The sequence below is a fragment of the Gordionus sp. m RMFG-2023 genome, chromosome 1 (assembly GCF_954871325.1).
Source record: "Gordionus sp. m RMFG-2023 chromosome 1, tfGorSpeb1-WG-v2, whole genome shotgun sequence".
Classification (NCBI taxonomy): domain Eukaryota; kingdom Metazoa; phylum Nematomorpha; class Gordioida; order Chordodea; family Parachordodidae; genus Gordionus; species Gordionus sp. m RMFG-2023.
The window spans coordinates 37414465-37486553 of NC_088775.1; the positions used below are offsets into that span (position 1 = coordinate 37414465).

General features: G+C 26.0%; 2 protein-coding genes across 4 annotated transcripts; one reads left to right on the forward strand and one right to left on the reverse strand.

Moving 5' to 3' along the window:
* The first annotated feature begins 11158 nt into the window (after positions 1-11158).
* Positions 11159-14246, forward strand: LOC135924986 (probable serine/threonine-protein kinase clkA). Its single transcript, XM_065460120.1, has 4 exons — positions 11159-11235; positions 11953-12334; positions 13007-13159; positions 14199-14246. Exons 1-4 carry the CDS (start codon positions 11159-11161, stop codon positions 14244-14246), a joined length of 660 nt encoding a protein of 219 aa, XP_065316192.1.
* A 7106-nt stretch (positions 14247-21352) lies between these two features.
* LOC135922061 (uncharacterized) lies at positions 21353-48083 on the reverse strand. 3 transcript variants are annotated; one of them, XM_065456471.1, is made up of 8 exons: positions 48014-48083; positions 47905-47974; positions 47695-47845; positions 47574-47653; positions 47406-47533; positions 47199-47281; positions 33192-33413; positions 21353-21489 (listed from the first exon to the last, which is right to left on the reverse strand). In XM_065456471.1, the coding sequence occupies exons 2-8, from the start codon at positions 47949-47951 to the stop codon at positions 21469-21471; spliced, it is 732 nt and encodes a 243-aa protein (XP_065312543.1). In that variant the 5' UTR covers positions 47952-47974; positions 48014-48083; the 3' UTR covers positions 21353-21468. The 3 variants fall into 3 exon arrangements, with proteins under 3 accessions (XP_065312543.1, XP_065312541.1, XP_065312542.1); XM_065456469.1 differs by having other exon boundaries at positions 47695-47869; positions 47918-47974; positions 48014-48064; XM_065456470.1 differs by having other exon boundaries at positions 47695-47869; positions 47918-47971; positions 48014-48058.
* Between the last annotated feature and the right edge of the window lie 24006 nt (positions 48084-72089).

Sequence of the window (72089 nt, forward strand, 5' to 3'; positions counted from 1 at the left end):
CAAATCCTGAATGTTTTGGTAGACAGACGATTGTTTAAAATAAATCTGAACGGGCAAGTAAAAAATATTAAATAGAGAGAGAAATCGTTTTAAACAGTTTATTTTGTTAAATAATATGCTCATAAAATATAATAGATAATGTCTAATAAAATATTGTTTTTTAATGAAGCTGTTATACATTATAGAGTGGATAAGTTATCCGCTATAGTAGTAAAGTCGAGATATAAAAAATGTAAAACTATTAAGGATTGTGAAGGGTGGGGGCAGAACTGGAAATTTTTATCACATTTCTTATAATTGTATGAATATATTGATTTCCTTAGGAATAATATTTGCCATTTGGGCCATCTATTTTTTTTCAAGTTTTAAATAAAAATGTATATTTTGGAAGTTTCGATAGCATCGCCAAAGTTTTGACATTGTATATAATTTAGCAAAGGTGTCAAAATAAAAAGCAAAAAAAAATTTCGAATACAAACTTCTTTTTTTCTTGAAAAACACAGGTTAAGCAAAATAAGTAAACCGAAAGTTAACGGCTCAAATTGGCGCCAATCTTTATAGTTTTTAGTAGCCCTTTAGAGATTTTTTTTACCTACAATTTGATATATAATATACTTTTTTACTATATATAGTTTTTGAGATAGAGGTATTTTAAAAATTTTGCAGATTCCCCTTTGAGCCTCTATATCTCGGGAACCAGGTGTGCTAGCGAGCTAAAATAAATGGCTTTATCATTCATTTATTTACCTTTAATAATTCATGAAATTTTTAAGAATTTTAAAAGGGATCGGCCGAAAGTGTTTGATCGATTTGACATGGAATGGCAGAAATAAAATATTATTTTAATATTAGATATAAAAGTGAAGAATAAAAAAATCAATGATCGTATATTAGATTACAAAAATGAAAAAAGATAATATTATTATCCACTGGATTGGATTGCTAGTGATATATAAAAATATTTATTGCATAACAGCATGATTCACTTAAGTCGTTTTAATTTAACATAAAATACGGCAATTCGTAGTTTATTCGTTTTAACTTTATATAAATCATCCTATTTTGCAACATTTTATCATAATATCATTAATTTGCGCAATTCGTAGTTTAGTCATTGCAATTAGCAATTTACCTGGCAATTCGTAGTTTTTAGCAATTCGTATTTTAGAGTTTATCATAAACAATGACATCTATTTGAATCGGTTATTAGGAGATTTATAAAGATAAATTTGGTGGAGTTTTCTAGTAAATCATGGTTAAATTATGAAGTAAATAAGGAGAGTGGAGATAATCAGCTAATAAAATCCAACATCCTAAAATAAAATAATAATAAATAGTGCACCAATAATGATAAATGATTATATTTATAATTACGAATATATTTCTTTTTGTTTTGAATTATTTTGATATTGTAAATAAAAGTATAATATATGTATTGCTAATAGTTTTAAAAAAAATCCTTGAGACCCATTTAGTTAAATTGGTTTAACTGAATATCTTAAATTGAAATATATAGTTAAAATGATAAATTATGGAATATCTTCAAATAATTTTTTTAAAAATATTTATTATCTTATCCGCTAGCCGAATGTTTTTAATTATTTTAAGCAGCTATTTACAAACCTCCAAAACTTGCTTGATATTATTTTTTAATAATATATAGAAGTCTACAGGAGAATAGTATTATATTTTATTTAAATGAATGATAAACATAATTTCAAAAATAAAATATTACAATGCCATAAACGGGTTACAACAACGAGTATTATAATTGGTTACTGATTAGATGTAAGTTCGTTTCTTTCATATTTATAAATATAATTTTTTAATATAAGTAGATGATCCTTACAGCGCTCGTACATTTAACATTTCAACTAGCGTTTAAAAATGCTAATAATATATTCCTAGCAATGGTTTTCAGCTGTATATTGTTCAAAAGAAAAACCACCATTCTTAACCAAAAATCCTAAAGGTTTAGATTCAACATTTTTATATAAAAGAATTATAGCTGGCAGGGTCCTATCTATGCTATATTAAAATTATAATTCAGAAGAACATCACAAAAAAACAATTTATTAGCTTAAATACTTTTTAAATCTCACATCTTGAGAATTAATATTTAATTATATTAATTGTAAAAATATTTAGCTGTGATTAAATGTCAAATTCAAAGTATATTTCACAAGTAAAATATTTTAATAATTTGAGATAATTTATCAGGTTTATAGATATTATTTTATAATAAAGGAGAAATAAGGTGATTTTATTTACAAAACGTTCATTTCTATAGTAAACTATTTAAATTTACTAATTTAATATTTATAAAATAAAATTGAGATAGAATTTTTACATTTATGATTATAATTTTTTAATATGTTAGTATAACTATGGATATCCTGAGCTTGCAACAAGAAAAAAAATTGCTATGGTAAAATTCCTTTTTTATTTATAAAATATGCGATAAATTATATTAATTTATATATGCTGAATTTAACATTTAGCGACAAAGAAGTCCCCTATCAAAAATCACAAGGAAATCCAAATAGATATCAATAATGTTTGTAAATTTATAAATTAATTATTTATATAACTCATTTTTATTTTAAGTAAATTTATAATGTGCATTCATAACATAAAAAACAAAAAATCGGATGAAAATTATTAATGCAAATATATATATTGAAATTAAATAAAATTAGTCAATAATTATAATTTTTTCTAAATATATATTTACATTTTTTTGATTCATATATTATGAAATTGTAAAATAAAATATCTCTTTAATATGTTATGTTATTTTTAATAATCTAAATTTTTTTGAATATATAGAGAGGATTATGTCTATAAACGCTAATAATTGCAGCAAATTTTATAAATAAAATAGGAAAATGTTTAAATTTTGTATTGAGGCAAAGATAGTATGAATGTAGGGTAATATAGTTGATAAAATCTTATATTTTTGACTAATTAAAACGATTAGCAGTTTAGTGATTATCATCATTATTTTCCATCAAAATCTAAATGTAATGTTAATTAAGGCAATTCGTAGCTTAGTCATTTTAATTTTACATAATATACGGCAATTCGCAGTTTTGTATTTTAAATTTAAAATCATATATTGTTTAGATAATTTAATTTGACAAAAATTATGGCAATTCGTATTTTAGTAATTATAATTTAACATTAACGCATTTCGTATAATTTAACGTTATATATTGCAATTCGCAGTTATCCATTATTATTTAACATCATATACTATTTAGACAATTTAATTTAACATTAAATATGGCAATTCGTAGTTTAGTCATTTTAATTAAACATTAAAACGGCAATTTGTAGTTTAGTCATTATAATTTAACATTAGTTACCGCAATTCGTAGTTTAGTCATTTTAATTTAACATTATATACGTCAATTCGCAACTTTTTAATTTAAATTTAATATATATTGTTTAGATAATTTAATTTGAAAAAATTAAGGCATTTTTAATTATAATTTAACATTAATTACGGCATTTCGTATAATTTAACGTTATATATTGCAATTCGCAGTTTAGCCATTATAATTTTACATTAATCATTATAATTTTACATTAATCATTTTAATTAAACATTAAAACGGCGATTCGTAGTTTAGTCATTTTATTTTAACAAACGGCAATTCGTAGTTTAATCACTTTATTTTAACATTAAACACTGCAATTCGTAGTTTAGTCATTTTAATTTAATATAAAATAAGGCAATTCGTAATTTAGTCATTTTATTTTAACAATAAATATGCCAATTTGTAGTTTAGTCATTTTAATCAAACATAAAATACGGCAATTCGTAGTTAAGTCATGACAATTTATTATTAATTACCGCAATTCGTAGTTTAGTAATTTTATTTAACATTAAATATGACAATTCGCAGTTGGGTATTTAACATAAATTCGGCAATTCGTAGTTTAATCCCTTTATTTTAACATTAAATACGGCAATTCGTAGTTTAAATTTAACATTATATACGGCAATTTGTAGTTTAGTCATTTTAATTTAACATATACGGCAATTCGCAGTTTTGTCATTATAATTTAACAAGTTACCGCAATTCGTAGTTTAATCATTTTAATTTTACATTAAATACGGCAATTCCTAGTTTAAATTTAACACTAAATACAGCAATTCGTAATTTAGTCATTTTAATTTAACATTATATACAGAAATTCGTAGTATAGTAACATTATTTTAACATTAAATACGGCAATTCGAAATTTAGTCATTATAATTTAAGATTAGATATGGCAATTCGCAGTTTAGTCATTTTAATTTTACATAAAATACGGCAATTCGTAGTTTAGTCACTTTATTTTAACATTAAATATGGCAATTCGCAGTTTAGTCATTTTAATTTAATATTATATACGTCAATTCGTAGTTAAGTCACTTTATTTAAGATTAGATAGGGCAATTCGTAGTTTTGTCACTTTATTTTAACATTAAATATGGCAATTCGTAGTTTAGTCACTTAATTTTAACATTAAATACGCAATTCGCAGTTTAGTCATTTTAATTTAACATAAAATACGGCAATTCGTAGATTAGTCACTTTATTTTATGATTAAATACGGCAATTCGTAGTTTAGTCACTTTATTTTAACATTAAATACGGCAATTCGTAGTTTAGTCACTTTATTTTATGATTAGATACGGCAATTCGTAGTTTAGTCACTTTATTTTAACATTAAATACGGCAATTCGCAGTTTAGTCATTTTAATTTAACATAATATACGGCAATTAGTAGTTTAGTCACTTTATTTTAAGATCATTAGATACGGCAATTCGTAGTTTTGTCACTTAATTTTAACATTAGATACGGCAATTCGTAGTTTTGCCACTTAATTTTAACATTAAATACGGCAATTAGCAGTTTAGTCATTTTAATTTAACATAAAATACGGCGATTCGTAGTTTAGTCACTTTATTTTAACATTAAATACAGCAATTCGCAGTTTAGTCATTTTAATTTAAGATTAGATACGGCAATTCGTAGTTTATTCACTTTATTTTAACATTAAATACGGCAATTCGCAGTTTAGTCATTTTAATTTAACATAAAATACGGCAATTCATAGTTTAGTCACTTTATTTTAACATTAAATACGGCAATTCGCAGTTTAGTCATTTTAATTTAAGATTAGATACGGCAATTCGTAGTTTAGTCCCTTTATTTAAGATTAGATACGGCAATTCGTAGTTTAATCACTTAATTTTAACATTAAATACGGCAATTCGCAGTTTAGTCATTTTTTTAACATAAAATACGGCAATTCGTATTTTGGTCACTTAATTTGACATTAAATACGGCAATTCGTAGTTTAGTCACTTTATTTTAACATTAAATACGGCAATTCGTAGTTTAGTCATCCTATTTTACATTATTTTATCAAAATTTATCATTATATACGGCAATTCGTAGTTTAGTATGGCAATTCGCAATTTACCTGGCAATTCGTTGTTTATAGCAATTCGCAGTTTAGTCATGGCCTGTTCATCTTTATAGTTAAAAATTGACAATAAATTTTATGGCGCCATTGCTAAAACCATATTAAATGTTTAAATATTTTAAAAATACCGATAGTGTAATGCTCTCTATTTTTGATTACAATGTAAAAAATATATTTATTTTATGTGAATGTATATATAAGATTATATAAAATATAAAAAAAATATGGAAAATTTTAGTTATATATAATATTTATTATATTTTATTTGAGATTTAAATAATGTAACTAAACGTTTACCGTCGTTATTGAGATATATATAAAATTCCTGGCATGACATATAATTTTTTTTAATCATTAGATCGGCCTCTAATGTTGTTAAAGCAATCCAACTTCTCTCCTTTTTCCAGGCAGTCCTAATCAGGCTAAAAATATTCTCGGACTATGCATTAAAATGAGGTGAGGAGAAGACATATTGGCATATTTTTTCCAAGCATGGGGATTTATTGTTATTACGAAAAAATTCTACCCATTTCTCCTCTGCTTTTAGAGCATCTAACTTTAAGTATTCTGGCGAATCATAAAAAATAGAGAGAATTACAATCTCCTCAAACAAGACATCAATGTCTTTCGTTATTTTTAATATATTTATTAAATTACAAAAACCATCAATTGATGGTTTCTGTTCCAAGGTCATAATATTTATACATTTGTAAGAGTTATTAAAATCAAATTTTGATTGTAAATAGGGGAGACCAGGGCTAGTCGGTGCAAGGGGCTTGTCGGTTCAAAGGATTTTATTTTAAAACCAGTAACGATTAAGAATTGAAATTTTGTTATAAAGTAGAATTCTATAATATCCATATTTGGAGATGAAAATGATTTATAATATTTAGCTATTTAAATTTTTATCTTTTATGACCTATTTTTGACGTGAAAAATATTTTTACTTAATATTATTAGGTTGTATTTAAAAATTAAAAGTTTAAACATGACAAAATGGACATTATATGAAAGTTAAATATCTATTTTAATATTTGGGAAAGTTTCAGATTGATATCTAATGCTTAAATATATGTTAAGATCATATTAGTAATATTACCACCATTGAGGTTAGTATCAATCAATTAATTTTTATAATATAATGGTACGTAAATATATCCGCAAAATTCAAAACAGAAATATTTTTACTAAAGAGGACTATGGAGAAGCCATAAAACTGTATGGAAATGATATCTCATCAAGAAAAGTTTCATCTATTACAGGTTAAAATATAATATTTTGTAAATGTAATATATAAAATGATAATTAATATATAAATTTATTAATGTAATTTTTCATAATACATATCAATTTAATATTATTATCAGACCTAAATAAATATCTTGCTAACTAAAATCTTCATTTATATATGAATTGTGATAATATAATATATATTATCATAGATATATTATATATATTTTATATATAAATTTAAGCCTGATAATATGATTGATTATTTAAAATGAATTATATCTAGCAAACAAATATTTTTATATATCTATTATAAATAACATATAATATGATTCAAATTATCACATTTTATTAAATACGAACATTTTACTATACAAATTTTAGCCTGTTAGTAAGGTCAATGATTTAAAATGAATTATATCTAGCAAACAAATATTTTTATATATCTATTATAATTAACATATAATATGATTCTAATTATCACATTTTATTAAATATGAACATTTTACTATACAAATTTTAGCCTGTTAATAAGGTCAATGATTTAAAGTGAATTATATCTAGCAAACAAATATTTATATATATATCTATTATAATTGACAATATAATATGATTCAAATACAATTTATTGGATATGAACATTTAAGTTATCAGGATATGATTTTGGCCTGATAAGTTATATATTAAATAAACTACCTGATTCGACTAGCCCCATCGATTATCCGACTAGCCACGGGTTCGGGGCTACTAGGTTCAAAAAATGACTTTTACTAAAACTTTTTTAGAGAAAAAATTATTAAATATTTAAAAAATATAACAGTATATATTTATAGTTAGATGTTTAAGGTATCGATTGTATTTTGTAAGATCTTATACGATCATTATTTTCAGAGCTATGATGATTTTGACAAAAATTGCGCCGACTAGCCCTGGTCACCCCTATTCTAAAATTGTCTTAATAAAAATATCTGCTTCATTTAAAAATGTATTAAATAGAATATTATTTGAACATTTTAATATAATATTTTTAGCAATAGCGCCATAAAATTTATTATCAATTTTTAAGTGTAGAGATGAACAGAGCTGTTGATTTTGTGAATCTTATTACAACTGAATATTAACTGCATGAAGTAGATTTCCTATATATGAAACGAATTTCAAATATGCTTCTGCCATTTCATACTCGAAAAAATTTTTCAAAATTTTTGGACATTTAATAAGAAATATTTTTTTAAGCGTTTTAAAATTCTATCGATGGCAGGTATTAATGATAACCACCTGATAGGTACATATCGCAACAACTCACACCATTCCAAGTCAGACCACTCCACCATCTCTTTTAATTCATTAACTCTTTTAGTTGATGAACTAAATTCGTTAAAACATTTCATTACAATTATTTCGACATCTACAGATAGTACATTCATTGCCTTCTTGCAAGAATTATGTAGTATACAGCCAATTGATATTAATTCATTATTGTGCTGCCTCAATTAGCTAAATACACTTTGGTTTTTGCCAAAATTTACAGAGGTATTATCAGTGCAGAAAGCTGACATGCAAATCATTGATAACCCTGAATCAGCTATATTTACAATTATGTGGTTAGCTACATCGTTGGATTTTCCACTATTCGAGGAAAAAAATTTTAACAGTTTTATTGAAATGTTCTTATTCTTGTTGAAATAGTGAAGGATCAAAGGAAATGTTTTAATATTTCCCTTATTAGATGCATCTGTTAGAATTGCATATGGATGCCCACCTTTCAAATCGTCTAGAATTGATCTCTAGGATTCAGATACTAAAACATTTGTGATAGGTTTGCTCCTTTTTGTTCTAACACAAGTAAGATTTGCACTTATATTGGAGTCGTTAAATATCATGGGAAAGATTCGACCCACATTGTGATGATATATCTCTGTGATTAACTACATGATAGTTGTATACGATTTCCGCATCTGTAGTTACATCCATATTATTTATTATTTTTGGAGAATATTTTTGTATTGCAATCGATGTTTATATACTCCCCTGTACTGACTTATATGAATAAAATGATGCTGATTTATTATTGGATAAAAATAAAAGAGGATAGAAAGAAATTTACAAACTGGACATGTTTTTAAAATAAATGTTTAAAATTTATTTTAAAAATATAAAAATAATCAATTACTGTCTCTCAAAATTATTACTTATATATTAAAAACGTTAAAATACTTTTAAAAAAAATTGCGGGAGAAATTAAAAAATTGCGGTAGATGTTTGTGGGAGATTTCCAATTGCGGTAGTTTTGCGGGAGAAAGATGTCTGCGTGTAAACTAAAAAATTGCGGGAGTCTACCGCTGATGGGGGGGGTATGGCAACCCTGCTCATAATGTATACTATAGCATTAACAGTTGAAGCTTAATTGATTTTTATTATTTAAATTATTTTATACCTCTAATTAAATAAATATAATCATATTAATTGAGAATTAACAAATTTAATATTGTAATTAGCGGAGTTCAAAATCACTAAACAACTATATTATTCATTTTTATTAATTACTATGTCTCTTCCTAAAATTTCAAGGCCCAAATAAGTAAAAGAGATTTCTTTATAAAAAGTAAGTGGGCATATAGTTGATAATCCTCTATTATACAAAATTGATTATAAAATATTAGGTAAAATGCAACTTATACAGACGTATTTGACATTTATAGAATATATTACAGTTAATAATTTAATAAATTTTATTAATAAATACTTTTGATAATAAAATATGCAGGGATCCAAACCGAAACTCAACCGAAATATTAAACCGCTAAAAACCGGTATTTTTTATCTAACCTAAACCGCTAAAAAATTCTAGCCGAACCTGAACCGAACCGCTAAAATGCTTCTGAATTGTTCAAGCCTTATGATTTTATGCTTATAAAATAATGTGTAAGTTGTTACTAGTATATTACTAAAATTTTAAATATATTCGAATTGTTTAAAGATTATTATCAATCACATTTGATTGATAAGTTTCAGTCATAATTTTTATAAACTATACTATATTGCCATTTTACAACATTTTTTTAAAATATTTTAAGCTTATAAATTATTATGCCTAGAGAAAAATTAAATCCAATATATGAATTATTTACATATAGTATTATAAATGACACATCAAAATTTAATATTACTAATTGTCAAATAAATATGAAAAGCCATCATGGATCAAATATTGAGCGTCACATAAGAAGAAGCCAACCTCTAGAATTCGATATAATTAACAAAATATCACAACAAAAGCCTAATAAAATAAAAAAGTTTAAGATGTCATCTAGCCAACAGACAATAGAAGAAGCATTAAAGGAACAAACAATTTAAGTAAAACTAAATAAAATTTTAATAATCAATGCTTGTACTGAGTTGGTCGCTTTTAATTGCAGACCATTCAAGTATCATACAGGGAACTTTATTTTACAGCTTTGGAATGAGAAGCAATTATAGGGTTGATGAATATCCTAAAGTAAAGCTACCAAGAACCTACAACTTGAGCAGCTAACTTTAGAGGATTTTTATGACATATGTATGGCTAAAAGCTAAATTAGAAATTTCTATTTTTACTTCACCCTTTGCTGGTTCAATAAAGGATGCTATGAATTTTAGAGAAAAACAACGTTTAAACAACAATGCCTTTTTGTCATGCCTATATCTTATCTAGATTTAAGGTATGTTTTAAAATATTATATTATATCTTATATAAATTTAATTAATAATTTTATTTACCTTAATTAATAATTTTATTTTACTTTATATATTTTTCTACCTGTTCATATAAAATAATAAGATTTTTTTAATGATATTGTTAAGTAGTTGTAATTTTTTTATTATTTATAATTCTCCTTTAAACTACTTGTTTGGTTTTGGTAATGATATTCAAAATTTAAATTGTTTTTCTTTTTTTTACTTGTTTTTGTTTTGGTAATGGCATTCAAAATTTAAATTGTTTTCTTTTTTTTACTTGCTTTTGTTTTGATAATGGCATTCAAAATTTATATTGTTTTTCTTTTTTTTTTTGAACTACACTAATTCTAATTGTGAATGACATTATATTAGTTACAAATTTTATTATAAAAAGATCGAATTTGATTTTATATTTTTAGTGAAAAATTAAATTGATTCGTAAATAAAACAAAAATATAAATCTCGTAATTACGCAATTTTTAGAATTCAACATGGTGGCAGTCCACTACATATACGAGGAAATCGTGAATAAAAAATAAGTATGAAACATATTCCCAACAATAATGTTAATATAAATATTGAATTTCCGATATAATCAGGCAATGGCGATCATTTTTTAAGTATATTCGAGAACATTTTTAAGGATACTCAGATCTCGGACATCGAAAAAGCTGGATCCTTCACAAGAAGACTACCAGACGAAGAATATATCAAGCTCAAATCGATATGTTCACCTACCGACTTCATCAATCCATCGATATAGATTGCAAAATTCAGGTTATTACACCCGAGGAAATCTACAAGTTCGAACTTATTATTATTTAACGCAGATGTACAAGGTAAAAATGAAAGTTATATCAGTTGGGTAAGTAGATTATGCATTTAAAAAAATGAGTGTTTTGGTAGACGATAGTAGAGTTATTGAAAAAGTAAAAATTTTGTCAATCAGCAAAAATATTAGGCAGAAAATTACGTTAAAAGAAAACATTACATTAGCAGAAGTTCTTACTTTAAGAGATGATTTTGAGGAGTTAGAATTAAAAGAAAATATAATTGCTAAAGTTGAAAATATTTCTTTATAGGAAAAACAGAAGATGATACAATCGTGAAACATGTAGGAAGGCAAAGAGCAGAGTTGTACAAAAGATCTTCTTTGAAGATTTTTTAGCGAGATCTAGCTCAAAAATTTGAGCAAGATCTTTGAAGATCGTAAAATTTGAAGATCTTTTATTTTTTAAAAATTTTGTGTAACGATCTTCAAAAATCTTCATGATATTTATTTTTTTACCCCTTTATTAAAAGCCCAGATTTTTTTCAATTTTCATCAAGGCAGGAGGAGAGGTATAAAACATAAAAGAAATATTATATTAATAAAATTGAAAAACATCTGGGCTTTTAATGAAGGGGTAAAAAAATAAATATCATGAAGATCTTTGAAGATCGTTGATCGCAGCGTTACACAAAATTTTTAAAAAACAAAAGATCTTTTTATTTTGAGCAAATGTACAACTCTGGCAAAGAGGTAGGAAAACAGAAGAAAACAAGCAAGTGGTGAGATATGGAGACCACCACGAAAGACAAAATTTACAATCTAATTACGATAACAGACAACGATGGACAACAAGAGGCCATGACTTTCAAAGAAATAATTATCAAGGAAATAATTACAACCCTAGATATCAGAACTATAATGCTAGTTATTACAACAACGTCAGGGCAAACTACCCAGGATCGTACAATAATTTTTCAGGATTTGATAATAGAACTAGTTATAATAACAATAACTATAATAACCATAGATTTAATAATGATTATAATTACAGATATAACAGACATAACGATTCAAGATTTATTCAGATACATAAAAATAATCATAATATTGGAAATCAAGGAAGAAATCAAGTATGTAATTGTAGACATCATAACCACGATAATAGAATAGTCAATCGCGATACACAAAGAAGAGATAAAAGAAGATGAAAATGATAAATTAGAAAAAAAGAATATAATTTATATTAGAGATCTGCAAAAGTTTCAAGGCTTCCGTTTGGATTAAAGACTTTGTCAGCAATATTCCAACAAACTATGGACAATATATTCGGGGACATGAAAGATGTTATATTTTATATCGACTGCTGATTACTGGGGACGACGATGAAGCTCATCTGAATAACATAAAAATGGTATTTGACAAGATATCAAAATATGGGCTTGTAAAAAAGCCCCTTACTCTCAACCCTTCCCTTTAGCTTAATCTACACTTAAATATCCAAGGGTTCTTCCAAATTATTTATTCACAATGATAAAATAACAACTAATATAAAATATATAAACCAATAACCAATAACTATCTCATTACATGATCCGAGACATCCAATATACATTCCTCTTTGTTCTTCTCCAGCTGGCATCAAGTGATCTCCCCATTCTCCATTCTTCCCCCAAGGAAAATTAATTCTTCATGTCATAAAAATTGACTGACATTTAGTATATTATATTAAATTTACTTCTTCTTTTTTCTAACTGCTACAACAGGGCTTACACTAAATTTTACAAAAAGTATATTTTTTAAAGACAAAACTACAGTTTTTGAGGCACGATATAGACCACAAAGGTATACATCCGAATGCAGATAAGATTAAAGCTATTTCAAACATGTCGGAACCTAAGACAAAAGAGGAATTGGCACTATTTTGGGGATGGCGAGCTATTATCGAAAATTTCTATGTAATTTTACGGACATAGCTGATCCCTTATACAAAATAGTTAATAAAGACAAATGGTTATCGGATAGTACACATCTAGAAAGCTACGATGACCTGATAAAACTGATAAATACTCCGCCTACGTTAAATTTTTATAACCCGGATTTACCAGTAGGCATTGCAACTGATGCTTAAAAGAAAGGTCTAGATGCAGTCTTATTTCATATTGAGGGTGATGTTAAAGAGAAACTCATTACTTTCACGTCAAGAGTATTATTAAAAGAGTTAAATTATACAAATATTGAAAGAGAATATCTGTTATATACGTGGTAAAAAAAGTTAAGAATATTTAATTGGTACGAGATTTACAATAATCACAGACTACAAGCCACTCATTTATATATTTACGAAGGAACTCAAGGACAATTCTTCCATTCATTGTGACTCCAAAAATTGAGTTTGGCTATAGGAGCTAATGACTTAGTACCAGGTTGTTTGTCAAGATTACCACAAATGAACACAGAAGAGATGGTATAAAAGATAGATGGTGAAATAATTGATGACAAATTTTGGGACATACCAATAAATTTTAAAAGAATAGTTAAAGAAACTAGTATTAATAAAGAATTAATGGAAGTAATTAACAATATAAAGAATCATGAACAGAGAAAGAATAAAACATATAAAAATATGGAATTGGAACTGAGCTTAATTAAAGATTGTATTTTTAAAGAAAATAGGATCATAATACAACGAAATATGAGAAACGTGATGTTGCAAGAGTTGCATAAAGGGCATCTGCTGGGAAAACGAAATACCTCTAAATAATGGTACAGCAGATTTAAAACAAATGTTAATAATATTTACTCTAAATTTTAGAAGGGGAAGAAGTGATGATAAAACAGTATGAAATCAAAGTATACAAGTTCAAGATCAGAGTCTTAACAGTCAAAGACCAATCAGAAATATTATGTTGTCTAAAAAATTTCATAATGAATATAAAAATATTTTAAAAATATAATAAATAATAAAATATTTTCTTTTAAATAAACTTTCAATAGCTTATGCTATGTGGATCAAAACTAATGAATTATCCTAGTGATGACTAACGATAACTACCAAGATCAACAAAGGACAAACGAACAATAAATGATGAAGAAACCAGTAAACAAGACAAACGATAAGATGTTAGACAGAGGGTGAAAACTTAAAAAAAAAGAGTGAAATGTTAAGTAGTTGTAATTTTTTTATTATTTATAATTCTCCTTTAAACTACTTGTTTTGTTTTGGTAATGATATTCAAAATTTAAATTGTTTTTCTTTTTTTTACTTGTTTTTGTTTTGGTAATGGCATTCAAAATTTAAATTGTTTTTCTTTTTTTTTGAACTACACTAATTCTAATTGTGAATGACATTATATTAGTTACAAATTTTATTATAAAAAATCGAATTTGATTTTATATTTTTAGTGAAAAATTAAATTGATTCGTAAATAAAACAAAAAAATAAATCTCGTAATTTCGCAATTATTCAGAAGTCAACAGATATTTTTAATTCTTATTATTTAGATATAAAATGCTTCTGACTGAAGAAGAAAACCAAGGCTAGAGAGCATATTATATTAAACTTTGTCAAGTAAAAGTGAATCAACTCCGGTTAATATATCTTTAGTAGAAAGTCTTCTTAAAAGAAGATGATGGTAACAAACAAAATCTGTTACAAAAATCGGATATTATTAGATATATATTAGTTAATTTTTCTAAAGAACCTAGGATTTTAGACTATTGGAGAAATAAGAGTAATTGATACCCAGAATTATGTAAATTGTCTGAAATGACAGTGCCGGCTACCCAAGTTAATGTGGAAAGATGTTTTTCAACAATTAAATTTATACTATCTTATAGGTGTAATATGAGTGAGGCGAATCTTGAAATTATATCAATACCTCAATAAAAAATTTCAAGTAAATGAAGTTAAATATTGTTCATATTAAAATTAATCCTTGATATTTATTTGTATATTTATAAATTAAATATTATTTTATAATGTACAATTAATAAAAATGAAGGTTTTATTTATGTGTTTTTTATTTAATGATGAAATAAAAAATATTCTTCCCTAATATAATTCGAATGTAGGTTTGAATACAAAAGTGAACCGGTTTTTAGAGGTTCGAACCGAACCTATATTTTTATTTTTTACGAACCGAACCTACCTTGAACTGTTATTTTTATCAGAACTTAAACCTGAACCGAACCTATATTCGTTTGGGTTTGGTACCCTGAATATAAGTAACAATTTGCACACAATTCTTAACGTCATCTATTTATTTATATATATAATTTAAAATTATTAGTGTTGTAAACATTTCTAAAAATACCGAACGCGTTCGCGTTCAACGTTCATTGACAAAAATCGAACGCGTTCACGTTCAAGTTCATGTTCAAAAAAAGGAACGTGTTCACGTTCACGAACACGTTCATAAAACCGTTCAAAATTTTATGATAAATTTTTTTTTTTTAATTTAATTTAATATAAATAAACTTATATTTTTTAATACAATATATTTTAGCGATGTTAAAAAATAATATAGTTTTATTTTGATAATATAATTATAAATAAAATATAATATAATATAATATAGCGAATAAAAAGATATTTTAATTTATAAAAAAATTTTCTTATTAAATTTCAATAACAATTGTTTTCAAAATATTTATCTGATAGACAGGAACACTTGGCAGTTAATACGGCATTAGCTATACTAAAAACGCGCTCTACAGGGGCAGATGAGGGGATTGCGATATTATACTTAATAAACAGCTCTTTTAACGTGGAGAATTAATTAAAAACTTATTGTTTTGTTATTTGCAAAAAATTGAGATTGCCGCTATAAGTTTATTTTTAATAGGTTCGTTCTGTGGAAGTTTTATCCATGGCCATTGAAGTTTGAATGCTGGATGTATAATTGCAGAAAGAACATATTGATCCTTATATATATGTTCAAATCTTTAAAAAAATAAAATATATGTAATTAATTGAGTAGTAGTAGGTTTAATACCTTTTATTAATCCCATTTAATATGGCGTCTATCAATGGTTGACCATATTTGAGGCCACTAATTTTTTAATTTTAAAATAACTATCGTTATTGTTGGGGTCAAATATCCCAAATGCATTATTTCTTCAAATTTAATGATAATTTTGGTTAGAGAATACTTTTTGGGATATGTTTTAAGTAAAAAATAGAGACAATGAAGATATTGAAATACCAAAAATGACCGTAGAGGAGTTAGATATAAAAACGTAGAAAATAAATTGGTAAAAAATATGGTTTCAGAAAATATTAAAATTAAAAATTTGATGAATAATAATCAGGAAATAAAAAAAATTCATAATTTGGAATTAGATATTGTTTCAAAAACTGATGATGATTTTAAAAATTTGGAAAATATAAATGAAATAATGGAAGAATAAATCAAATTAGAATGCTAATGAGCGAAATGTAAGGAATGGAGAAATCATTTGTGTGGAAAATAAAGTTCAGATTATTGATAAAATTGAAAATTTAGTAGATAATATTTTGGAAAGTACGGAAAATGTAAAAGCAAGTTTTCTTGAAATTGTAAATATTAAATGTGACGAAAATGTTACATATTAATGAAATTGATAAAATTTTGGATTTGGAAATTGATAATGTTTTGAAAACTAATGTTGAGGGTTTTAAGTTGGAAATTGACAGTAGGATATGTGAAGAAGAATCTGAGTTAGAAAATAATTATATAAAATGTGGTAAAATGTATAAAGAATCAAATTTGGAGCAAGAAAAATTGCCTGTAACACTAAAATTCCTGGCGAAATTTGTAAGAGAAGGTTTGTTAAAGGAAAAAGGGTCACATGAAAATTTGGAGAAGTTACGAAATACGGTGATAAATTTAGGAATCAAATATGCAGAAATTTTTGAGGAAAAATTAGGATGTTTGGTGGATTATGAAGTAGATATACGTTTAAAAGAGGGATATATACCACAGTATTGTGCAGTCCACAGGGTACCTTTCGAATGGAGGGCCGAAATGAAAATTGAATTAAATAATTAGTTTTGCCCTATTGGATATAGTAAATGGGCAACACCATTGGTTCCGGTGCGGAAGGCCAATAAGTTGAGAATTTGTGCGAATTTTCGTGTTATTCTAAATCCATGGGTAGTTGAAGTAAAATACCCGTTACCAGAATTGAGGAAATTTTAGCGAATTTAAGAGGGGCAAAATATTTTTCCAAAATAGATTTTTCATGTGCATATTTACAATTACCTATGAAAGAATGTACAAGGAAATTATTGACAATAACAACGTTTAAAGGATTATTTACTTTTTGTCGGTTACCGTTTGAGTTAAGTATTTCAGCCCCGATTTTTCAGCGCACTAAGGCTGCAGTTTTTCAGGGTTTGGAAGGAATTTTTTATTATATGGATGACGTTTTAGTGACGGGAGTAACGGTTGAGCAACACAATCAGAGATTGGAGGAAGTTTTCATAAGAATCAGAGATAAGAATTTAAAAGCGAGTCGTGAAAAGAGTGTTCTGGGTGTAACTGAAGTTACATATTTGGGACATAAAATAAATGGGACCGAAATAAGGCCCTTAGATAAAAATTTAATAAATATTGCGAATATAAATAAACCTATTACGAAAACGGAGGTACAATCATTTTTGGGTATAGTGAATTATTATCATCGTTTTATATAGGATTTTGCTAAATTGGCTGCGCCATTATATTAATTATTAAAGAAAAATGTACGTTTTGAATGGAAAAGTGAACAAGAATTGGCATTTATAGCAATGAAATTGAAAGTGGGAAAGGAACCCATTTTGGTAAATTAGAAGTAATTTTAGCGGTTGACGCATCCAATAAAGGTGTGGGTGGAGCATTGTTAGATTTAATGGACGAAATTGAGAGACCTGTTTTGTTTTTTTCGAGAGTATTTCGTGATGTAGATCGGTGATTGAAGAAGCATTAGCTGTTATTTTCGGTCTTAAAAAATGTCGAGAATATTTAATTGGTAGGAAATTTGTGGTATACACGGATCTTAAACCGTTGATTTATTTATTTAAGAAAGACAATAGAGAATTGGTGATATCATGACTTCAACGGTGGTTATTATTAGTGGGTAGTTTTGATTTGGAATTAAGGTATAGGCATGGAAATGAAAATCATTTACCAGATATTTTATCGAGATTGGGAGTTGGTGAAGAGGCCGATGAAAAACTGTCAGGTCAAGATAGGAAATGTGAAGCAGCCTTAATTTGTACTTTAACTTGTGGTTTAAGGGGCGATCCCACCACATGAGAAGATATTAGATATTATACGTTAAAATATGAGGAAAAAATCATGGGATGTCGGTGAGGATAAATTCAAATGTATTGAAACTGAGTTAACTGTGGTAGACGGTTGCATTATGAGAGGGCATAGAGCGGTTATACTAAGTCAACTGAGAGACAAAGTTCGGAAAATATTACACGCGGGACATCAAGGGATTTCACGAATGAAACAGTGGGGAAGGGAATATGTTTGGTGGCCTGGAATGAATGGGGAAATTGAAAAAATGTGAAGTCTGTAACGCATGGGCGAACATGCCGTGTCGGGATAAGAAAAGTGTTTGGCCGAAAGTAAACAGAGCTTGGGAAAGAGTACATATGGATTTTTTTGAGTGTAATGATAAAAAATTTATTTTAAGTGCAGATGCTTTTTCAAAGTGGATTGAATTTGAAGAGGTACATGGTTTAACTACGGGAATTGTTATTAAACATAAAATTATTCATACCTGGCATAAGTCTGCTGTTTTCATCAGAATTATAAAATTCTATTACTTTAATTTACAACGTCATTCGAAATTATTCTACTTGGTTTTATGATATTGACAAAACACCTTTTTCTTCAATTAATTGTTTAGCTGTCCGAGCCATAAAATTTTTGGTTGAAAATTCCTTTTCAATTTTATCAAGCGTTTAAGATTTTGATAAAACTGTTAAAATTTGTATTTTTTTGATTGCGAGAACTTGTAGCATTTCTTTTAGTTGATATATCCTTTCGGCTTCATCTTTTTTTGCTTGATTCTCTAGATTTATTTTAAAAACTTTTTTAATTTTTCCCTGAATTTTCAAAAATTTATTTCCAGGATATTTTTCCATTTAGCCTTTTCTTTTTAATAGGTGTCTCCCCTAAAAATGTCAAAGTTTCATTTAAAGTTGAAATTGAAGTATTAAAATCTGTATAAGATTCGGGATTATTGCATGGTTGATCAGGTTGAGAATCGCGAAATGTTTCATTAATAGTTGAGGTAGAAGGTAAGTTAGAAATAGAAGGTAAGTTAGAAATAGAAGGTAATGTGATAGGGATCGTAGATGTAAAAGGTAAGATGGGATTTGTTGAATATTTTTTTCCGGCAAGAACTACAAATTTTTTGATTAATTGATAAGCTAGAATTCACTTATATCATCCACTGTAAAACACCTCTAAGATCGTAACGTACTGAATGAGATTTTATTTTAAATGGGTTGCAGCATTTTACAGGAATTGAAGACATTTAAAATATAATTTTTTTAAATTAATAAATAAATTTAATTTCTTAGAAAAAAGGCTATGTAAAATTAATCAATAAAAATGACGGCTGTTGCTGTTGGAATTAATTCTGAATATTGACTTTATGCCAAATATAATTATTTTATTTTAATTAATTATAAGTAGATTAAAATAATCTTTAAAATGAAAATATATTTCTGACGATCTAATAATAATTAATTATCTGGCAATGAAAAATAAACTTCATCATTCACTCACAGAGTTGCCAGGTCAAAAAATCTCGAATTTAAGAAGAAATTTGGGACGAATATAATCTTTAGGTTGGGGTGAAGAGATTATTGAGTTTACTTTTTATCATCATAGTTGTTACTTTATTACTTTTTACAAAATCTTATTATTTATTCCTTATAATGCCTTCAAATTAAGGCGTTTTGCGTTATATTTAAAATAATACAATACAATTTGGTAAATGTTGTTTTGAGTTTTTTAACATTTAAAAAATGCAAAATAATCAGATTTTTTAGGATGTTCGTTTTAATGCTATTATTCATAAATATTGCCCACTTTTTAAAAAAAATAATCACTCAATATTTGGTATAATATAGGATTTAAGCCATCTATTGACCCAGTACTCGTCCCAATCTAGGATTTTGTACAAATATTAAGAAGTATAATGTCTATCTGTAAAAAAAATTTTAAAGAAAAAAAGAGCAATTTTTATTTTATAGCCATTTCCGGTTTTTGTAATAGACTTTTTTTCAATAAAATAAATTTTATGTCATATTAAAGAGCTATTTAATAAAATTTAAATCATGTCTTTAGCTTAATTACTTTTTGAGATATTTAAAATTAAATATAGTGTATTTTGGAATTTCCGCGTTTCTAAAGATGACCATATCTCATGAAGTAAGCTGAGTTGAGAATTAAAATTTTATATTTTTACTAGTTAGTGTATATACTACCTTCATACAAATTTGAAAAAAAATTGAAGGGGGTCGGGTTGAATCTTCAGTTGATTTGATATGGAATACAACATATACAGAATTTTTCTTTGTTTTTATTCAAGTTCCCCATCAATAATTGATCCTCACATGTTCTAAATAGCACTTCTGAATTAGCATATCAGAATCCAAATGACCACAGAGGTCTGCAATGGGTGGGTTTAAACCGAATGCCCACCTCCCATGCTTTTTTAAATTTACCCGCCTGCCCATTTATCTTTTAAATTTATTTTAGTAGTTGTTTGGCTGTTTATTTATTTTAATGTATTTTTACTTTAACTTATAAAATATGCATTATAAAATTTAATAAAATTTTTTTTTAATAGAAGTCTGTTTTCTGTTCACCCGAAAAAATATTACTATTTACCTACCCATTGTTTGGTTTTAAAAATATTTTTAACCCGCCGGCTCATCCACCAAATGTTCAAAATCTTTTAACCTGCTAATTGCATCTAATTACTTTGAAAAAGAAGAAAAAATTTAACTAGCACCTCCCTATGACATAATCCTTATATTACCTGATACCTCAAAACACAGATATGAACGACTTAAAATATTTCTAAATAAATATCAGACGTGACTATACAATGTCCATAGTTGTCATATGGTGAGGTTTAACATTAATAATCGTATTTATTTACTTCATTTTTATAATAACTTTATTTAATGTATAATAAAACATTCATTCATTGAATCTAAAATTATATATCATATGTCAATTGAATATCTCGATAATTTCTGGCATCTTAACAATTATTCCATCAAAGAGGAACGCTAAAAAAATAGAAAATATAATAAAGATTTGGAAAATAAAGTTTGTTATATTTGAATGTTTATATAAATTTTAAAAGGTTACGCTATTTTAATTATATAACTTTCTTACATTTTATATTATCTTATGGAGGTCAATGTAATTGCATATTAGTAGAAGTTAAATGACATAATTATAAAAGACTATATATAGGAAACAATTTTATAATAAATAATCTATTGTTTTGACTATAAAAAATGGCGACGAGATAAAAAAAATTAAGTCGCACGGTTTTCGGTGAAGTTTAATAATATATAGAATTATAAAAATTTTCTGTTATAAAAAAAAATTATATATATTTAGAAATTATGGATAAAATTATTCTCCAGGACTTTAAAAAGGAAGATTGTTCTATCGAGGACTACGTTGATTATATCAAATATATACTAAATGTGAAAAATATTCCTCAAACTGACGCCACTTTAAAAAAATTATATATAGCTTATAGAGGAATAAACATTATAACTGATATTAAAAAAATTACTCTTCCTAGGAATATAGAGGAGGTAGGATGGATTGACATATATAAAATAGCAAAACAACTATATAAAGATGAAAGAACTATTTTGGCACCAAGAATTGATTTCATTAGATTAAGTCGCGGGGCTACTGAATCCGTAATGAGCTTTATAAAAAATATAAAGGAGCTAGCCCGAAGATGCGAATTTGAAGATAATGTAGAAATGAGAATTCGAGATCAATTAATCGCCGGACTAACAACTGGATAAAGAACTACGATTAAGATATCCAGATAAAGACCAACCGTTAAGCTTAAACAAAGTGGTTATAAAATCAAAGAGCCGAATAAACATGATAATGATAATCGGATAAAACATGATAAAAATAATCGGCAGTATAATGATAATGATAAACGGCACTATCAAAGGGAAGAACGACGAAACCAAATCAATAATACAAATTGAACAAAGTCAAAAAGGAAGGCAACCGTAATAAAAAGATTGATAAACGATCTTAACTTGGTGGGAAAGAAGATTATATTTGAATGTTTATAAAATTATATTCTATCATTTTTTTGGTATTAAATTAATGAATACATTTTATAATTTATTAACCATAATCATTGTATGGTAAATAATTATTATATCGAAATCGAACTATTATTACATTCATAACATATTAAGCAAAGTCAATATTAATAAAAGAATATATCGGCGCCGATATTAAATATCGGATCGGGCCAATACCTGTAAAAACCGATCCGATTTTACTTTTTTTTGTTATTTTATGTTATATATATTTATATAGTTTATTTTACAATTTATTTTTAAAACAATGGAAATGCACAACACCCCCTATTTTTTTATAGATTTATAAAGTAATTTAATTATAAAAAAAGAACAAAGTTTTATCGAAGATTGGTAGCAAAATTAATTTCCTCAAGAATCAAATACGAAGCATCACACATCCTCAGTCCTTTTCAATTGGGTGTTGTAAAATTATTATATAATGCAGCTAAAATCATCTTATTTCAAATTATTATAGGTGACAAGTTTGAGTTATATTTTTTATAAGCCTGTCCTTTCATTGATCTTTGGAATGAGACCTCATAAGAAACTGGTAATATGATACCGCAATAATATGCCCTGCTGAATAGCATTTACATAATTCTTTATACTTTTTTCATATATAAAATTTTCAAAATCGTATAGTTAATTTTTCTAAAAATCGTTCAACAAAGTAATCAACCATTTTTCATGATAATTTCCCTTTAACCCTTTCGGTCGCGGTAGTGCAAATATAAAACCACCTTTTAACCTTTATATCTTCTAAAGGAGTTGATCATATAAAATGAAACCACCACGAATATATATTAAAAGATATTCTTTTTCATATGTTTGTGGAGGAGTTATTTTTTAATTTTTTTTTCGCGCCTTTATTTCAAAATACGTTTTTTACGGTGATTTTTCTTAAAATTCCAATTTTAATTATAAGTAAGTATATTTATCAAATATTTTTAAATATATATTCCTCACTATTTTATCTATCTTTCTAATATTTATTTTTGCTCAAATAAATAATATTTATATATTATTTTGATCTTTTTAATGTGGTATATTAAACTAACCACTGCCACTTAACAACAATATTTTTAATATTTATTTTTTTAAATAATTGATAAATTTTGCCAACTCATTTCGCAATAATTTTAGCTTGTTATATATATGGATGATTATCTGGACATTCCATCTGAAGGTTCTTCGTTAGACAACTCATCCACTGATTCCGAAGATGATTATGAATCGGATACACGTTACCAAATTGATAGTGATGATTATGAATCGGATACACCTTATCAAATTGAAATTGATGACAATGACAATTCTGAACAAGATGCGTATGATCAATCTGCTACAAACCATAATAATCCTATCTGGTCCAAGAAATATTCTTCACAACCAGCATTAGAATTTGATAAAATATCAGGTCCAATATCATCTTTAAAAACGGACCCATTGTATCCATCAGATATATATAAGAAATTTATTAATGATTCTCTAATAAATACAATTACATTCAATACCAATTTATATGCCCACAAAAAAATATTAAATATCAACCAACTATTCCTACAGAAATAAGAAAATTTTTATGTCTTCATATACTCTTTGGAATTAAAACTATGGCAAATTACAAAGATTATTGGAGTTCTAAACCAGAATTCCATGACAATTTTGTTTCATCCATAGTGAAAGTAAAACGTTTTATTTGGCTTATGGCCCACATCCATATAAATGACAATATCTTAGAACCATCGAGAAATGATGAAAATTATGATAAATTATACAAAATAAGACCATTCATTGATAATATCCCCTCTTGCTTGAAATGTTTTCTTCCCTCGGAATATCAAGCAATTGACGAAGGAATGATTAGGTTCAAAGGCCGTATAGGATTTAGGCAATACATGCCTAAGAAACCCACGAAACGCGGTTTCAAGGATGTGTAAATTTTGTCATTATTTATTTCGGCTAAACTATATTTTTAGGTTTGGATGAGATGCGATAATTCAGGATATATGAATGATTTTAATATCTATGTTGGGAAAAATAAAGAGGTTGAAAGTAATCTTGGTTATAATGTTGTAACAAAGTTTTGTGAAGGACTTCAAAATCATAAAATATTTTTCGATAATAATTATTTTACGAGTTATACTCTAATGGCCGATTTAAAAAAGAAAGGTATATATGCTACCGGAACACTAAACAAAAATAGGAGATACTTGCCCATAAAGAATATGGAAACAAAATTAAAAAGAGGTGAGTTTGACTGGAGAAGTGATAAAAATAATATAAGTATAATTAAATGGCGAGATAATCGTAACGTATTTATAATGTCCAATTATATTGATCCGAGATCAGTGGATACTGTGAAGAGAAAAAATAAAAAAGGGGAAGTATTTGACGTAAAATGTCCAATAATGATAAAGATGTATAATAAATATATGGGGTCTGTTGACCATTTCAAGTCTTTATATGAAATTTCGCGAAAGTGGCGAAAATGGTGGCTACCAATATTCTTTTGGCTGATAGATGTGGCGATTATCAATTCATTCATAATATACAATATTCTTACAGATAATAAACTCTCATCGAAAGAATTCCGAAGACAAATAATTGCTAGCGAATTGGCATACTGTAAAAATGTTAATAGGGATGATAATATTCATAATGATAATAATTATATATCAATGCAAAGAAAAAATAATAAACCTTATATCCTTCCAGAAATTAGACTAAAAAATTCAGCTCATCAATCAGGCAAGAACCTCACGAAGGTGTACCTTCTGTAGTACAAAGTTAAATCCCAGAAGAACAAGGTGGTCGTGCAAATCATGCAACGTACCACTATGTCTAAATAAAAATAGAAACTGTTTCGAAAGTTTCCATAAGGTGTCAATGATATGAATTTAAAACCACCAGGGAGAGCCGCCATTTTGAATTTAAAAAACTTTTTTTGTGTGTTTTATATTATATTATATTAGAATCAATAAAAAAATTAGTAAATATCGTGTTGCATCATATTAATTTTATGAGGGAACCTAAAGGGTTAAAGTTTTCCAATTAGAGTCCTTTTCACAATCAAATTTTAATTTGGTATCATCAAATAAAAAATCATGAAGAAATTTTAAGCATTCTAGAACTTTTGAGAATTTTTTGGGGATCAGATTAAATTTTGATATAATATTTTTCGACTTTTCTTTATAAAGCCAAATAAATTATCACATCTTTTATTTTTTAATACATTACTTGGTCCTTACAATGGCCAGTATATTATCATTTATAATTATGCATTGAAACAAGTGGGCCATGGCTTCGACTGACTCATTAGTGGAAGCTTCCGAGTTGGAAATTAAAAATCAAATTAATACTAATCCAATAGCTTCAAAATTTTCATAAAGATAAGAAATGTTTCCAGATGACCTGTATATTCATTTCTGGTCTAAAAGTTTCTGTAAAACTTTATATTTACAGGATGTGTTAAAACGACAATGCATTTGCTAAATTGAAAAAAACAGGAAACTTTTTTATTAATTTATTTTGGAGTAAAATCTGTAAATCTCCATTTTAACCAGACATTACATTTGCATCATTATAGATCTGGAATTAATTCTCAAATCATTAAATCGTTTTAAAATACAATTAGTAATGCCTACACCACGAAGACTTCCTAAAATAAGCATGCCCATTAAATTCATTTGAATTTATAAAAAATTATCAAATAATTAAGCTCAAATTCTCGCAACCTACTCCATCCTTTGTTTCGTCACCCTTAAAACTAAAAATAGTATCTCACTTTTGTTATAATTTTTTGAGTCTAAAACATCATTTCTGACTCCACTTTAAATTTGGGGTGAAATGTATTGGGAATTTTTGGGTGTTGTTGTTTAATTTTATTTAATTTTTTGACTCTTTTTGGCAGGTGTATGAAAACATTCGATAAAAAGTCCTAAAGAATAGATTATATCTTCATCTACAACATCAGGTATTATAGCGGGAGAGATCCATGAAAATAAAACTTTTGCATGCTGAGATGTTGCATAAATTAAATATTGATTTCAAATAATATCAATTACGCTCAACTTGCTAGTCCACCAAAATTGTCGATATTACCGTATCACTCTTTATATTACAATACCAAGTCATATTGTTATAGTTTTAGCCTTTGAGGATTCATGTTTTTAGCCTAGTTTCTCCAATTGCCTGGAAGAATTACAACTTTTTAAAAACGACTTAATGATTTAAATATAGTCTTCCATCACAAGCGGCATTTTGTGGTTAATAACTATAGACAATTGTAATTTTCAATTTAGCAAAAGCAATGTATAATCTTTTTAAGTGTTTTAAAGTATCCTATAAATATACATGACATATACCGAGACCTTTAGACCAAGGATGGAATTGCCATTTGGAAATATCTTATTATTTATTAAAATTTTGAGGTTATTGGTAAAGTATTAACTTTTTTCTAATACTTTAAACTCGGAAGGTTCCACAAATGATTCAGGAGACGTCATTGGTCTTTTGTGTCAATGCATATAAATGACATTATATTAACTATTGTAACTTATCATCAAATAAGTATCTTCAGTCAATACTTACTAATATAGTGAATGGCAGTGCTGTAATCCTAACATTTGCGACAGCATGCTATTACTCTAAAGAAAATAGGAGGAGCACGACCGAAGCATTACATATAAAATACAATAAATTATATAAAACAGTTATATAAAAATTGAAATATATTGCAAAAAAATATATAATGCATAAAAAATGACCTAATATTTTAGAATAATGCATAAATCAGAATAAATTTAAAAAAAGGATGAAATAAAACAACAATAATCGATATAGTAAATCTTTTTCAATACTTTTAATAATATTAACCGAACCTAGAATGTTTTGCAGACCTGTGACTTGTCAGCCACTTTTTAATATATGAAGCCCGTTAAAGTTTATCATTATTGAAATATGTTTTATCATAAGATTTGCAAGCTCCATCAGCCGCGCTCACATTCAGCAGTAATAAGAAATCACAGCCTTCTAATTGGATGAACAGCCCGTTAAATTTTGCACTGATGTTAGATTCCGTTGAATTTTTGAAATGCGTATAAAGGGCCTTATAATTTTCCCAAACTGCCATAGATTACTACTAAACACCCATCGTACATCTAATACCCTTCAAATCTTTAGCAACTGATTGCCTAATTCAGATGCCATTTTATCATAAGCCTTTTTATTTTTAAAAAATTATATATAAAAACTATATATATCATGTCGATAAAGCCATTGACAGTGAAGTAGATTCATTTATCAGGAGAACGATTTTAGATAGCAAGTTGATACTATTCTTTACAATTTTTATCTGCATTTCATTTGCAATGCCTTACATTATCAACACAGCAGAATAGAATGCAAAATATACTCCATATCTAAACCGTTGTGCTATGTGAATATATAGTCAAAAATGATACATGGCATTCCCACATTTCCATTGTATAGTTTGTTTTTAAGAATCCATTAAAATAGGAAATATGAACATAATAACTCAAAAACTTGGCGTCTAGCCACTCCGTTGCAAGCAAGTTCTCGAAGATATTTTTCCACATTTAATTTATACTTTTATATCACAAATATATAATAATATTTTAGATGACATAATAATACATATTGGTAATTCCATGATAAATCGACTAAAATTATGTTATTTTCGGACGATCATTTTTAAAATGGATGAAACTTGGCTAGGTTAAATAGATTTTGGGTGATTCCACGTGAAATAGACCAAAAAATGAGATTTTCGGCCGACCATCTCAAAAATGAATGAAACTTGGCATGTTAATTATTTATGTTGTAAATGTTAATAAAATCAAAATTTTAGAGTGCTAGCTCAACCAGATTTAAAGATATACCCCTTTAAAGTCGAAAATCGCGAAGTGCGTGATTTCATTAAATCTTGTTATTTTAAAAAATATTTAAGATAGAATTACAAATTATATATCATTTTATAGCCCTTAAAATCTTACGTTGAAAAATATTAAAAAAAAATTAAAAAATTTCAAGTGTTTTCTTATTTCCGGTAAAAATAAAAAATTAACATTGTTAGGAAGGGATTATTTTTTGGGTGTTAATATTCACTAAAAATCCTTTATATTAAACGATTTAATAAAAAATCTCGATAGCCATTTTTGTTTTTTAATTTTCTTTGAATTTTTATTATTTTTACAAATAAGAAAATGCAATATAGATGGCGTTATATTAAAATTTTTTTAATATATAATTTTTAAGAAAAATATGAATAGTATTGTGATTAAAATTAAAAAATTAATTGAGTATAACCAAGAATAATGTCCTGGAGCGATATGTAAGCAGACAGTCCATACAGATATTATTTTATTGAAGCGATATTGTAAAATAAACATATTTTAAAATTTTATATTCAAACTATTATAATTTTGCGCTTATTAATAGAAATTCCTAAGGCCATAATTTGTAGATATATTCTTTCATTGTTGTGGATCTACTATCTTTATTATTTGAAAATAAAGATTTTATCTTATTTTATTTTTTTATTCTTATCATCGCTACAATCAATCATCATATATTTCAAAACTTAAACATTTTTTACAACCAAATGAATTTATGATAATTTGTGATTTCTCTGAAAATTATGCATTTATAATCCAAGACACTGTTTAAGGATTCCACTGAAATAATAATCAAGCCACTATTCATCCTATGATAGCATATTATAATAATAAGGGCAATATAGAAAACTTAATTATATGGTAATATCAGAGTCACTTTAACATAATGTTATTGCAGTACATTTATACCAGACTAAAATGATAAAATTTTTGACCAATCAATTCAGCAAAAAGTCAAACAAAATATATTACTGCTCTGACGGATCAACTGCGCAATATAAAAATAGAAATTTTTTTATAAATCTGTTTTATCATTAATCAGATTTTGGTGTATCAGCTAAATGGCATTTTTCAGCCACATCCCATGGAAAAGGTCCATGTGACGGCCTTGGCGGAACATTAAAAAGATTAGCAGCACGTTCAAGCCTTCAGCGCATCAGTTCTGGACACATTTTAACGCCAGTTGATTTATATCAATTTGCAAAACAAAATATGCCATCAGTAAATTTTACATATAAAACCAATAAACAATACAATTTACAAGAAATCAAACTACGAGAAAGATTCCATTTAGCTCGTCCCATTCCAGGGAAATCAAAAATATATTCATATGCAGAGGACTTTCAAATTAACAATATCTCAAATGCCGATAATTTGTCTTTTGCAGATATTAAAGGATTCGTAACATGTGTTTATGACGATTTTTGGTGGTTAGCCACAGTACTAAAAAAGAATGAAATTACAGAGGAGATATATATTTCCTTTTTACATCTCCATGGACCATCACCATCCTTTTTACCCCACAATTGCGGAAAAGATATGGTTACCCATTAATCAAATAATAACAGTAGTAGATCCTATTACAGTGACAGGACGTAACTACAAATTATCGTCTCAAGAAATTCTATTAATAAGCACAAAATGGGATAAAATTATAACAAGATGTATTTATTTTTATATTGATTGTGTATAAAATTTTAAAATATTTTTATTTTACAATATAGCGTCCTAATAAAATCATATCTGTATGGGTTGCTTGCTTACATATCGCTCCAGGACATCATTCTTGGTTATACTCAATTAATTTTTTAATTTTAATCACAATACTATTCATATTTTTATTAAAAATATTATATTATAAAAAAATATAATATAACGCCATCTAAATTGCATTTTCTTATTTATAAAAATAATAAAAATTCAAATAAAATTAAAAAAACAAAAATGGCTATCGAGATTTTTTATTAAATCGTTTAATATAAAGGTAATAAACATTTTTAGTGAATATTAACACCCAAAAAAAATTCCTTCCTAACAATGTTAATTATTTATTTTTACCGTAAATAAGAAAACACTTGAAATTTTTTAATTTTTTTTTTATATTTTCCAACGTAAAATTTTAAAGGCTATAAAATGATGTATAATTTGTAATTCTATCTTAAATATTTTTTAAAATAACAAGATTTAATTAAATCACGCACTTCGCGATTTTCGACTTTGAAGGCGTGTATCTTTGGATCTGGTTGAGCTAGTACTCTAAAATTTTGATTTTATTAACATTTACAACATAGATAACTAGCTTGCCGAGTTTCATTCATTTTTGAGATGGTCGGCCGAATCGCTGGTCGATTTGTCATGGAATTTTTTATGCATTACCTCAAATATATCCCGAGTTATGGGCCTTAAAAGTGAGATGGGAGCCTTTTCCTCTTCTAACGAATCTTAAAATATGCAAAATATTTTTGGTCTAAAGTAACAAATTATATATCATTTTGTAGCCCTTAAAATTTTCCTTAAGAAAATGAAAAAATTATTTAAAAAAATATCTTCAGTAAAACAAAAAAATTATTTTGAAAAATGCTCCATTTAAAATAATGAAACTCATGAAATGTGTTTAATACCAATATATTTAAGTTAAAATATTAATGGAGAAAATAAGAAATTAAATTTTTTTAAAATAATTTTAGGAATAGAAAAATCAATTATAAATGGCGTTTGAAACAATGAAACTCATCAAATATGTTTATTACCAATATATTTAAATATTTAAGTAAAAAATATTAATGTAGAAAATAAGAATTTAAATAGTATTTAATTTATATCATTTTATGAATAAATGTATCGATTATAGAGGTCGCTATTTAATGATCTAATTATAATATTACTTATAAATAAAATGTGCATTTTATATCAAAAATAACCATTAATATTTCTATAAATTAATATATACACTAAAAATATTTCAAAATATATATATTCTTGTACAACAATAAAAAGAAAATATATTATAATTATCTTTATAGATAGAGAAGCGCCCTCTATATGGATTTATTTATTCCTATAAAGATTAAATAAAATTTAAATTCCTATTTTCTCCATTAATATGTTTTACTTGCATATATAAATATATTGGTAATAAACACAATTCAAGTTTCATCATTTTAAATTGGTACTTTTCAAAATAATTTATTTCTGTTTTACCAGAAATACAACGACACTAAGATATTTATAAAATAATTTTTGCATTTCCGGGCTACAAAATGATATGTAATTTGTTACTTTAAACCAAAAATATTTTGATAATTTTAAGTTCGTTAATAGAGGAAGAAGTCCCATAACTCGGTAATATCTGAGCTAGGGCATTAAAATTTGAATATGTATAAAAGATACAATCTATTTAACCTCTATGCCAAGTTTCATCCAGTTTTAAAATGGTCGTCCGACTGACCCTTAGTTGTAAAAATTGGTTTAACTTAAATAAAGATACATCAACAAAATGTGTTCGCTAAAAAAATAAATTATTATCAAGAATGTTCTCAAAATACTTTCGACCAGATTGGATTATAAAATACTTGTCTAATTATAATTTAATAATTAAAATGTAAACAAGCTATATTAAAATAATCATCACATATGTTTGATTATAATTTAAGATAAGAATTTCTAGTTTTCCAAAAAAACATAATTTTTTACACTACTTTAATTGGATATTATTATTGGTGTAAAGTAACGTAGTTGCATTTTTGGGGGAAATGGAACGCCATTCGTTACTTGTTTAAAAGGATAATAAGTACCAAATATTTTGTAACGCTCTTAAAAAATATGAAAGAAATAATTATTTTTTTTTTAATTTTATAAATTATTTAAACAGAGGTTTTATTCAGATCTGAATTATTTTATTTATACATTTTTATTGTTGAATATTATACAGTCGAGATTGTTAACCTAATTTATATTGAATCAATCAAGGTATGTTAATTTCTATTCTATAATAAATATTATAATTTATATAAAGAATATATGTCAATAGTATTTATTTCTTTAGATGAAGATATTTAATGTTTGAAAAATTACAAATATAGAAATCAGATTTGGTTCCTTTAAATAAAAACATACATACCAGATTTAATTCTGATAAGATTTAAATATTTTTAACAAATTCTCCCAATGAAAATTTCATTTATCAAATATAAGGAACCCTTCCATTCACTGTGCTAGTTGAACGTGTGTAGCACAGCGAAATCTATGTTGAGCTCAAGGCGCTCTAGTTTATTTGATAAAAATTTCGAAAATCAATTGTTAAAAATAAAATTATTGCAAAGATCTTATCCTATAATATAAATATATTATTTAATGATTTATGGAAAAAAATAAATTTTAAAAAATATATATATATTAATTCGTATTTGTTAAGTAACGAGTAACGTGTTGCTTATAACGCCCTTTTCACAAGGTAACGAGTGATGAAAACACGTTCCCATTCAAAAGTAACGAGTAACTCGTTTATTTTTTGAAATAACGTTCACAGCACTAGATATTATTTAAATTATAATTTGTCTTAAGGGATGCCCCGTTATAAATATAAAAGATTATTTTTGGACAAATGTGATCATAAATTTTTAACTCAAAAGTTTTAAATACATTACAATGTAAGAACACTATAAAAGGGTTAAATATTGCCAAAATTAACAAATAGTATAAATAACATAATATTCAAACTTTCATTATTCCTTTAAGCTTTGTATTTGGTAATTTCGTTAAATGATCAATATCTATTTGATGAGTAAATTTGTGATCCTGGATTTTAGAAGACGTGTGGATAGAGGGGTTTGGAAGTGTTGATAAAAAATTGTTGGGTAAAACGTGATTAGGCTTCAGAATATGTAAAGAATCAGATGGTTGAAATAAATTTCCAAACCCTGGTCCACGAATTTTGCATGACTAAATAATAACATATTTAATTTAAAAGCTAAAACATAAATATAGATTTTTAGTCACATAGTAGGGTTGGCATAATTAAATCAAATTTATTTAAATATATTTTATTTTTGTGTTTTAATGATTAGTTTTTGTTTTCAAATAAAAACATTTTATTATACCTTATTTCACATATAAGATTTAATTAATTGTTGATATTTTCTTTACAGGGTTTCCCATTTAAAAAAGGAAAAGTCCCAATCAAAAAAGGAAAAGGTCCGATCAAAAAAGGAAAAGGTCCAAACAAAAAAAGGATAGTGTCAATCAAAAAAGGAAAATTCCTAAAAAGAAAGGAAAAAGTCCGATCAAAAGGAAAAGTGTCAAAGAAAAAAGGAAAAGATTCAATCAAAAAAGGAAAAGTGTCGAACAAAAAAGGAAAAGGTCCAATCAAAAAAGGAAAAGGTCCAATCAAAAAAGGAAAATTCCCAAAAGAAAAGTGTCAATCAAAAAAGCAAAAAAAAATAATAAATTTTTCAATTTTTCTTAAATTTTTGTTATTCCTTCTTATTTTATTTCTAACTTTTTGCGATTTCTTTACTTTATTTGTATCTTTTCTCAATTTATTTTTCTTACTATATCTTTTCTAAATTTTTTTCTTCTCATTTTTGATAATTCTTTTAAGTATATTTAATTTTCACTAAATTTTTGGCAGACAAATTTTTTATTATAATTTTTTACATATCAAATTATTTAATTACAATTACGATATATATTTAATATAGCAAGAAACAAAAATTTATATTAATCATTAATAATTTCTCCCCTTCTACATTTTGGAATATAGGTCTCCATATTTCTAAAATAATTTTTGGCATTTTCCTCTTTCTCCATGTTCTATGAAACGAATTAATTCTTCCTCGTTACTAGGATTTTTATTTCTGACAAAATCCTTCCATTGAAAAAACACATTCTCAAGAGGATTAAGATAAGGATTGTAGGGTGGTAAATATTTCAATGTATGTCCTTTTCTTTCGATCGATTCCCTAATTGAGTGATTATGATGAAATAGAACATTATCCATCACAAAAATCATATTATATTCTTCAAAATGATTTAATATTTCATTTATAAAGTTGCTAAAATATAGCATTGCAAGGGCCATCAAGAACTTCGAATCTAAATATTCCTGCAATTGCGAGAGCCGCAATGGTAGTATAATTTATTGTCTTTATCCCTTGAACATTTTTAATTGCCTTTATATTTATTTGTGAATATCCATACCTTTTTATTTATTTGTGAATATCCATATAATCGCCTCATTGATATTGAAAACCCACTTTAATCGATAAATATAAATTTTTCTTTCATATATGCTACATCTACAAACCAATTCGCGTATTCTTTGCGAATCTCTAATTTGATTCTATATTTACTCTAACTGAACGTAGTGATACTCTTTTAAAGCAGTACCTAAATCCTGAGAGTAGATACCGTATTTTTTTATATTTCCACATCATATCTTTCTTTAATCATTTCACATAACCTTTTTAAGGATAAAGTGCAATCCAAATTTATACAATTTAATATATATTCTTCCTGCTTCTGATTTAATTTCTTGCGTGCACGTGAACCTCCTTTGGGCAAGCTATATTTTATTCCATTTTTGAGATGGGAGTATTTAATATTTGTCACTGTCTTATAGCTTATTTTAAAAGATGATGCTATATTTTTGATATTATCCTTTTTTTAACGCGTAAATTATTAGAGCTTTTGTTTCACTGTTAATATTTTTTCCCCTTTTTACCATATCATAATTTTATTTTTTAAAACAAAAAAATTTCTTTTTAAAGTATATACTCAACAATTGGAAGTGAAAAAAAAACTAAAATCCTTAGATTATAATATTTACCTCATTTTACGTTTAATTTTTCATAAATCAAAATAGTTTAAAAGATAATTACAAAAAAATTATTTACTTGCTAAAAAGTATAAATGCGTCTTGAATAAATATTAAAATTTTAAAAATATAAGAATTTTATAATGATTATATTTTATTAATTTACATATCGTTTGGTATTACAGTTCAAACTTATTATAACCAAACGATTAATTTAATATTGTAATTATAAATATGTATGTAAAAAATAGTCTGCCAAAAAAATAATATAGTTTTAAAAAATAATTATAAAAATGAGAAGAAAAAAAATAGAGAAAAAATATAGTAAGAAAAATAAATTGAGAAAAGATACAAATATTGTAAAGAAATCGCAAAAGGTTAGAAATAAAATAAGAAGGAATGACAAAAATAAATAAAACTTAAAAAATTACGATTTTCCTTTTTTGAATGGGAATTTTCCGTTTTTGATTGAAGCTTCTCCTTTTTTGATTGGACCTTTTCCTTTTTTGAATGAGAAACCCTGTATGTTGAGGGCCTGACAGTGTCATACCCATCAAGATAAAAAATGAATAATTTCAATCTAAAGATATTTAAATTAGATTTTATTTGATACCCATATCGATATTTTGTGGTGATAAAAATATTCCTGACCCCCCAAAACCTAGACCCGCCCTCTATGAGTGATTATTATTACTACAATAAAAAATATTTTTATTAGCTTTTATTTTATCAAAAAAAATTATACTCCCCCCCCCACCCCCCAGACCAAGAATGAAGAGTTTCAGTCAAACCATATTAAATTTAGTTTTTATTTGATACCCATATTAAAAAAAATTATTTTTTACACCCCCCTCCACCCCTACCCCCCCTCCCCAGACCCCCAGACCAAGTCATACCCATCAAGACCAAGAATGAAGACTTGTCAAACGATATTAAAATTAGCTTTTATTTGACACCCATATCAAAAAAAATTATTTTTTACACCCCCCCCCCACCCTCAGACCAAGTCATAGCCATCCAGACCAAGAATGAAGACTTTCAGTCAAACCATATTAATTGATACCCATATCGATATTTTGTGTTGATAAAAATAATCCTGACCCCCCAAGACCTAGACCAGCCCATTATGGGGGAGAGATTGACTTCCAGTTGTATAGATCTTTTGATTAGCTATCGATTGATAATTAGACATATCTTATTTCATAAGGCCAAAAAACAATATTGAAAATTAATGAATAACAATATAATTAAAAAACGTTTTAAAATAAGATTCTTTTATATCATGGTTCAAACGTGATAATGCCGTATAGTTCTTTATCCTTTAAAAAATTGAATTTAAAGGGAACTCTTTAAATCCCGTGAAGATCTCAGATAGCTATGATCCCTTTAAAAATTACGGCATATGTATGATGTAAAAAAACGTAAAGAATTGTTAAAAAAATGGACCTAAATTTATAAATTATTTTTAAAAATACAAAAGAATTATCAAAAATGAGAAGAAAAAAATTGAGAAAAAATATAGTAAGAAAAATAAATTGAGAAAAGATACAAATAAAATCGCAAAAAGTTAGTAATAAAATAAGAAGGAATGACAAAATAAATTTAAGAAAATTTGAAAATTTTTTTTAAAAAAATTTTAAAAAATTACCATTTTCCTTTTTTGAAGTGGGATTTTCCTTTTTTGATTGACACTTTCCCTTTTTTGTTTGACACTTTACCTTTTTTGATTGAACCTTTTCCTTTTTTGTTTGACACTTTTCCTTTTTTGATCGGACTTTTTCCTTTCTTTTTGGGAATCCTTTTTTGATTGACACTTTTCCTTTTTTGTTTGGACCTTTTCCTTTTTTGATTGAACCTTTTTCTTTTTTGTTTGGACCTTTTCCTTTTTTGATCGGACCTTTCCTTTTATGATTGAAACTTTTCCTTTTTTGATTGGGACTTTTTCTTTTTTGAATGGGAAACTCCGTATAAATAATTTTATAAGTTGCGTTATTCCTGAAATCATTTTTTTTGATATAATAAACTTTTATCATAATTTTAATATTTTTAAAATTAAAGGAGATATTACTAAAATTAATTGTAACGATATAAAAGTATTAATAATAAGCTAAAATTTTTAACATTCAAATTAATTTTTTATACTCAGATGTATTAAATTATTATAAATGGGCAAATAATAAATATACAAAGATATCATTATGATTAAATACTTTTTAGTCAATCCAATATTGCTAATTTTATATTAGTTTATTCATAAATTTCAAAGGAAAGAAGATGTAATGTAATAAAATGAATGCCATGCTCCATTGAAATTAAATCGATTTTAAAATGTCGTCTCATCATTTAATTAGCATTGAAAAAAATGACATTATGTGGCTAAGAAAATTAGATTTGAATTATATTTTTTTTAAATTAAAATTTAATTTATAAATATTATGTATTATAGTGGCTGGTATAGTTGATAAACTATGCGATGCCACACTGTTCTTTTTATTAAATTATAATATATATAAATTTAAACTACCTTTTCTAATAGCCTCTATAGTTTAGTATTTAGGGCTCCGATTTTACGAATCGAATCTAATATTTTATTAATTTGAACGATATTTACGAATATCAATTAGGATTATTCGCATTAAAATATTACTCATAATTCAATTTGTTCCTAAGAATATTAATCTGAAAAAATATTATCCCATTCATTATCACAAATTATGATATATTAAGAATTCTGAATTAATAGTAGAATGAAAATATTTTATTGTTTATTCTAAATTATAACAATTTTAAATTTTACAGAAATTATACATGTTTTAAAATGTATATGATAGCGTCAATGTGTTATTTTTAAAATTTTAAATCATTGTTTGAGAGAGAATTAAAAATCTGATTTTACCGGAGTATGCCGTCATGTTTAGAATCTTATGAATTTCAGAGAATTTTTCCATGAACTTTTAAACTTAATATAATTTATTTTAAATTTTTCATATATATTTTATATAAATTATAAATGACTCAAAGCTTATCAGTAAAATTGTCTACAATTCATAAGATAGGTATTCCAAACATGATAGAATATATTTCTGCTAAAATCAGATTTTTAAATTTTGAAAACCCGACTCAAAAAATGACTTAAAGTTGTAAAAATAGCACATTGCCGGGAAAAACATATTGACGCTAGAGGTGGGCGCTGGCCGTGAAATTACGCGTGACCCATCGTGTCACGGAGTGAGTGTGAATAAATTTTAAATTCCAAGGCGTGACGGGCCTTTCCAAAATTTTCCCCGGGCGTGATCGGGCGTAAACATAAATTTCCTGTGAATCACGGAAATTTTAATTTTAAAATTGTTTTTTTATAAATATAAATTTGCAATTTTATAATTATATTATATATTTTCCTATTTAATTTAGTTCATTTATGAAAACTAAAAATCTTCCGCATTTTATAAACAACATCCGGTATCATTTCGTTAGTTCTTTTTTTTATGTTTAGGTGTTTTTTAACGCAAGACTTTATGTTAAATTTTGCTTAAACATTTTACAGAAAAGTAAGTTATATTTTATTTGTAAAGATCTTCGATCTTTAAATGCAATAGAAAGTGAAGGATTTTACAAGCTAAGCCAAGGGATAAATGTTGGTGTTACATATGGATATAAAAATATAAAAGTTGTGAACTGAAAAACTCTCATGAATACTATAGGTCCAAAAATATACCATGAAATAAAATTTAAGATTAAAAACATGATATATAATAATTACTTGTCCATAATCACTGATATTTGGACGGATGACTATAAAAATCGTTTTTTAATCATTATAGGACATATTATCATTAAGGATTTTAAATTAAAACATTTGTTTTGGCCACAAGGGTAATGGATGAAAAAAACGTCAAAATTAAAAGTGCAGTCATTTTAATTTTAGGAGAATATACAGAAGTAGAAAATCACTTAAATAAATGTATAGTTGTGAGTGATAACGAAGCAAATCTTATAAGTGCATTGAAAGATGACGAAACGCTAGCATGTATATGCCATATACAAATAATATTATGCATTATGTTTTTGACAAATGTTTAATTGAAATAGCTTTAAATATAAATGGTGTAAAAAAAATAGTACAATATTTCAAACAATCTATAGCTAAGAGCAAACTAAACCACACGCTTAAACAAGATGTAACAGCGAGAATAACGAGATGGAACTCTGTATATATCATGATGCGGAGTTTCTTAAAATCATATTCTGAAATACATGCGCTTGTTTAGCGAGCAAGAATTAAATAGATTAGCCACAATTGATATCAGCATCATACGCGAGTTAGATAAATTTTTATCAATATTAAAAGAATGCTCGGATAATCTGAGAGCAGATTCTCGTCTTACAATAAATGAAGTTTGTCTATGGAAACAAAATTAGTAAAATTTTGTTAACCTTCTGAATCTGAACGTGATACAATAATAATCAAAACCTTAAAAATACAGAACAAGATTTCTTTTAAAAGATTATTAAGCAGCCACTACATAAGGTAGGCTTAATTCTAGATCCATATTTAATGAAGAAAATGATAACAATCTTAAAAATGCTAAATGATATAAAATTAGATGATATGCATAAGTCAATGCCAATTATCATTTATAGCTTTACTAACTTATCCTAAACTCATAAAAAAACCGTATATTCTAAATGGTCAATACCAAACCAACTATCACTTTCCTAATTCATCCTACACTCATTAGAGAATTTTTAGATGATTCTGATGAAGCATCAACATCACCGATGAAGGCTGTGAGGATGAACTTAAAAGATTCATATAAGATAAATAACAAAACAATATTTGAAGTTTTGGAAGCAGGAATATTCGAGAAAATTATCGAGTAAAATTTTGTCAGCTGCAAGTTCGGCTTCTAGTGAAAGGTTATTTTCTGTAGCCAATCTCTTATTAGAGGAAAGGCGTATACAATTGAAATAAAAAAAGATGGACATTCTTCTTTTTCTAAATAAATTTCGATTTATAGATTATATTTATTTTTTGTTATTAATGTGGATTATGAAATTAGAGAAATAAATAGAATGAATTCAAAAAAGTGTAAAATTATAGCAATAGTTTTGAAAAATTTAAAAACACCGTGAATTTTCGGGCGTGAATCAAAATATTGCTTATCGTGGGCGGGCGGGTCGGGTCGAAAATTTTTTAGTGGTAAGCGTGAATTTTATTTATTGCCACCGTGAGCGGGCGGGCCGTGAATGAAAAATTAGGCCCGCGCCCACCTCTAATTGACGCTAACATATACATTGAACAAATCATGTAAAAAAATTAAGGTTTGTATTTTATCTGTCATTAAAGACTATGCAATATTAAAATTATATATTATATGATTTGTAAATAATTAAGCTAGTTAATTACTTGATAAATTATTTTATAAACAAAGCAATAAGTAAATTAAGAAGGACCTGGAATGAAATGTTTCGCAAACGTTCCAGGAGTGGAACTGTGGGGGGGGGGGGGATTATCGAATGAGAACGCAAGGGATTTATTCCGAAACTTTATTAAAACGTTCCAAATAATTTTCTTTTGACAAAAAAATGTGAAAAACCTTTTATTATATAAGAGATATTGAAATTAGTTGTTATTTATATTTTTTCGTTCCCAATATTTTTTATATTCAAATTATAAAAATTTTCATTTAAACCACAGAAGGCGATATCGTATGCCAGATATAAAAGTTATTGAAATGGATGAAATAAAATCTCCATTTCATCCAACAATAAATATTTTTCTCTTCTAAAATTTGGTGAATCTAAAGGAAGAAAATCTTAATGTTTATTAGGTCTAAATAAGACAATACAATTTAAAAAAACAGCTCTGGTAAAACCAATTAAAGTATATAGATAAAAAAAATATTTATTTATTATAAAATTAAAATCAAAGGAGACACTAAGAATCGGATTTAAAACCTAGCCTTTTTTGAAATGGTATGTGAATTAAAAATACTTATAACCAAGAATTTTTACTAATTTTTTCAGATTTTTTTTCAAATAAGACCGTTATGTTATAAGTAAAAAAAAATTCTACAAAAATATCTCGATCAGGGTATCAAAAAAAGCTAGTAAGTATGGCTGTTCTAATAATAAATATCGGATAAGGCCGATATTTTCAAAAAACGATCTGATCTAATATTTTCATTGTTTGGTTATTTTATGATTAATTTTTTATTCATAATAATGATAAATTAATAAAAGGAACCAATTCAATTTATTTGTAGATAAAAAATCGAATTATTTAATAAATGATGTTATATTATCCGCAACAAAAAAGGATTTTAAGATATATAGTGGTTCATATTCAGTTAGTATTGTTAAACGGCTTGTTTAGCCGATTTAAAAAAAGCTAAATTAAGATTGTAGCCAAAAAATTACCTATACTGGAGACTTTGCCCATAGATGATAGAAAGGTTTTGCCATCAATTGGCGAAATTTTATGGCATAGGTAATAATATTTTTGCTAAAATCTTGACTTAGCCCTTATTAAAAATCGGCAAATTTAGCAGTTTAACAACACATTATTCAACCATAAACATTGCTCGTATTTTAAATAAATTATTAACTTTTGGAGAATAAAAATAACAAAATACACTGTTAGTTGTTTGTTTTTTTTTGAATAGAAAATTAATTTTTTCATGGCATTCATTCAAGGATTGATGGTAAATAAAATGAATATAAATATAGAATAGTTTATCGCATAGGGTTTGTAGTAACATCAAAAAATATTGGATGGGATCGGTGAAAAATTTGTGGATCGGCACAGCCCTAGTAAAATAATTTGAGTGCTATTAAAATTGATAATCACCATAGGCTCTCGAGTTTATATCAAGAGAGAAAGTAGATTTGAAACTTTTCAAAAAATATCGACAGGATATTTAAAATAAATTCGGATAAAACAAATTTTCGAGTGGTATTATAATTAATCATTTCTCTTCGGGTTTTGGTCATTGTAAAAATTTTCCTTAATATTTAGATTAAAAAATTACTAATGTAAATTTGTTTTTTTCTATCCCTTGTACTTGGGAGACAAAATACAGTTTTTCACCTTAAATACTTTTGGAAAAAAATAATATACATCTAAATCAAAATTGCCAAAAAGAATTTTATCTTATCAAGATTATATTTAACTATCGTGGACAAAACAATTTGTGATTTTGAAAGAATAAGAAACCATGAAAAATTATATAAAAAAATAAATAAAAATAATCTACATTATAATATAAAAAAAATGGTCATCAATGATGATCAAGATTAAAAAAATTAATTCCTACAACTGCAAAATAAATTATGAGTAAAACAAAAAAATCTTAACTTTTTAACCGAAGAAATATTTGGTATATCATCACAAATATGTATATTTTGATATTTTATTCAGAAATGTGAACCCGGACTTGAACCCTCGTATTTTTGCTGAAGCCAAACCCGAACCCAGTCCCATTTTAAAAGTGGGTTCAGGGGTTCTAATTGTCAAAAAAAAATTTATAATTTTTTAATAAGAATTATTTTTTTCTTCACATTTTCAAAATTTTCTGGTTTTTATACTTCAATTTTATATTATGATTGTGCAATTAAATAAAACATTTATAATATAAATTAATTTTCTACTTGTAAATTATGTGTGTATTATGGAGTATAAAAAATTAATAAATGATAAAAAAAATGTGTTATTTTGAGTCAATATTTCTGTTCTCCAAACCACACCTTTTTTTAAATTTTATTCCTGAACCAGATCTGTAACTTTTTTTGTCGAAGGATTCAGATCCCTGATTTTATTCCTCAAACGTTAATCATCATTTAAAATAGGGGAAATATTTATAGATAAATTTGAATGTTACATGTTAAATATTTTTAAATCCCTTTCTTGTACAAATTTTATAATGAAAAAATATTGTCACACTTTCTTTAGGGATAATTTGATTTTTTAAAAATACTTTTACAAATAAATTAAATTTTGGTTCCTTTATCACTTATTATTAAGAAATTATGTATAAAATAAAAAATACTATATATCATATAATATTAGTGTCAATGTGTTATTTTTTTCAACTTTTAAAATCATATTTTGAGAATATTTTTTAAATATTAAATATCTTATTTTACTGGAAATATGCATGTTTAGAAATACCTACCCTATGAATTTCAAATATTTTGAACCTAATATAATTTATTCTCATTTTTTTTATATAAATTTAACTAAAAAATTAAAGGTAAAGTTTTTTGAAATTCATAAAGTACTTTACACAATATGGATTACATTTCCTGTAAAATCCGGTTTTTAAGATTTAAAAAACACTCAAAAAAATCATTAAAAGATATCACATAAAACACAATGAAGCTAATACTTATAAAATCAAATCGAGAACAATAATCAGAGACCTGCAGAGGTATCATTTGTAAGGTTCGGCCCGGATTTTTTTTAAAAATTTACGGTCCGGTCCGGGTTTAATATTTTTAGGCCCGGACCGGATTTTTTTTTAGATATATTCGACCACGTGTATACTAAAATTTACCTATTCGGTATTTTACCGTATTTTTCAGCGAGTATTATCATTTATAAACATATTACACATTTTATCTTTTATTCTAAACAGATATTTAGTATATTACAAATTGATACTATAAAAAATTTGTGTAAATAATATTTTGAGAATATAATATATTATATATTGTATTTATAAAATAAAAATAAAACTAATTATATAAAAATGGAAGTAAATAATATTTTGAGAATATAATATATTGTATTTACTATTTATAAAATAAAAATAAATCGTTATTTAAAAAAATGCATGTATGTAAATAGTATTTTGAGAATGTAATCTATTTGCACAATATAATATAATTTATTTATAATATAAATTTAACAAAAGAAAATAATTGTATTATATCAAGCAGTAATTGCCAATACGCGTTTTGCCAATTTTGCCAAAATTGGAAATTGGCTTTGATGAGCCGCCCACCACTATCCACTTTAAATGTTTCATCTATTTTTACGTTTAAGTAATTATTAAATTCATCAGTGGGTATTGATATATATCAGAATTGTTATCGCCCCATTTGTCGTAAAACGATTGAGTTAGTTTAACAACAGTCGTAATTCGACTGGTCGATGGTAATTCATTAACTTCCTGACCCTCTTGTAATTTAATATAGTCTTTTATATAGTTTTCCATCATCATGCGATCTGTTCCCTAACAATATATATAATTGCCTGAATTTGGGACAGAGAAAAAGAGAGATAAAATGATACTTATGTAAAAAAAAAATTTAATTTAAAAATGCTTTATAATTAGTAGAATCAATTTTATCTCTCTTTTATTGCTTTGATAGATATTATAAATTTAAAGTTCATAATACCAAATTACCACTTTAAAAAGGTGCAAGAGTCCGACTGTAACTCAACAATCGCTCTGTATTCCAAGAATATTGACAAGATCCTCAAGAATCGGAAAGTCTATAATATAATAATTTTCCGAACTCCCGTGTTCTTGAAGAACTTTTACAATTTCTTCATTCTGTGAAAAAATACTATTGAGCATATTTTATTTAGAGTTATAGCGGACTTCTACATCTTGATAAAGGGTTTTTAAATACTAGCATTTATTACTTTGTTTTAAATGCCCCACTAATATTTTAATATTATCTATTGTAGATTTTACTAATGGGGCATTACTATCCAAATATGAATTTCTTAAAACTGTGTTTAATAAATGACAACAACCATTTAATCTTTCATTTAATTCTAATGCTTTTATCTATCGTATTTTTACCTTGGTCACACATTATATTTATAAAATCGTTTGTATCAAAATAAAAAATTGTGGAAATTCTTTAGTAGTTCATCCTTAACTACTTTACTAGTCTTTGACACCTCTTTAAATTTAGCAATATATTTTTCTTCACTAGCTTCCTATCATCTAATATAGTGTGCATGTTAAATGTTATAAAAGAGTTCTTTTTATGGTCATCGGACCATATATCAGTGAAAACAGCCATAAATTGACTCTTGCTTACTGGGGCAGTCTTGGCATCCAAAATTTTTCTTATTTTATTAGTTTTGTTTAAAGTCCCGTGATACAGTGGTGGGATGTGAAATCAATGATTTGGCAATCATCTCAAAGGACTTAATTATCTTTTGCAAAAAGAGTTAAGGAATAATCTATAAATTTTTCTTTTAAATATTTTAGATTAAATTTAAATGTTTGTTTTTCATTTGTAAATAAAAAATTATCAATTTTCATGGATTTACCATTATGTCTTCTTAAATGATATGAACCATTATTATAATTATAAGATAATAAATTTGAACAATTTATGCATTGCACATAGCAAATATTTTTCTTATTTTCATCAATAATGATATTAAATTTAGACATAATATCTGATTTTAAACTATTTGGTTTAAAAGTGTGTGTGTATATATATATTATCTTTAATTTTATTTATTATATCATTGGTATTCATTTTTGGTGTGATATTTTAAGAATTGCACCTAAAATAAATATAAAACAATTATTATTTGTATATATAATAATTAGAATATTTGCAAACACTATTTGTATATATAATAATTAGAATATTTGCAAACACATATGTAATTTATTTATTCCACCATGACAGTAATAATTATATTATGTAATCCATGCTATGGGTGTTAGGTAGTGTTAACCTACACCCAATATTATATTAACCATAAATATATAAAATCATTATAAGCATATCTTATTGACGAATATAATAATTCATAATGTATAAATAGTATATTACAATATATTCCTACATTACTACATTTCCCCTTCATTAATTGGAAAAATATTTCTTCATTTAATATATTTGTTAATTTCTTTCGCAAAAATATTCAATTTCTTCAACAGCTGCTTTCAGAGCTTTTATACAGATTTATATTTGCTCCTTACATTATTGACTATGCCCAATAATTGTAAATGTAATATAAATAGGTAATTAATTATTTTCTAAACCATGCTCTAGCAAAATATTATATTTATTTATATATTGAGATCCAATCAAATTAATAATGAGAAAAATTCATTTATTTTTATATTTCAAAATGAAATTATAATTAAATCGATGCCTTGATGACAAATATATTTTTAAATAAATTGTAACCTAATTAGATTGATAAACATGTTTTAAATATATATTAGTTAATTAAATATATTTATCAATAACATTTTAGAATATTTGACCTAGTCAAATACTCCTTTGGTCAATTAACCACTTGCCAACCATGCCTAGAGGCATCCACAACTTAAAGTTCCTTGAATTTTTCAGCTCGATCAAGCCTAGCCCAGATATATTTTAAAAAAATTAAAATATGACCGGCCCGGGTACCCAGGACAATAGGGCTGGGCCTGCAGGTCTCTGACAATATTATCTAATTGATTTTTTTAATTAGCCTGGTCCCATTTTTTTTAAACAGTATATTTAGGCTGATCCTAATCTGCTATAAATATTATCACAGAAATACTTTTTAATGGCCTGAAGTGCCTGATCTTAGGTAAACATAAATGCCCAGTAAGTATGTTGTTAAATCACAAATCTTGAGCTAACTTCAAACTTAGTAAAGTTTTCATCTTAAAATGCAGTCTCAATCTTTAAATTGAGGCTCAATTGAGAGGTTTAAGTTATTTTTTTGGGCTAAAAGCTCTACACATATTTGAGTTAGTCAAGGTTAGGTGATTTAAAAATTAACTGAGTAAGGCTAGTATATTTTTTTTTAAATAACATAATATTGATTTAAGCAGATTAAAATTAGTTGTGTATAGCCAATTTATATCACACCTTAGAAAGTGTGTTGCAACCATGGCCTATTATAAAATAAAAATTTTAAGTATTTAAAAGATTACTTGAATTAATTCATGCACGGTTTGTAAATTTGAAGCAACTATAATGATTAATTCTTGTAGATATTTTGAAATTCCAATTAAGGCTATAAAATAATCAATAAAAATGTTGCCTAACCCATAATATAATATATATGATTCAATATAAAATTAATATTAATCATCAATATAGGAACATTTTTACTATTTAATTTACAAATATAAATTTACTTTGAGAATCTAAAGCTTTTTTAGGAGAGCTTATATGTGATGAATCTAAGTAATTTTTAACATCCTTTAAATTTTGGGATATATTTTTAATTTGCTCTTGGTATTCAATAACTAAATCATTATAATATCTTTAAAAAAAGATTTAATATTGTTCATTTATTTATGTACTCTAAATCTGTTTTGTTCAAGAAATTGTATACATTATTTGATGCCCTTATCCTTGAAAAATATTCTGATTGTTTGGTTTCCTTTAAAATAGGTTTAGATTGATTTCAAGTTTTATAATAACTTTGAGTATTTTATCTTTTAAATTTTGGGCATCACAGGTATATTTGGAAATTTTTGATTTTAAATTATTTAAATCATTTTGGCTATTCTTTATATCCTCATTAATATGGCCAAAAATTTTACAGGAAAACTGAGAAATTTCATCGTTAAAGCTTTTTTGCTCATTCCAAAAAATTCTAAAAATGTAGCTTTATCTAAAAAATTAACTTGCCTAAAGAAAAAACTTGAACTCTTCAACAGATTGCTTAATAATGTCATGCAAAGGTATTTCAAGAGAACTACTAAAATAAATATTATAATCAATATATTCGCTTTATAACTTGAGGGGTAGATTCATTTGGGATTTCAAAATTTCTAAGCGCAAACATAAATATGCTTTATAAGTTTTCGTATGCCACTCATTTGACAGGTGTCAGCTGATAACAATAAATAAATATAATTTTTAATTAAATGTAAATCGATGGTCATACATTTAAAAGTCTATTTCAAAAGTTAAATAGTGTATAAATTATTATCTAAGTAAAATAAAAAATAACGATGAAATTAAAATAGATTAATAAAAAAACTAATTAATTACTTTTCTAAAATTAAATATTATAAATGGGATCTTGAAAAGAATAAGGACACTAACGATATGGCGCGAGGTGCGAGTCAGTAAAAATATATTTTATTAACTAACTTCTTTTTCTTTTCTTAAGGTATATATACATTTTCTAAAATATAAATTAGAATATATATAAAAACAAAAAGTAAGGTTACGAAAAATAATAAGTAATTTGAATTACAAAAATAAAAAGTTAAATTGAAAAGATAAATTTAAATTCATAAAAAGTAATACAAATTGAATTTGAATTCCTAACAAAATAAAAATATAATGAATGTGTGCTATATAAATTAAAATATATTACTATTCAATAACCAATATTTTAATTTATTAATTCCTATAATATAACAGATCTTTTAAAAACCAATATTTTAATTAAAAAATTTTTATTATAATATTAAATTTTTCAATAGTTTATAATTATATTTTATTTAGATAAATTTAAATTATATAAAAGTTAATAATAAAATTTTATTATATAATTTTACACAAGACATGTTATAGATAAAAAAAATGGATGGATCTACACCCGTGGGCTTATATATTTTCTATTTTATTGTTAATGTAGTTTTTTTACGTAAATAATTTTATTGTGTAAATTATGATTTATTTGGTGTCTTTTATTTTGATAGTATTCGGTCTAATCCTAAATCTTACAACTTTTTTTATATAATTTATGTCCGTAACCAGTGCATTTGGAATCTCTGGATATAATTATCTGCGAAAAAACTAAATGGTTGTTAGTTTAATAAGCGATTATATCATATAAAACTAATTTGGTGAGTATTAGTACAATCGATAGATATTAATTTTTAAGATGCATTTGCATCTACATAAACATCCGTGAGCATTGTTGAAATCTATGAAACAAATATTTATAGACGTAAATGTAATAGAGGAAGAATAAATATTAGTAGCGCAAAAGATGGGATATTAGGAGGTATTTGTACAGAAACAAAAACTAATTTTTTAGAAGCGATCTTCTATAGGAATCAAATCTCCTTCTAGATGTTACCTAAAGGAATGCTTTATATTAAATTTAATTCTTTTAAAATTTTGTTTATTTTAAAGGAAATATTATGTATACCTTGTCAATATTTAAATGGAGATATCTCTCATGCGTAATAACGTGCCTCTGAGCCCACCAAGCTTTCGTCATATTGAAGAACAACCTTCTAATTCCGAGAATTTTATATACAAACCGATTATCGCGAATCTTTCAATATGATGTCATTTTCGCTGTGCATGATCTTGAGGTTAAATGCCTCACAGAAGAGATATTAAATCTTAAATTTGGTGATTTATCTTTGTTGCAGGCCCTTCAGCTATTCAGCTCGCAGTTATAACGTTGGCGTTATAAAGGAACTTGGATCTCAGCAGATAAAGACACAACAAAAATCAATGACAAAAATAGGAAAGCGGATAAATATGAAACAAAGTCAATGATAGGTTTTAGATGAAGAATTTCCAAATTTTTGCTTACAGAAATTATTAATATTATATAAATTTTGGTTTACTTAAATTAATATTATACTAATAATTATATTTGTTGCTTTATTTATACTTTTAATAAAATGATTATACACATATTAATAAAATAAAATAATAGTGAAGAAAAAAAATATATATTTATATTATTTTTTAGATTAATCATAGTCAAAATTTTATGGACCCGGGTAATAGATGCATAAACACCCAGTCAAAACAAAATATGTTAAAATTATAAATATGTATAATATATAATGAAATATTTTTTATTTGTTATACATTTATATATAAAGAATCAAGTATTTAATTACATGCTCAGATAATAAGTAAATAGATAAAAACGTTTTAAAAAAATATATATTTCATAAAGGTATGAAATCTAAGTAAGATAAAGAACTGTAAAAGGTATCCAAGTGTAAATTTCTAAGTTATCTATAATAATATTGATAAAAAATCTGAAAATAAATAAAGAACTCATATTCAGGCTATCTACAACAATGTTAGTATTACAAATATGCAAGGAATTTTTATAACCCATAAAGATTTTTTACCCAATTTTCCCCGCCCTTTATTTAAATTTTTACAAAATATGGCTATCTATAAACTTATATAAAAAAATATATGTAAAAATTAACAACCAATAATTTTCTTTAATGAAAATATCATTCAACAAAAAAATATTCTATAAAAATAAATAAAATTTACTAATTATATGACAAATAGATTTAAAAATAATTTATGTCACAAACCATAATCTTACCCATTTATCTTTATTTTGAAATATTATTCAAATAAGATACCTTTTTCTTTATCAAATATCTTAAATGTTTAATTTTATTTTAGTGGAAGGCAACGGGAAAACTCTTCTTTGATTTTGAAATTTAATTTTATTATATATATATATATCTATATACAAAATTCTTGTCATTATATACATTTTTTATAATAGCGTATTTACATGTTAACAAAGTACATTTGTCCTTTACAATTTCATTTTTCGTTACCGATTTTTTCTTATCTTTTATTACACTGACCTTTTAAACTAAAAAATATAATATTCAATTTTGGTCATATTTAACATATTTAACATTTCCCCTTCTTTTTAAATTTCTCCCTTCGAAAGCTCGAGTGTTCTTTCCTATCATCGAGAGTACATCGTTTAGATCGATCCATTTCCTAGATAACCAATTTTGTGCTTTTGTGGCTTGTTATTTCCTTTGATCTATCGTGTTTTTATTTCGTCTAATGGTTTACCTTTTAAAAAAAACTTTATTTATAATTATAAATCTTTTTAGGTCTCAAAAAATATTTTCGCTCTTGATCTTGACTTCGGGCTTGAACTTGATCTTGATCTTTGATCTGATTTTGAACTTGAAACTCATTTTGTATTTTATCTTGAACTTGATTGTCATTTTGTTCTCTATCTCCAACTCTTCCCCCTCTAAAATTTTGTGTTTTATATGTCGAGTCGTCTTTTTCGAGTATATATGTTGATCGTTTCTTTATTTGATATAAATGTCTTCTGATGATTTTATTTCCGTTGTCTATTTTGTATGAAAAATTCCCTTCTTTATGTGTTATTATTCCTTTGTCCCAAATGTTTTTCTTAAACGTTTTATACCAAATTTTATCTCCTTTTTCTATAGTTCTATTTGTTGATATTTTGCGATTAATTTCGTTGTTTATGTCTATGTTTGATTTAACTAAGTCCCATTTTGTTCTAATATCTCTTGAAAACATTAATTTGTTCGGAGTTATATTGGTTGTAGCGTTAGGTGTGTTTCTATAATTATACAAAAAATTTTCCAAAGCTATGTCTAAATCTATTTTTTTTTGTTGGTTTTCATGTTCCTTATCATGTTCTTTTTCATTTTCATTGATCTTATCATTCTTTCACATTGTCCATTAGACTGTTGATGATGTGGAGCCATAAGTATGTGTTTGATACCATGATCTTCACAGAATTTTTTAAACAAATAGCTTGTAAAGTTCGTTCCATTGTCGGTCACGATTATGTGTGGTATTCCAAATAAGCTAATTATTTTCATTAATTCTATTACTGTCAATTCTGTTGTTATATTTTTTATTCTTTTGATTATGGGAAATTTGCTGTAAGCTTCGACGATTACCATGTAATTATTGTCTTCAAATTGAGCTATATCTATGTATATTCTTTCGAAATTTTTTGTAGCTGTTTGCCATGAATTTTGTATGTTTTTGTGGATTATCTGCCCATTTGTTGCATGTTTCGCAATTTTTTAAAATTTCGGTATTGATTCCAGGCCACCATATATTATCTCTTGCTAACATTTTGGTTTTGCCAGCTCCTAAATGTCCTTTATGAAGTTCCTCTAATATCTCTTTTCTCATTTTGTGTGGTATGATGATTCGGTTATCTTTAAAAAGACAATCTTTTATCAAACTTATTTCTACTTCCATATTTTTGTATGTTTTATTCTTTATGTATTCTCCATTCCTGATGTTATTTATTATTTCCATTAATTCCTTATCATTGTTTGTTTCATTCGATATTCTTTTGAAGTTTATTGGTATATCCCATAAATCTTTATTTACATCCTCATTTTCTATATTTTGTACAGTGTCTTCGGAGTTAATTTGTGGTAATCTAGATAAGCAATCTGGTACTATGTTGTATTTTCCCGGTCTGTGAATTATTGTAAAATCATGAGCTCCCATTGCTAAATTCCATTTTTTGAAGTCTCATTGATATCGTGTTGTTATCTTTTAGTCCCTTCGTAAAAATGTATATGAGTGGTTTGTGATCGGTGTAGATTTTAAAGTTGGTGCCTATTAAGTATTCCTGAAATTTTTTTATTGCATATATTATTGCTAATGCTCCTCTTTCGATGTTCGTATAATTTATTTCCGCTTTTAGTAGAGTTCGTGACCCGAAAGCTATGGGTTTTTCTTTACCATCTTTCTCTATATGAAATAACACGGCTCCTAAGCCTTTTTTTGAAGCGTCTGTTGCTACGCCTATTGGTAATTCTGGATTATAGAAATTTAATTTTGGCGGAGAGCTTATTAATTCTTTTATATCATCGAAACTCTTTTGATGTGTTTCTTCCCATATCCATTTATCTGTGTTGACTATTTTGTACAATGAATCTGCTTTGTCTGCGAAGTCATGTAAAAATTTTCGGTAATAACTGGCCATGCCCAGAAATGTTGCTAATTTCTCTTTGTTTGTTGGTGTAGACATGTTTGTAATTGCTTTAATTTTGTCTCCGTTTGTATGAATACCTTTATCATCTATATCATGTCCTAAAAAACGTATTTCTTTTTTGAAAAATATACTTTTGTCGAAATTTGGTATTAGCCCATATTTGGAAATTCGGTCAAAAACTTTTTTTATATTGTTTAAATGATCTTGATCGTTATCACCCGTGATTAATAAATCATCAATGTAGAAAATAACATTTTTCATATCACCAAAAATTTTGTCCATAGATTGTTGAAAAATTGCCGATGAAGTTTATAATCCGAATGGTAGTCTTGTAAATCTGTAGTATCCTTTGTTTGTCGATATTGTAAGTAAATCACGCGATGTTTTGTGTATAGGGATCTGAAGGAACGCTTGCTTGAAGTCTATTTTTGAAAATTTCTTCCCTTTAGATAATTTTGCAATCAAGTCGTTGATACGTGGTATAGGATATTTAAAATCTACCAATGCTGGATTTATCGTATTTTTGAAATCTGCACAGAGTCTTAGCGAACCATCTTTTTTGAAAACTGGTGTGAGTGGACTTGCCCATCGCACATCATCCACCGGTTCTATTATTTTATCGTCAATCCATTTTTGTAATTCCTTTGTAATTAAATCATAACGATTGTACGGGACACGTCTTGGTGCTATAATTTTTGGTATTGCATTTTGTTTCAAATGTAGTTTGCGATTTATTGGTTTCATATTTATTTTTGATTTACATTCGTCTATCAGTTTTTGAATATCGTTGTTGTTATCTTCTTCTACTAAATTCACAAATTGATTAAGTATGTTTTTAAAAACCTTTATCCACGTCCTTCCCTAGAGTGCAATCTTGTCACTCTGTACTACATATGCATTCAAAATTTTGGTTTTATCATCGTATTTGGTTTTTACATTGGCATTGCCCATCACTTTTATTGTTCTTCCGTCATATCAAGTTTAGTATCCGATTTATTTAAGATCTTTATCCCAATCTTTCTTGCAATATTTATCAGTAATATTGTAAATCGTGATCCTGTATCTATTTGCATGATAGTAGGTATGTCGTTTAAATATAACGTGACTTTATATGCATCATTTTCTTTGTTATTATCATCATTTAAATTGTTGATATCCAAGCTGAATAGATTGTATTCCTTGTTTTTTATTTTCTCAACTTCTTTGTTTTCTGATTTGACGTTATTTTCCTCGTTTATTTCTTCTATGATCACTCTATTAACTTTATTCGTATATCTTTGTTCATCGTTTTCATAGTTTTGATATCGATTGTTACGTGATTGATCGAAATTCTGATGACGATAATGTTCATTTTCATTGTTTCTAGGTCTAAACCTGATCTCATCATAATATTTATTAAAATTGTATTTATTATTATTATTATAATTATTTTTAAATCTCGAAAATCTATTATACGATCTTGGTGTGTAATATCCTCTGTCGTTGTAAAATCTATTATTAAAATTATTTTGACAATGATACCTTGGTTCATAATTATTCTGATGTCTTGGATAGTAATTACCTTGATATCTGTAATTGTAATTATTTTGCCATTGTTGATGATTGTTGTATCTAGGTGTCCAGGATTATCCATAACTCCTATTCGTTGGTATGTTCGAATTATATTTTATTATTTGTTTATTTGATTCTCTCTTTTCATCTTTTTCTCCTTGTACTAACTTTATCGTCGAAGTTGATGCTGCTTCACCTTCTATTTTTATATTATCCATTTTAATATTTATATTTTCATAATCATCCCCATCATTTATCTCTCTCCCAATTCTTAATATGTCTGTAATAGTTATATTTTCTAATTTCGATATCTGCTCCCTAATTTTTTTATTATTTGACGATATTTTTATCTTCTCAATTATTCTCTCTTGATCCTTAAAATAGCATTTATTATTCAACTTACAAAGTCTAGTTACCCATTTACCGAATGTTTCCCCTTTATCTTGAACGGCTGCGTTAAATTCCGTTTTGTACGTGTCTATTGATTTATCGGGATGTATTAACCTGTATTTTCCCAGTAACGTTTTCAAATCGTTGTAATCAGATGGAACGCAAATGGATTCCAGGTCCAAATAGTCTTCTTCTGATAATCTTTGAATGAACGCATTAGCTTTTTCTGCCTCGGGAACCTGCGTGTCCTTTAATAAATTTTCAAACTTTTTAATGTATGTATCTATATTGTTGTTGAATGTAGGATATTCTACATTACTTTTTATATTTGATAACGATTTTGTCATGATAAATTTATAAAATATTTTATTGTTACCTTTTTTTAATTTATATAATTTACAATTATTGTTCTAAAATGATTAAAATTTTTCATATCTTTTAGCATTTATAATAAATTTGTTTCCTTCATCATCTTCGGCTTGTTGACCATTTATTGAGTCGTAAATCTCTTGCATGTCTTCAATATCGTCATAATAAGCAACGTGAACGTAATTTGTTTGGTGTATGTATGGTATATTTTTTATAAATCTGATAGTATAATTGGACGGTGTTAAAAAAATAATCATATATCTGGCTCTTTGGAACGATGCTGCCACCATTTTATTTTAGTGGAAGGCAACGGGAGAACTCTTCTTTGATTTTGAAATTTAATTTTATTATATATATCTATATACAAAATTCTTGTCATTATATACATTTTTTTATAATAGCGTATTTACATGTTAACAAAGTACATTTGTCCTTTACAATTTCATTTTTCGTTACCGATTTTTTCTTATCTTTTATTACACTGACTTTTTAAACTAAAAAATATAACATTCAATGTTGGCCATATATTTAACATATTTAACATTTAACATTTAACTTTTTATTTTATTATTATATTCAAATAATGTTTATTATGAAATAAAAATTATATGATATTCATTTTATAATTTTCATTGCGAAATTTTGGAAAAATAAAGATTTTAATATAAATTCTTCTATACAACTTGAATAAATTGTTTGCTAAATTACAACAGTTTCTAATGGTGTGGAAATCCTTTAGTTCTTCTACTTTTTATTGAACTCAAAATTTAATTAAAATGTATGTAAAAGATTAAATTTTAATTAATCTCATAAAAATTATATAAAATAAAATGATTCCCCAAAATATTGCCTATCTGACCACAGCTGGGAACGTAAAGGGGTTCATTATCCATGGAATCAAGTCATGTCAGTAGTGTTGTTAAATTGCCGGGTCGGTCGGCTTGGCCAAAAACCCAGCAAGGTTCGAGCCGAAAAAACGACCCTAAACCCGAGCCAACCGATTTAGCCATAAATCAGACCCGACCAGACCCATCTGTTCGGCTAGGTGGGTCGGCTTGCTGGGTCTGCTGGGTCGGCTTGCAGGGTCGGCCTGCTGGATTTGCTGGGTCGGCCTGGTGGGTTGGCTAACTGGGTCAAAAAAATATATATTGAAAATTAAACCAGTTTGTTTTAATCCGGGTTCAATGTTTTTGATATTAGAAAGATGTTCAAAAATCTTTGGTTCTAGTAATAAATTGGCACTGTTATTATATCTTATTCCACGAGGAAAAAATAAATTGTAAAATTTTTTTAAAACATATCTTAACCCTAGTTAAAAGTTTTAGATACTAGAAAGATGTTCCTAAACCTTTTGGTCTTGTAATAAATGGACACTGCTGTTATATTTTAATCCACGAGGAAAAAATTTAGAATTTTTTAAGAGGTTGTTTTAAGCTTAGTTAAATGTTAATGATATTAGGAGGATGTTCTAACCTTAGAGTTTAGCAATTAATGGCACTGCAATTATATTTTGCTCCACAAAGAAAAAATAAATTGTGATAATTTTTAAAAAATTTATCTTAAGCCTAGTTGGTTAGGGTTAGGGTTAGGGTTAGGGTTAGGGTTAGGGTTAGGGTTAGGGTTAGGGTTAGGGTTAGGGTTAGGGTTAGGGTTAGGGTTAGGGTTAGGGTTAGGGTTAGGAAGTTTTTGATACTAGAACGATGTTCTTAAACCTCTGGGTCTTTTAATAAATAGGCATTGCTATTATATTTTGCTCCACTAGAAAAAAATAAATTGTGAAAATTTTTTAAAATTTATCTTTAGCTTAGTTAAAAGTTTTTGATACTAGAACGATGTTCTTAAACCTTTGGGTCTTGTCATAAATTAACACTCCTGTTATATTTTACTCGATGAAGAAAAAATTTACTATTTTTTTAAGACGTTGTTTTAAACCTAGTTAATTGTTTGTGATATTAGGAAGATGTTCTAAAACCTTTGGATCTAGTATTTGCATTGTCATTATATTTTACTCCACAAGAAAAAAAAATTGGGAAAATTTTTTAAAAATTTATCTTATGCCTAGTTAAAAGTTTTAGAGACTAGAAAGATGTTCATAAATCTTTTGGTCTTGTAATAAATTGGCACTGCTGTTATATTTTATTCCATGAAGAATTTTTTTTAAGACGTTATTTTAAGCCTAGTTAAATGTTAATGATATTAGGAGGATGTTCTAAAACCTTTGAGTCGAGCAATTAATTGGCAATGCCATTATATTTTTCTCCACAAGGAAAAAATGAATTGTGAAAATTTTTAAAAATATATTTTAGGAGTAGTTTAAAGTTTTTGATACTATGAAGATGTTCATAAACCTATGGGTCTTGTAATAAATTGGCACTGCCATTTTATTTTACCCAACGAAGAAAAAAATTATAAAATATTTATTAAATTTTATTTTAAGCCTAGTTAAGTATTTTACAATAAGATGTTCAAAACTTCTGGGTCTAGTAATAAATTGGCACCAGCATTTTAAATTACTCCACTAGGGAAAATTAATTATGATTTTTTTTTTTAATTATGTTTTATAATTAAAGTTTTTGATACTAAAAAATGTTCAAAAACTTTGGTTCTAGTAATAAATTGGCACTGACCTAATATTTTATCCCACGAGAAAAAATAAATTATCACGGAAAAGATAAATTATATAATTTAAAAAAAAATTATTTTAAGCCTGGTTAAATGTTTGTACTATATAGATGTTCTAAAACATCTGAATTCACAAAGAATTCTAGTGCTAATATTATTTACCCCCACGTAAAATATAAAAATAAAATTATATATTTATGTTTTGAGTAAGGTTCATATAGTATTAAATCCACACTGCTATTCTGATTCATTCCACGAGGAAGGTTAAAATATAAATATTCTTACAACTTTGTTATGGACTAGTTAAAAGTTATTTATACTATAAAAATTTTTTGAACCTTTGATTTTATAGAGAAATTCCCATAGACATTATTTTTTATAATTCCCTACGTTTTTAGAAATATTAAAAAATATATATGTTTATGTTTTGAACCCAATAGTAAGTTTGGGTCTAATAATAGGTTGTCGCTATCATTCTATTTAAACCATGAGAATTAAAATTTTAAAAAATTTTATGAACTTTGTTTTGTGTCTAATAAAAAAATTTTTATATTAGAAAAATGTTCCAAGGCCCTAGTGTCTAGAATAAATTAATATTGCATAATTTTTTAACTTGAATTTAGTTTAAATTTTTTGGCAATAGAAATGAGTAGTATATCATTTGAAACTTTTTAGGGGATTGGTATTGGAAAAGAAAAGACTGGGGATTAAAATTTAAGTCACTTGGATATATTAATTTAATAAAATGATCTTAAATCGTCCATTTGGAAAATGTTTGTAAGACAAATAATTTTAGCAAAATTTGAACTATCGTAACTTGTGATTTTTACAAAAATTTATGATGAATTTTACAAACATATATTATGTCAGGAAAAGTACGACAAAAATATTTTCTAAAAGAAAGATAAGGAAAAGTTATTGATATCTTTGGGAAGATTTTTATACCCCCTATTTTTTTTTTCTATTCTCCAGAATACTCCAAAATAAATGGTCTAAAAGCGTTGGAGAAATGGGTAAAATATTTTATAAATAACGATGAATCCAAAAAAAGATGTACTGTACCTATTTTAATTTTACTTTAATTTGTCCTCTTAAAAAAAATTTTTTTTAATATTTTTTTTATGTATACTATGTGTTGTGAATCTAGGAAAATAATTCCCCGGAAAAAAAATCCCCGGAAATAAATCCCCGGAAATTAATTCCACGGAAAAAAAATCCCCGAAAAATAAATCCCCGGATATTAATTCCCCGGAAAAAAATACCCAGGAGGAAAATAATTCCTAGGAAATAAAATACTCGGAAAATAATTCCCCGGAAAAAAATTCCCCGGAAAAAAATTCCCCAGAAAATAATTCTCCGGAAAAAAAATCCCCGGAATAAAATTCCCCTGGAAAATAATTCCCCGGAAAAAATTTCCCCACTATATATTCAATTGCTAATGCATTGCTAAACTGCATTGGTAAATAGCAATCAATCATAATCTATCATAAATCAATCAAAATTTTATTATGTATATTTTATTAATGATAATTTTTTAAACTTTTTTTAAAATATACTTAAATCATTTTTTTATTATAAATGAAGAATACTGATTAAATATCATATAGTATATAATTTTATTTTTATTTAATATTATTAGTAAGAAATTTATTTTTCTAGCTTATTAAAACATACATTTTATTCAATTTTAAAAATTAACAAATATATATCCGTAAGAGGGCGTATGTTTTAATATGTATCATTTTAGGAAACCGGAATGATGAATGGAGAGCACTTTTTTTATATTTGGGTATATATACATATGAAAAACCTAAAAATTAAAAAAATTTTTTAGGTTTCTTTGATGTTTAATTTATGAGTAGGTTTAGAATAGTAAAACAATGGAAATTTTCTAAAATAAATATTGCTGGCGTTATTTATCAAAATCCATTTTTGTTTTATACGTGTATATTTACGTGCTAAGCATTATCCTAAAAAATATTTTGATTTGACCGATTGCCAAGTTCAAAACCGACCACTTATTAAATATTCGATTGATCAAATTTGCTACTAAGATAAATTGAAAAATGTTGATTTTTGTTTTATGTATCTATAAATACGTATAAAACATAATTCCGAAAAATATTTTAAAAATATCGTGATTTGACCCGAAAACCGACCGAATGACCAAATACTGCATTGCTGGCGTTATCCATGGAAAAATCTTCATTTTTGTATTATACGCGTATATGTATACGTGCTAAGCATTATCCTAAAAAATATTTTGAAAATAATTTGATTTGACTGATTGCCGAGCTCAAAACCCCACTTACTAAATATTCGATTGATAAAATTTACTAGTAATATGATTTGAAAAATGTTCATTTTTTGTTTTATATATCTATAATTACGAGTAAAACATATACGAGTCGGTTATCCGCCAAACCACGTTGTTTTTAAAATATTTTTTGGGATTATGTTTTATATGTATTTATAGATATATAAAACAAAAATGAACAATTTTCAAATTATATTACTAGTAAATTTGAATCTAGGAAAATAATTCCCCGGAAAAAAAATCCCGTGACCCGGATCTGCTCTGCAGTATTTAATTAAATAGAAATTTTTTTTAAAGTCAAATTTCTTCGAGGATTTGAGATTTTAAATAATAAAACGAAAGTTAAATAAATCTAGTTCACCTTTACACACTCATCAACTTTAGGTATTTATTGAAAAATTATTTTTACACAAATTTTAATAATTTTTTTAGAAATATGATAAAAGGCTTTTCACAGTTTACTAACTCTTAAATAGCGCCCCTTTTTGTTTTTACAAGGATAAGCTATTAAATAATATAATTTTATAAATTTTGTGGCGAAATGCGAAATAGGAAATTAGCAATTCAATCTGATACCCTCTATTTGATAAAAATTATTTTACTGAAGTATTTACCTACTTTAAGAATTTAACTGACTGAATACAAAATCACTATAAAACTTGCAAAATTATATTTTTTACTGCCCAATTTTAATTAAATACTGCCAAAAGTAATGAAAAATGCTGACCACTTTAATCAAAATGCATCAAGAGGTGATTATTAGCAGTGAGTATTATATTTTTCTAATCTAACAATTATTATTTTGCTAATGAATTTTTTTCAAAAGTTACAGAAAAGAAATAATTATAATTTTATTAAATGATATATAGAATAATAAATTATATTATTCAAAAGAAACAATTCTAGAACGTATATGTTCTCCAATTGAAGAGAGAAAATTGGGCAAGTCCCTTCTCTTTCCAAATAATCAATGCATAAATTTTTTTAAATAGTTTGTTTCGTTGCATAAATACGATTTTTTTGGGAGTGTATGTCCCAATATTCCATTGGCCGATTTTTCCCATATCAACCGCTATTTCCATCGTTATTTTTTCGAGTAGTTTCCATATCTTCGGTTTTTTGTTGCCTACAATATGCTTAAATCGGTTATTCCATCCTTCACATACATTGTTTGTTCGATTTTCCCCAGCAATCGTAACATTGAACACATTCCATGTTTCTGGTGGGAACAATGGCTCTACTTGCCTTTGAGAGTTTTTCCCATGTCTCAATTCTCCATTCACATAATTTTTATCAAAATAAAACAATAATTCTTTGTTATCATCCGATACAATGGTTTTTAAATCCTCCATACCTCGTTTGACATCGTGTATAGGTAAGAATGCTAATCCATCGATCATAGCTGCAAATAAGCATAACATTGGATCATTCCGATATAATGATTCTAACCCCAACTCCTGAATCTTTCTATGAGTTGATTGAGTTAGATGATAAAAACATCCTTGGATGTTGATATCTCTACCTAAAAGTTGAAAAAATATAGATTAAAATTATTGTATAGGTTTTATTTAAGATTTATGTCTTTATCAATTTTTATTAATTACACTGTGTGACAAGAAAAATGGGAGAAAAAATAAATAAAAACAAGTTTTGGTGCAGAATTTGACATTGAGTTCGAATTCGTTTTCTAAGTTTTCCCTTCACGTCAAGTTTTAAAAATATTATCGTATAAAGGCAACTTTTCGAAATCTCTAAAATGGTAAAATTTAGGTCTTTATATGGATATATTTTAAAAAGTATCAAATGAAAATCCCTGAAAATTGGTGATAGTGTTAGACTTATATTTCCTTATAAATTTATTAATTTTTATAATTTTTTATCGATTGCTTTTTGAGAAAAATGGTAAAGAATTGTTTTGGGGGTTTTAAGTTTCAATTTAAATTCCCGGCAAGAATCGTATAAATATGTTGGCGGACTACTGCTGGAGTATCTTTTTTGAAAATAAATCATCAACTTCATATTCGGAAATATATTTAGATTTACCATTAAATGTTTTTAAATTCGATAAATTTTATGTTATTGTTTAATTTGTTTTAAATTCAATAAATTTATTGTATATTACAAGTTAAATCCTATATAATAATGAAGGAGGGGGTGAGACAACGGACCGATAAAAGGTTTATTAAAAGTAAAATATGAGATAGGTTAGCTTAGCATAATATATTTATTTAAATATGAGAAATGTAACTATTTCATTTAAAATAAATTGTTTGGGAATCGTACCGTGTAGCGAAGAGAACGAAAGCCACAATAAATATATTAAATGTAAGCTATATTAAAAAAGAATCTAGAAAAATAATTCCCCGGAAAAAAAATCTCCGTTTTAGATAATTAAAATTACAAAATTAATAAATTAGGAGAAAAAATTCCCTATAAATAAATCGAAATAATAATTCTCAAATAAAATATTTAAAAATTTTGATTCTAAGAATTTACTGTCTTAAAACATGTTTATTTTATTTTCTCCCAAAAAATCAGTCACACAGTGTTACTAGAAATGGGTTCGTTCATCCTACACTCATAAAAAAATCGTTTAAAATATTCCTAAAAACAACAGAAAAAGGAAATTAGAATTAAAAAAAATTTCAAGTTCCACGGTCCAAAATACATTTTAAAATCAAGGTCCTAGCATATCTCGATAGTATATAGATGTAATTAAATCGTAAAAAGAAACCTAGAGTATTTTCGACGGCATTGATTGCAGCCTTTTTAAAATCCATATAAATTGTTATCGGATCTATGACTAAATTCCGTTCTTGGGCTTTTTCGAGTAAAATCTTAAAAATTTCTTCATATGTTGTATACGTTTTTATTTGTAACAAGAAATATGCCGCTGTTATATACAGTGTTTTAAAGGGTATTCTAATTACATATAGCTGCAAAAATAAATGAGGAGCCAATTTAAAATTCCCGTCTATATACCAAGTTTTCGTTTCGGCTAGCATTTTAAGCATATAATCGGTGGCAAATATAATTATCCGTTCATTAGAATCTCCGCCATTATCATGCAAAAGAAATCTCTCATTCGTGGTAGATCCGGTTGTAGCCCAATCCTCTAATATTAAAAGATATTTGCAATTAGAAGTTATTTATAGACATAAATATGATTTAACCTGAAATGCTTAATTCTTCCAATGTGGCCGGAATAGGAGGAAACCTTTTTATTTATTTCTAAGTGTCCTCTTGATACTCTCTTCATTCGGAAGTCTTTTTCTGGATTCGGGAGACAATTTAGACATTTCTTCTGCATATATTTGGCAAGTATTTTGATTTGTTTCAGAGGCTTTTCTTTTCATCGTGCTTATAGCATTTTCAATTTGATATTCATGTGAATTTATAGGATGAATATGAGGCGTATTTTCCAATGTATAGTCATTTTCATTGTAATATTTCAAAATAACTGGGCATTTTTCAGCTTTATATAATGTACATTTATATCTTTTAAAATTTTTCGTAGTTTTATGATAATTGTAGGAATATCCCTCATGAAAAATTTTAGCATGCTTATTTAACGGAAGAATAAACATAAAAAATTTATTAAAATTATCAAAAATATTTAAAATAGTAAAATAGTAAAAGAAAATTTTATAAAAAGTAATAAAAAAAACTAAATGAAAATCGTTTGTTTCAAAATTACAAAGAATATATCACCCAAATATATAAATTTATTTATTTTTGAGCATAAATTTCCTTTCAACGTTATAAATAATAATATAAGAAACTAACTGGGATTATGTAATAACAATTCCGGAGTTGGAAACTTTTAAATAAAAAAGTTTCTATTTTAAGATTATAATCCCTCATGTGTTTTCTTTAATGAATTAAATATAGTAAAAATTATAATATTTATAAAAATAAACAAATATTATTTAGAATAAATAGTATATTTTTTTGTAATGTTCTACTTGAGATAGTCTTTGAATTAAATAAGCTTTTGTAATCAGTGATTAATATAAATACTTTTTTTGAAAATTTATAATCAGATACAATATTTAAAAATTAAACATAAAAATTTTCATTATGTTATTTTTGTCCGGGATTCAAACTGATATTAGCATACGGAACAGAATAGTGTCATAATATTATTTTAATGTTATATATATTTTAACAGTGGCGTGTTAGAAATAACCACCCCCTCTGCATGGTAAATATAATGTGGTTTAATTACCTGTTTAATATCTATTCAAGTCTAGATGAAAAGTAGATAAAGGAAATAACCTGCTTTCACATTTTTCTTTTCAATTCTAAATTACCTCTTTCATAATTTTCATATATTTCTACGGGAATTTTTTTCCGGGTAATTATTTTCGAAGGATTTTTTTCCGGGGTATTATTTTTGGTGATTTTTTTCCGGGGAATTATTTTCCGCTTACCAGTAAATTTGATCAATCGAATATTTAGTAAGAGGTCGGTTTTGAGCTCGACAATCAGTCAAATCAAAATATTTTCAAAATATTTTTTAGGATAATGCATAGCACGTAAATATATACACGTATAAAACAAAAATGAAGAGATTTTGATAAATAACGCCAGCAATATTTACTTTAGAAAATTTCCATTGTTTTACTATTCTAAACCTACTCATAAATTAAACATCAAAGAAACCTAAAAAATTTTTTTAATTTTTAGGTTTTTCATATGAATATATACCCAAATATAAAAAAAGTGCTATCCAATCATCATTCCGGTTTCCTAAAATGATACATATTAAAACATATAACGCCCTCTTACGGATATTTGTTAATTTTTAAAATTGAATAAAATGTATGTTTTAATAAGCTAGAAAAATAAATATCTTACTAATAATATTAAATAAAAATAAAATTATATACTATATGATATTTAATCAGTATTCTTCATTTATAATAAAAAAATGATTTAAGTTTAAAAAATTATCATTAATAAAATATACATAATAAAATTTTGATTGATTTATGATTGATTATGATTGATTGCTTTTTAGCAAAGCAGATTAGCAATGCATTGAATATATAGTGGGGAAATTTTTTCCGGGGAATTATTTTCCAGGGGAATTTTATTCCGGGGATTTTTTTCCGGAGAATTATTTTCTGGGGAATTATTTTCCGGATATTTTTTTTCCGGGGAATTATTTTCCTGGTGATTTTTTTCCGAGGAATTAATTTTCGGGGATTTATTTTCTGGGGATTTTTTTTCCAGGGAATTAATTTCCGGGGATTTATTTTCCGGGAATTTTTTTTCCGGGAATTTTTTTTCCGGGGAATTATTTTCCGCTTACCATGTGTTGTAGCTGTTGAAAAGAAGAAATAAATTTAATATAATATATCAAATGTCAGTTATTTCCTGACAGGGGATTTGGTGTTTCCTTGTTAATGGGAGTGAAACGAAATCATTACATGGGTTGTTGAAAAAAGAACAATGGAAGTTTTTTGGTGTGGGGTTTGGAGTGAAGAAGACATTATATTGGATGAAGCCGGGATTGATCATATTTAAATATTTATATTTGTATTGGATGAAGCGGGATTGATCATATTTGTATGAATAAATTAGCTAAATATGCGTCTGAATAAATTGTACTTTTAAACTATATGGTAACTTGGACTATTAGTTGGTAATGTTTATTATTGTTATTTATTTAATTATTAGAAAAGGATTGTTTGGATTGTTAAGTTATATTTTTAGAGGGAAGGGTTGAGAGTAAGGGGCTTTTCTTTTATAATGTTGACCGCGAACCAGGATCGACAACATAAGGGTTTAGGTACATAATGCAGGTATTAACCACTATACAGTTTATAAGGAAGAGGTGAGTTTAAAGGATTTCAGAATTTTGTTTTAAATGTTTAGCTTACAAAGCATAAGATAGAAAGTATGTAATGAGTATTAGGCAGGAATATGAAAATAAGATCAGGAATTTAAGACAGTAATATTTGTTATATTATATGTCTAGATGTATATTGTACATCCAATTTTGACAGTAGGTATGGTCTTATTATTTGGTAGGCTTTAAGACATTGAATGGTGTTATAAGTATTCCGTCATAGGAAGATAAGACCTCAAGATCTGCAGGACAGAAAGGATTGCTAAATATTTAAATATTGGGAATTTATGAAAATATATATAGAAGTGGATTTTTGTAATAAAGTATTTGTTATATAATTATGCATTTTGGGTTTTTAAAGGGATGGACATGTGTAAGATAGTTTATTATTAATTAATGTTATTATATTGTGTATGTAATTCAGTTTCAATTAAGGTTGATATATTATTAAGGGATCTATTGAGGGTGAGTTAATGTTGTTTATTTTAGAGTAATTAACCATTTTTATGAAATATGGTGTAATGTGAATTACACATATGATATATTTAATTATGAATGATAGATTAAAGGAATTGAGGTATGATGAAGTCAGAATAATATCTATAATGTTATATATGGATAGTTATTTTGATTATGTCTGCAGTTGATATATATATATATAAATTTGATATAGATTTATAGGGTGTATTGGATGATATGTAATTTTTTTTTTAAATTATGAAATCTTTATATTTAATGTATATATATTTTTTTAAATTATAAAATTTTATAAAAAGTTTTATTTGCATTTATATATTATTTTTATTGTATGCAATGATGTAAGGGAAAATATTTTTACAGATAAGGTCAGCCCGTGTTGATGGGTATGCCTTGAGGTGGTAATATTGTTTAGTTTGCATACTTGAGAAAGTTTTTTTTTTTTGTAAATTGTTTTTTTTAGTTTTGTGTAAATTTATTGTGAATATTACATTTTTTTTTTATCTTTGTAATAATTTTATAGCACATCACATTTTCTATTTATATTATGAACATGTTTTTTTTTTAATAAAAAGAAAAAAGCTCAAATTATTTTATATTGTGAAGGTATATTAAAAATTCTTTACATATATACCATATAGCCCATTATATTCTCAATTTTTGTTACTTTGCATTATACATTTCTGTGAATTTGTGCTAATTGTGATGGCAGAGTTAGGTAGAAATGGTATATTTTTCTTAGGATATTGAGTAATTCCTAGATGAAAAATATTGTATTTTCTACATATTATATATTTTTCCTCCCTATAAAATATTAAATTTATTTCTATACGTATGTCTTGTAATTTTGTTAAAATCTTTGTTCGAAAAATTTTCGCAATTATTTTTAATACCTAAAAATGGATTTTTATATCTATTTTAGGAGATAATTATAAAAAATGTAGCTTTGTTTTTTTTACATGACAGAAGGAAGATTACATGTGGTTGAAATTGCATTTCACACACATTGGTTTACATTACATATGTAAATTCCCTGAAAGTTTTCAAGGCGTACCGATACAATTCAAAGGGACGATTCGATTCAATACCACCAGTGAGAAAGGGACGCTGGGCTTGTGAAGGGTGGGCATGTTGTAGCTGTTGAAAAAAGAAGAAATAAATTTAATATAATATATCAAATGTCAGTTATTTTCTGACAGGGGATTTGGTGTTTCCTTGTGGATGGGAGTGAAACGAAATCATTACATGGGTTGTTGAAAAAAGAACAATGGAAGTGTGTGCGGTTTGGAGTGAAGAAGACATTATATTGGATGAAGCCGGGATTGATCATATTTAGATATTTATATTTGTATTGGTGGATGAAGCGGGAAAATCATATTTGTATGAATAAATTAGCTAATTATGTGTGTGAATAAATTGTACTTTTAAACTATATGGTAACTTGGACTATTAGTTGGTAATGTTTATTGTTGATATTTATTTAATTATTAGAAAAGGATTGTTTGGATTGTTAAGTTATATTTTTAGAGGGAAGGGTTGAGAGTAAGAAGCTTTTCTTCTATACTATGTACTTTTCTTATGAAGAAAGAAGAAGGACGTCCTGAAAAAGTAAATATATTATTTTATCTCTTTTATTTCTCTTTTTCAATCAACTATTTATATATTCTTTACAAACTAATAGAATATAATTTTAAAAAGGTTAACATATAAAATAAAAGTATAACTAAAATAAAAATATAATTTGAATAAACAGAATTAAATGAATGCGCGATTTGAATAAACAGAATTAAATGAATGTGCGTTACATAAATTAAAACATACTATTCAATAACCAAAATATATAATATGTTAATTTCTATAATATAACATTCTCCCTCTTCTAAAAAACCTTCCCATAATTTCATCTAAGAAGTCATAGAGATTGTTGTCCAAGTGGTTTATCGTTTTGGTCATCAAGTTGTTTCATAAGTCATTGTAATCGTTGGCTTGTCCCAATCGTTGGTTTGTTTAAATCGTAAACTTGATATCCTTATCGTAAGTTGTCTCCATAAATCATGATTTTGTCTTGCTTGGTAGTACGTTGTTATTATTATCATTTTTCAAAATTGTTCATCTAAGTTGCGAATAATGAGAAATAATAGTTCATCAAGTTGGATATAAAAATAAGTGAAGAATGATAAATCAATAAGATTGTTATATAAAATTTTCAGCGTTTTAAGTTTTCGCTTTTTAGTATTCAATTAATTTTTTGCGTTTTAGTCTCCAATTTATTTTTTCGAGTTTTAGTGTTAAATTTATTTATATTTATAAATTAAAATTTTCAATCCTGAGGTTAAAATATGCAAATAATATATTATGCACATTTCCCTCTCTTTAAAAAAAAAAATTTTAATTTCACACAATATTTTTCTAAAATGATGATGTTTAGTTTTTACATAACATTTGTCCAAGGCTTTAAATTTCAAAAACTTTTTATCACATTAAGTATTACTTTAAGAGTTATTTTAATTTTATAATTTTCTAATATCTGCATTATTATATTTTTTTATTTAATCATATGATTTTTTATTTAATCATATGATTTTTATCTATTAAATCATTTAATTCATATGTTTCAATTCAATTACATTTTGATAAATCATATTTCTTGTTTAGGATTTTTATTGGTAATATTTTTAATAAGAATTCATCTTTAGGTAATTCAGTTAATTTACACAATTGGTCATAATTCAAGAAATCAAAAATATCAGTAAGCATTTTACTAAGAAATTCATTAAGTAAATAATTTTTTAGATTGATTTACATTTAAATTATTTTATTAAGTTAATTTATAGGCATAGAATTTTAATTTATAATAACTTTTCTTCTTACGTGGATTTAGAATTATATGTAAATCATCAATGATTTCACTATATACTAACGTTCAACTTCCATATTGGTTCTTTCTAGGTTGTCACATTAGATTAGGTGTTGGTCATCATATTGCAGTCCACCACTCAGAGCCAGGACACCATGAAGTAAGAAGCTTTTGGCGTGAAAGAACATGCTAGGGTTTGATTCTGTCATCTTAATAGATTAGGCATTGGTCATCTCAATAGATTAAGCAATGGTCATCTTAATAGATTAGGTATTGGTCATCTCAATAGATTAGGCGTTGGTCATCTCAATAGATTAGGCATTGGTCATCTCAATAGATTAGGCAATTGTTATCTCAATAGATTAGGCATTGGTCATCTCAATAGATTAAGCAATGGTCATCTTAATAGATTAGGTATTGGTCATCTCAATAGATTAGGCGTTGGTCATCTCAATAGATTAGGCATTGGTCATCTCAATAGATTAGGCAATTGTTATCTCAATAGATTAGGCTTTGGTCATCTCAATAGATTAGGCATTGGTCATCTCAATAGGTTAGGTAGTCATCTCATTCAAGTCCACCACCCAGAGCCGGGGCACCATGAAGAAAGAAGAAGGACGTCCTTGGAGAAAAAGTAAATATATAATTTTATCTCATTTTATTTCTCTTTTTCAATCAACTATTTATATATATTTTACAAACTAAAATTAGAATATAATATTAAAAAGGTTAACATATAAAATAAAAGTATAACTAAAATAAAAATATAATTTGAATAAACAAAATTAAATGAATGTGGGTTACATAAATTAACATACTATTCAATAACCAAAATATATAATATATTGATTTATTAATTTCTATAATATAACATCTTAATTCACTGAGCTTGATTATAAACAACTTATTATCATAAAAATTGAGAAATTTTTTATTTCCTTATGTCATTTCTTAAAATGTATGAAGCCTTAAAATCGTACTTTCTTTCAATTAACAATCCACCAATTATCAGAAATTTTTTAAATGATATAAGAAAAAGCATATCTGTGGTTTTCCAATTCCTTGATGTATATTTCATTAAAAAAAAATAAATCAGTTTGAAATATTAATTAATTTAAAATCATTAAAATATTTAACCGAAAGAAAAATGAAATATTTTTCCACTTAAAGTAAAGGCCATATTTAAAACAAATATAATTAAAATGGACAAAAAATCCAAATAGATACTTTGAGAGATATGTTATAGACATTGCAGGTATAAGTTGATCTTAGGTCAGAATCTCTAGAAGAAATGTATGGAAATAAAAATTCCAAATCACATTTAGAAAAGTCTATATAATCTTTGGATAATAAAAATTTTTGTTTAAATAAGTCAGTTGTTTAACCAATCAGCCAAGTTTATAGATAAAATAATCACGGCCAAAATTAATTAAAAATTAGACATCGCATAAGGATTTCTGCTAATCACCCTCAGGGTTATATTATAAATAAAATAATTTTTAATAAATATAAAGGTAAATTATCTAATGCTGACGGATAATTAGCCGAAATCCTTAGCCAATTTCTAATTATTTAAGCTGATTTTTAGGCTAAGCTTAATTAGCATAGTTTTTCGCCAATTTTTCAACACAAGATCAGACCATAATAAAACACTATTAAATTTGATAATAAAAATTTTAATCATGTATTCCTTTCAAAAGTTATGAAAACAAGGATTACGTTGACACACAATATATTGCCAACACAGAAACTCTTCGTTATATTTTAAAATGGGAAAATAACAAGATTATTAAAGTATGTAATCTATGATATTTTAAGCTTTTTTCCCCCAACTGAGGCTTAGGAAAAATATGAGATACAATAATTGTAGGCTTTTTTTATTGACATCCTTAGTAAATTGTTGATGTAAATTTAATTAGATATAATTTTCCTTATTTATGCTAAAATGAGATTTAATTGTTGTAAAAATTTTATCATTTTTTTAAATTTATTTATTTAAATTCTATTTGAGAAATGCATGATTTATTATACAATCAATCTTATTAAAGGTTATAATATGCAAATGAAATATGAATAAATATTATTATTATTTACTTCTAAAAAAAAATAATATTAAATCTTTTTCTTACTTTTTTTTCCGTCTGGCTGGCACCATTAAATTTTATTTATATTTATAATAATAAAATATTGCTACAATCAAAAAAGTTTTACTTTTGAAAGAAAATTTCCATGATTTAAATTTTTATTATCAAATTTAATAGTGTTTTATTATGGTCTGATCTTGTGTTGAAAAATTGGCGAAAAACTATGCTAATTAGGGTTAGCCTAAAAATCAGCTTAAATAATTAGAAATTGGCTAAGGATTTCTGCTAATTATCCGTCAGCATTAGATAATTTACCTTTATATTTATTAAAAATTATTTTATTTATAATATAACCCTGAGGGTGATTAGCAGAAATCCTTATCCGATGTCTAATTTTTAATTAATTTTGGCCGTGATTATTTTATCTATAAACTTGGCTGATTGGTTAAACAACTGACTTATTTAAACAAAAATTTTTATTATCCAAAGATTCTATAGACTTTTCTAAATGTAATTTGGAATTTTTATTTCCACCCATTTCTTCTAGAGATTCTGACCTAAGATCAACTTATACCTGCAATGTCTAACATATC

Bases quoted from the DNA above. Each gene is read 5' to 3' on its own strand.
- LOC135924986 (XM_065460120.1), top strand. From the start codon at position 11,159: ATGTTCACCTACCGACTTCATCAATCCATCGATATAGATTGCAAAATT. The intron at 11,236-11,952 runs GTTCGAACTTAT...ACTCTGGCAAAG, and splicing joins ACACCCGAGGAAATCTACAA to AGGTAGGAAAACAGAAGAAA. The intron at 13,160-14,198 runs GTAATTTTACGG...AACTTTCAATAG, and splicing joins CTATTATCGAAAATTTCTAT to CTTATGCTATGTGGATCAAA.
- LOC135922061 (XM_065456469.1), bottom strand. The intron at 47,870-47,917 runs GTTTTTTCTTTA...CTACATTTTTAG, and splicing joins CAATCTGTTGAAGAGTTCAA to AATTTTTTGGAATGAGCAAA. The intron at 47,534-47,573 runs GTACATAAATAA...CTTTTTTTAAAG, and splicing joins TTGAACAAAACAGATTTAGA to ATATTATAATGATTTAGTTA.